General features: G+C 40.1%; 2 protein-coding genes across 2 annotated transcripts; both read right to left on the reverse strand.

The window, feature by feature from the left end:
- Positions 1–4,643: 4,643 nt before the first annotated feature.
- Positions 4,644–6,150, reverse strand: cdkn1cb (cyclin-dependent kinase inhibitor 1Cb). The gene is made up of 3 exons (XM_034175589.1): positions 5,491–6,150; positions 5,245–5,359; positions 4,644–4,825 (listed from the first exon to the last, which is right to left on the reverse strand). The coding sequence occupies exons 1-2, from the start codon at positions 6,011–6,013 to the stop codon at positions 5,247–5,249; spliced, it is 636 nt and encodes a 211-aa protein (XP_034031480.1). The 5' UTR covers positions 6,014–6,150; the 3' UTR covers positions 4,644–4,825; positions 5,245–5,246.
- A 22,270-nt stretch (positions 6,151–28,420) lies between these two features.
- LOC117515439 (tripartite motif-containing protein 16-like) lies at positions 28,421–30,543 on the reverse strand. The gene is given in 2 exon segments (XM_034176004.1): positions 28,421–30,518; positions 30,520–30,543. Coding segments are annotated over 2 exon segments (1,674 nt in total). The 3' UTR covers positions 28,421–28,868.
- Positions 30,544–72,089: the final 41,546 nt, after the last annotated feature.

Here is a 72,089-nt window from a genome sequence, read left to right on the forward strand (position 1 = left end):
AATGTTTGTTACAACAATATTTATTTCAACTTGAATCACAAACTCTTCATTAAGTGGCGTCGAAGACAAATACCACCACTACAGCATCCGGTGCTTTACACCTATAAACTAACTAAATTACAGCCACAAAAGGAAATCATTTTTAAAAAGATGACATTTTTTCCAAGCTTTTCCATCACAATTTATAGAATTTGTGAAGTGATTAACAAGAGTATATCTGAATAACAATAAAAATTTACATAAATAGGGTTTTAACTATTGATTGTTCTGTGAATAAATTATTACTACACAGTAAAATCACCAGTGTTAAATTAATACTGACAGTGAACATATGGTCCCACTCTGACCAGAGTAGGACCAATGGTACACTGGCAATGTCAATTTAACACTGTCAGTGTTAGTTTTACACTGGTGATTGATTATATATAATCAATATGTTATCATCAGATGTATAATTACATATGACGCTGTGGTTTATTTAAAAATACAATTATAATTTAATTTTATCTTCTTTTTTTTTAGCTCATTTTGTGTGAAAGAATAGTCAAGTCAGGTCAGATAAATACTTACTTTATTCCACTCTAGCAAATAAGCATAAAAACATACAAATTAGTTAATAAATTCTGGCAAATCTGCACCAAAGGTCCACATATGTTTTCTCTAAAAATCCATTATGTATCAAAAGCCAAATATGCTAAACAGGGTTAGATTCACCAAACACAAACAATTTATTATTCACTGTATATATATATATATATATATATATATATATATATATATATATATACACACACACACACACACTTTCATTTCTCTTATTTCTTTCTGTAATGAATAAAGCTCCTCTTACATACTGACATGAGTCAAATCAGGAAATTGTCGAGTGTTTAATTTGTGATCACATAATTCATAGTATCTCTGATGCTGTTCCTTCTTTCCACAACTGTCACTGTCTCCTGTGTCCAAAACTGTCAAGCTTTCAAATAAATTTGACTGCAATCTTTCTGACGTTTTCCTAATATATTTATGACGTTCATACCTGATGTCTAATATTTATTTTTGGGTGAATAATTCCATCTTGACATAATATTTAGTGAAGCAATTCAAATCAAATGGATTTTGTACTTGGTTCACATTTTTAGACTCCCAATAATGTTCATTAAAGACCGAGTCTATATAAAATAGTGCTGGAGTTTGGTCTCATGTGACTGAAGTTAAACTCCTGTCATAATCAAATGAAGATGATTGTGTGTTATTGTGTCACTCCTGCTTTTAGACACACATGTACATGTATTAACACCGCACTGATTTAGACAGATTCCATATCATCAGCCTTAAAAAAACAACCCAAACCACAAACATAGGAGAATGCAAACACTGTCCCGCGGGGAGGGATGCATTTATTTTTTTTAACTCTCCACAGACAAGGTGCGTCCTGACAAGTGACTGTGGGATCCCCTAACATACGTAATTACACGAACACACACCAAAAGAACCTCCTCCGGATACAATCGGCACTCTGCAAACACGTGGGAGTCTGTCTGCCCACTCAGCCGCTGAGTGCATGGGGTGGGGGCGCACAGGTGTCCAACAGTCCACCACCCATTACCATCAAAAATAAGGACATTGTTGTCTGTTAGATAAAGTTTACGCATTTATGCATTGAATTAAAACAGGCGTTTTGGAAAGTCTTGGTGCGTAAAGTTGCTCAGCAGGCCCGTGCGTCAGGATGCCAGTTTCAAGGTTACGCATAAACCTCGACCCAGACCTCCATTCGTCGAGCAGCAACATTTTTTTTTTTTTTTTTTTTTTTGTGCCAGGATGGGGTAAAAGGGGGTCAGGGAGCTTTAACTCGGTGACAAAGGCTCATTTGCAGGTCAATGCGATGGCACACTCGCCTCTCCTCTCCATCCAGCTCGCCTTTGTTCCCTGTCGCCTGCGCCGATGCCAGATGGTCATGGAAAATGCTAATTCCCCGCTGCTGATTTTCCTCTTTTCGATATTTAATTGCACTTTTTTCTGCATTTACATTTGCAGACTGCCCTGTTGTGTGCTTGGAGTACAAAATGTGATTAAACTTTGTTTCCCACCGTAGTTGTAGTTTTATTTGTCATATTTACACGGAGCCTCTAAATATAATCAAAATTATTTGTCACAAAAATAGATGAATGAAAAGAAAAGAAAGGAAATATTTGCTGTTCCATGATGCGCACCCAAAATACAGAGGGCCTCGTCTGCCGATGCTCCATTCGTGTCATGCATTTGGATCATATTTACGTTTATATTCATTTTACTTTTATTGCCAAAAAAAAAAAAAAAAAAATCAGCGCAGTGCGGATTCATTTATATTTAACAAATAGTTTAGTTAGTAACATCACATTTTATACACATTATAAAGGACGAATTAATTGTTATGCACTTAAATAAAATGTAGTGTTTTTCCACATAAAATGTAATGATTCCTTTTATGCACAATTTAATTGCGTCCCTGAGAGGGCCTAATGTTGAGGCCAAAAACGAACAAAAATAGTCTAAAGGTTTTGTTCAACTGCTGCTTGCGTAATTAAATTCTATTGTAGTGGCCTTGTTAATTGGAGCTGTATGTCCTCTGTCACTGTTCGCCTTCGTGCCCGTCCTAACACGCAACAGCGCGAATTAAGTCATCGCAGTTCATCCATAAATCCTTCAAATATTCCACTTTGGCACATATGCGCCACTCGACACAAACTGCCATAATTATACGAAAATAAATCGAATATATTATTAAACTTAAATGACTCCTTTTACACTTTAATCCGTGACCTTTTTCATGATGGGTTGGAGTGAGCACGTTTTAGACTCTCAATTCTATTTACTTGGAATATTTGTTTGGAGTTCCACAGCTGTGTGGAGGACAAATAATGGAAGATGACCCCTTTAACTCGAGCCCCCTGAATGTGTCCAGTCTCCGGGACTTCATTAAAGTAACACATGCACAGCTGTTGTCTTTAACATGTAAACTATTGAGAATTTAAAAGCGCATTGAATGGCCTCCCAGCTCCCCGCAGGCATATGGGCGTTAATTAGCTGGATATAGCCATAGATTAATTATAATATTTTTTTTCTCCCTTTCGTATCAATTGAGCAGCCGAACAAAGTGTCTTTTGTGCTGTGATACAGGACATTCTGTGGCTGATTGAATGGGTCTTGGCTATGTCTACATGGATTTGCCATATGGCAACAAAAAGGAAAGAATGGAGCCTGAGAGCACTTTGTGTTGGAAATCAGAACAAGCCTGAGCATATAGGCCAGTGTCTGCCTATGACAAAGTCACTGTGGCCATCAAAAGTCTTCTTTTACCCAAAGAATAACGTCAAATAGTCAGACACACTCAAACAAGCCGAGGAATATGAGAAAATATGAAATGCGGCCTTTTGTTTGGCTGTGCGCAAAGAGCGCAGGCCCAGAGCGCAGCGCGCCTGCCTTCTTTCAATTAAGGGTAAACTTACAAGTATGACCTCCTGAATGGTTTGTTTCAATGGAGGAGGACAATTACAAAGACTAGTAGGTTTTTATTCCAGCTTTGGCAGGTGGCCTCCACGCCCGGTGTATCCACGGCGGGGTAAACAGTGTGTGTGTGTGTGTGTGTGTGTGTTGGGGGGGGGGGGGGTCTTTAGAGGGCTTGTTGAGTGCGAGTGCATGTGGGGGTGTTTTCGTGCGGACAAAGCGGGTATCCAAAGGCAGATGCTGCTTCTTTAGAGGGGAAAGGCCCTTTAAATCCAAGCCTATAACACGCAGCTGCCACGCTGCCCACGAGAGTGCGCGTGTGAATGCGTTTGCAAAACCCTGCAAGGTAGAAGTGCGCATACAATAATGTACCTGCGCAACCGGAGGCTGGGCTTTTTCAGTAAATTTTGATCTTTAAAAAGATCAAAGATCATAGTTGCTGATTTAAAAAATTCTTTAAGGCAAAATTGTGTTGTGAGGAACAACAACAACAAAAATCTATTTACTAAACCTTTTACAGCACCAAAGGCAAAAAAGTTGCATGCGTAAAAGTGAAATAATAATAATAATGATGACGATGATGATAATAACAATAATACATGAAATCAATGCTGATTTTAATCAAAGTGAAACATTTTATTCTTATCCTTTGCAAGACACAATGAGGACACTTGAATAGAAAAACGGCTCAGAAACACAAAGACACCTATCGTCCATGTGGGCTACGAGAAGCTACTGCAAGGGGGGGGGGGGGGGAAATTACCAAACAAAAATAGCAAAAAATGTCAACAAAAAAGAAAAAAGTAAACAACATAAAATAAAAATATGCCTCTGTGATGAACCAACAAGGCATTTCAACAACGAAACATAAATAAATTATAAGTTAAAATAGCCTTAAAATATATACACATTTAAACAAACCAGGATTTAAAATTGAAATTTTATAATTTACACTTATGACTATATAAAGCTGTATGTACACTTTTGGCCAGTGTAGACAATATTAAAGTAATTTAGGATTGCACAGATGTTAAAACATTTAACACTGTCAAGTGGCTGCATGCAAAAGCAACAATGAATGCTACATTTGTACTGGATAGACGACCCCTCCACCCCCCTCCCGGCTCCAAAAAAGCACCCCCACCCTCCCCTTGATCCCTGACCGATCAGTCCTGAGAGTCTGGTCCGGTGTTCGGGCTGCGCTCCGCTGCGGCGCACCGAGCTGAAGCAGTAATGGGTTTCCGTCCGCAGTCCCCCTGCTTTCTCTCCTCCTCTCCGGGGTCAAGTGGCGGACGGAAAAAGACGCTCAAAAGGCGCAGTAACGTAGTGCAAAAATCACCTGAGGGAAGAAGAGAGAACGATCAGATGGTTTGCAGAAGAACAGCCACAGTCATTCCGGAGAAAAAGACGCCGCTCTCAACTCTCTGATGAAACAGGAGACCTCAGCAGCAGGCGGCACCCTTTACGCAAACCTTTTCCCGCCACATCGTGACGCACATTCCCCTCCCCCGCGAGTCATTGTATTACTACAACCACTACTCACTACTACTGCGATTTCTCCACCGTGCCGCGCCTCCCTACCCTCCTTGGTTCTGCTTTAAAGACGAAGCTAAAAGCGTGCGTAAAGACGCAGGAACCCAAACACTACAGGAAACAACCTAAAACTGCTTTCAATATTTTTACACCGGAATGACAACAAAGCGCCCTGGGTCTTTATGACGCATTCAGATAAGCGAAAAACACGATTACTTTTCATACCTTCAGCGGATCCTCCTTCGCTGAGTTTGCTCCGCCGATTTTGGAGATTTGGAGCGATGACAAGCGATCAAATCCTTGGATTTCTCAGCGACCCTCTTTCGTTTGACGAAAAAGTCTGCAGGAAAGAAGAAACGCGGTTAAGTCACATGAAATTACGCACGAAGATGAGAGAATGGCTGCGAAATCGTTCGGATAAAGTCAGCAGATGTGACTCACGTGTACTGTACATTAATTAAAGTGGCTTACCTGTGATCTGGGTGTTGTCAGCCGCGGTTGTCCTCTTCCGTCTGGCGCACGGTCGGCGATTTTGCTTCCCTGAGTTCAGCTTGTCCGTGCGGTTCTCTTGGTTGGTTTCTGCTGGGCAGGGCGCGCTGCTGCTCCCAGGCGCGGCCAAGCGCTCTACTACATCCAGACAAGGGGGCTCCAGGAGCGCAGAGTCCGTGGAGGGCGTCTGTCTGACGGGCGTAATCGTCACCCGTGTCCTGCCGACCTGCACAGAGTCCTGGTAGAACACCGGGGTTTTATCCGCGGGGACCTCTTCCCAATCGTAATTCCCATCCAGAGGCGTGTTGGCCTTGAAGTTAAAATTCCACCTCTGTTCATCCCGCTCGGAAATCTCCCACAGCTGGTCTTTCATGTCCTGATCCAGCTCGTCGTGATCCACCGGTCCGAAGAGGTTACGGCACACGCTGGTGCGCCGGTGGAGTGGAAAGGTTCTTCTGGCCACCAGTCTGTCCAGCGCGCTGCTCGATAACTGCACGTTAGACATTTCCAGATGTCTCCCAAAATAAACAAACAAATAAAAAACCCGCGCAGGACATAAAATGTGAGGCGTGTTCTGCGTCTCTCGCCGCGTCCGCACGCTCCGATTTAAATGTACCTCGGTCGCGCAGTACGCGCACGGTATATAAGGCGACACTCGGCTTGGTTCACTTTCTCATTGGTCCATTCTATCCAACTCCCCCAACCCCCACCTCATTCAAGCGCGCGTGCGTACACACACGCGCAACACCCACTCTGATTACCCATCGGCCTCCTGGGTTCAGTTGGCCGTGCGCCAGCAGAGTGCAGCGTTTTCTCTCTCTCCCTCTCCCTCCCCTCTCTACCTCCCCTCTCTCTCTCCCCCCCAGATAAGGCCAGACACATTTTGCCCATGTCAGCCTGAAACTGTTTTAATTTTCAATCAGTGCGCAACAGCTTTTAGTTGCTGTGCATCTATTTATGTCTGACAAGCGCCTTTTGTCCTCCCTTTGTATCTTAAAACAGAATATGGTCTGATTATTACAGTTTTTATCAATTGCTAAGACACACTCCTCAAAAGCTGCTCTCTAAGCTGCGAGCACAAAACCCAATTTTCAAGCTACATTCACAAAACCCCAGACTCTTCTTACAAAACCAAATTTTCAACTCAAAACAGTTCAGTCTGTGCTCAAAACATGTCAAATTGTGCTCAGAGTCAATCAAAATTAAAAGCACAACTGAGCAGTCGCAAAACACTATAGAAAATTAGAAAATACAGTGTTCAGGACATGAAGCTGGAGAAAGAAATGTTTACTGTTTGCTGTAGGCTAAATGCATGTTGCAAAACAAAAAAAACTGTGAATTTAGCACTTGTACATGTAAAAAAAGTACAAATAATAGAAATCCTGTGCATTTACACGTAGCACTTGTACAGTACAAAAACTAACAGAAATCATGATGTTTGGTTGGACACTTTGTCCGGCCTCCCTCATGCTCATACTGTGGACCAGAACATGGTCAACCACAGAAGCTCTGATTTCATCAGATATTACTGTTTTTTGTCTTCGTTGACCACCTCAACCACTTCTCAAACTCCTCCTCTCAGATTTCTATCCATTGTAGTGCCTCACAAACCAGTGCTCTCTGAACTGGCTTATACGAGGTCTGTCCGTAAAGTATAGGTCCTTTTTATTTTTTTCAAAAACTATATGGATTTCATTCATATGTTTTTACGTCAGACATGCTTGAACCCTCGTGCGCATGCATGAGTTTTTCCACGCCTGTCGGTGACGTCATTCGCCTGTGAGCACTCCTTGTGGGAGGAGTCGTCCAGCCCCTCGTTGGAATTCCTTTGTCTGAGAAGTTGCTGAGAGACTGGCGTTTTGTTTGATCAAAATTTTTTCTAAACCTGTGAGACACATCGAAGTGGACATGGTTCAAAAAATTAAGCTGGTTTTCAGTGAAAATTTTAACAGCTGATGAGAGATTTTGAGGTGATTCTGTCGCTTTAAGGACTTTTCACGGTGCAAGACGTTGTGCAGCGCTCTCAGGCACCATCATCAGCCTGTTTCAAGCTGAAAACCTCCACATTTCAGGCTCTATTGATCCAGGACGTCGTGAGAGAACAGAGACGTTTCAGAAGAAGTCGGTTTCAGCATTTTATCCGGATATTCCACTGTTAAAGGAGATTTTTTTAATGAAAGACGTGCAGACAGGACGCAGCCGATGCGGTGCGGCGGCACAGGAAAAACACCTCCGTGTTGATAACCATTTGTTAAAATCCAGTTGGCTTTTGATGGCTTTCAGTGGAGTGAGTATATGAGAAATTGTTTATCAGCTGGAGATGTTCCAACTTGTCCTCAAGGCTTCCAACAGAGGTGTTTTTCCTGTGACGGTGCGTTGCGGCGGCTGCGAGCCGACGCTGCAATCCGTCCGCACGTCTTTCATTAAAAAAATCTCCTTTAACAGTGGAATATCCGGATAAAATGCTGAAACCGACTTCTTCTGAAACTTCTCTGTTCTCTCACGACGTCCTGGATCAACAGAGCCTGAAATGTGGAGGTTTTAAGCTTGAAACAGGCTGACGACGCCGCCTGAGAGCGCTGCGCGACGTCTCGCACCGTGAAAAGTCCTTAAAGCGACAGAATCACCTCAAAATCTCTCATCAGCTGTTAAAATTTTCACTGAAAACCAGCTTAATTTTTCGAACCATGTCCACTTTGATGTGTCTCACAGGTTTAGAAAAAATTTTGATCAAACAAAGCGCCAGTCTCTCAGCAACTTCTCAGACAAAGGAATTCCGACGAGGGGCTGGACGACTCCTCCCACAAGGAGTGCTCACAGGCGAATGACGTCACCGACAGGCGTGGAAAAACTCACGCATGCGCACGAGGGTTCAAGCATGTCTGACGTAAAAACATATGAATGAAATCCATATAGTTTTTGAAAAAAATAAAAAGGACCTATACTTTACGGACAGACCTCGTATATGTTCCCTCACATCACTGGCCACAAGTGTGATCGATTTTGAGTTGTGTTCACCCGGTGACACCAGTGCTTTAACTGTGTTTGACTTTTGCCATCTGTGCTCATCATTATGCAACACAAGTGCATCACAATGAAAATGTGTTGGCAAGTTGTGTCTAAACAGGTGAAAAGTGCGTATGGTTTTGCCAAAAGAGTGACGGATTCAGTCAGTGGGTTCAGGTAACTGAGCATTTGGTTCAGACAATAAGGTGTTTTAGCAATTGAGAAAAACTGTAAAAAATTATACTATATTATATTCACTCACTCATCTTCAACAACGCCAATTGAGGGTTGGGGGGCTGGAGCCTATCCAAGCAGTCACAGGGCGTGAGGTGGGGGTACACCTTGGACAGGATGCCAGTCTGTGGCAGAGCCAAAAATAAAAAACAAACAGTCACATGCAAAATTTAAAGTTTCCAACCTGCATATCTTTGGATGTGGGAGGAAGCCGGAGCACCTGGAGAGAACCCACGGAAACTCCACACAGGAAGGGGTGGGAATCGATCCCTCAGCCTACTTACTGTGAGGCAACAGTGCTAACCACTAAACCACCTTTAAAATATATATATATATAGATATATATATAGATAGATAGATAGATAGAGAGAGATATCTGTCTATGTGTGTGTCCAGAAAACACTTTTTTTCCCCACTTACTGTTACCATGTTGATATAATCAAGCTAATCTCATCAGTAGTTGTGTGATAACTCGTGTCCCACTAAAGATCATCAGTGCATGTTATTATCATGATTGATTAAACATTATTTCCTTGTTTTAAGCTTTCTTTTCAGGCTTCTCTTTTAATTGACGTCACCAGTATTATTTAAAAACAAATGAAATAATTATTGCATTTATTGTGGAGGTGCAGGCTAAAGCAGCCATTGACATTATTAAGAGTAGACGCCACATTGACCGCTACTCTGCCTGTTGGCGCCGGCGTGCCGTATGGCCGCCATCTTAGACCAGTCATTCGACCTGCTCCACTCAGTGCTGTTTGACAGCACTATGAAGTCTTAGCACATTTAATCCATCATAACTCTGAATACTAAACTGATTTTCACACCTTTTTTTCTGCAAACGTCACACATGTAGCTATGATACAGGACAAATGGTTTGTCCCATTCTAATATTCATAGTGGGATTAACAGCAACAGAATATTTTGATATAGCCTAAACTGTAGACAGGTATTTTGCAAACACTGTAAACACGTTACACATATATACACACAATAATACTATATGATTGCGAAGCAGATAGTGGCAGTAAAGTCAACTATTTTACTAATGTGAAGAGACAATGCTCTCTCTCTATTATATATATACACATACACATATACGCACACACACACAGACACACACTACCCAAATGACCCTGATCCAAAGTTTACATAGCCCTGTTCTTAATACTCTGTATTGCCCCTTCAACATCACTGACAGCTTGGAGTCTTTTGTGGTAGTTGTGGACGAGGATCTCTGATGGTAAAGCTGCCATTGAATATGTTTCGGACTTTATTTACATTAATTACAAAGAAATACAAACAGTATGGCACTCTATGGTAATAGAATAGAATAGAATAATTCTTTATTGACCACCGATGTGGAAAATTGTCTTTGGCTCACCGGCACAAAAAAGACAAAAAAAAAAAAACAGTCATAAAACATTCATACAAACACACGAATAAAACAAAAATAAGATACATAAAATACATGGAAGTAAAAGAAGAAATAGAATAAGACCTAGTAAGATAAATAAAACGTACAGTAAGATCTAATAAAATCAAATAAAACAGAAGTAAAGCAGTTCAGGTTTAATTTGTGGAGTGGTCACTTTTTTGAGTTCATTATGGTGACGGCATTTGGTATAAAAGATTTTTTGAAAGAACCTTTGGCCAGAGGAGCTCTGTAGCGCCTCCCAGACTTCAAGAGCTCAAACTGACAGGACAGAGGATGAGAGCTGTCTGCCAGGACTCTCTCAGCTTTCCTCCTCATCCTGTCAGTGTAAATGTGGGCCAGAGTCTTCTGGGGTTTTCCCACAGTTTTCCCCACCATTTTTACAATTCTATTTAATTTGTCCTTACATTTACAACTCAAGTGACCAAACCAAACACAAAGATGAAATGTTAAAATACTCTCAATATGTGCAGAATACACAAGCTCTAAACTCTGCGGATTAACACCAAGACAACTCAATCTTCTGAGAAGACTGAGTCGCTGTGAACATTTCTTAAAGATAAAATCAGTGTTTTCAAAGAAGCTCAAGTGACTATCAAGAACTGTACCAAGATATTTAAAAGTTTCAACCGTTTCAAGAAGCTGGCCATCGAGTGAAACTGGCTGCACGGTCAGTTCTTGCTTTGTGTGAAAAACAAGCTCCTCTGTCTTAGACACATTGATTTCCAGCTGGCTGTCGAGACACCAAGCTTCAAGAGCCTTAATGTGAGCGAGATAGGAGGCTTCACCAGAGGACTCACACTTCTGTAGCAGGCCGACTAGGGCCATGTCATCTGCATATTTAATCAGTTTAAAGTTTGTGACATTAACTGCAAATTCGTTTGTAAAAAGAGAGAAGAGCAGAGGTGAAAGAACGCTACCCTGTGGGCAGCCAGTGCTTATGATGAGCTCTCCTGACAGAATGTTGTTAGCACAAACTCTTTGAGGGCGACAAGACAGAAAGTCTCTGATCCAGAGCATCAGGCCCTTTTCAACATTTAAATCAGCCAGCCTTTTCAGAAGAATATGTAATTTCATAGAATTAAAAGCTGCACTGAAGTCTACAAACAAAACTCGAGCGTATGCTTTAGCAAGTGAAAGCTGCTTTGAGATCATGTCCAGCAAGATCAATCCGGCATCATCGGTACCTCTGTTCCTCTTATAGGCAAAAATCTGCATGGAGTAGACAGTTCTCAAAAACTGAGTGACTGTGCAAGAAGTAGAAGAGTGAGGAAAGCCACCAAGACACCCAGACAACCCAGAAGAAGTTATAGGCTTACATGGCTGTGATTGGAGAAATTATGCACAGTGCAATTTTGTGTCACCAGTTATCCATCTTCATGATGAAGTGGTATAGAGGAGGATTTTCTTAAAAAGAAGACCTGAAAGTTTAGCTACAAATTGCCAGAAGGTACATCTGAGATGCAAGCCTGGATTTGATCTGTTTTGGTGAAAGAAAATCCTTCTCTGCTCTACTCCACTATGAAGCTAAGAGTTGTGATACAAAATGCAAAGCTTGCACTGTGCACAATTTCTCTAATCACAGCCACATAAGCCCATAACTTCTGGGTTGTCTGGGTGGCTTTCCTCACTCTTCTCCTTCTTGCACAGTCACTCAGTTTTTGAGAACTGTCTACTCCATGCAGATTTACCATAAAGTGCCATATTGTTTGTATTTCTTTGTAATTAATGTAATTCACTTTTTACCAAAATTGGAGCAACTTTAACTTTTGACCCCTGTACAAACTGAAACTGATCGTTGTCTCCATTTTTTCTGTTTTTACCCCATAACTCCAAAACATTCAGTCATAGATAGTCCAAAATATACATTTTTGGAATCATTATGATCAGACAAATAATGTGGTGTAGTTTTCAAAATGATTGGAGGGTTTTTAAATTTTGACCCCTGTGCAATTCTTGATTGACCCCTGTAGCTCATTAGAGGTCAGCTTCAGGATGGCTTCATATCTGAAAATAAACATTAGTGAATTTAGAAAATGTGTGCCAAATTCCATGCTTTTATCACAAAATGAAAATTGTTTTGCTATGTCACCTCACTAAATGTTTTTTGGCTTCTCCCTTTCACTTGTTGTCGCCACAACAAATCTGATATGGATCTGCATGTTAATTTTTCAAAAGTTTTACTCTGGATGCCCTTCCTGAAGCAACTCCACATTGCCTGAAGAATAGACACCTTCAGGGTCTCACAATCCTTTGTGCACACTAACATGGTGTTGCATGGAGATTTGTTGTTTCCTTGCAGTTATTGTGAAATTAAGGACCTTCTGGAATGTGAATATTCATCCTGGGATTTGAAAAAAAAATGAATACATAAATAAATACATTAAATTACCTTTTAATGCTTTTGGTGTCTACATGTCACGCTGGTTTGCATTTCTTTTCCTTATGCGTGATGAGCTGTGACACCATTTTTGTTATTTAGTGGCGAGTTGAACCAGAACCACTCCAAGCACTCAGGGGATGATGGGACCCTGAAAGACCCTATGCACAGGGGTGTTCTTGGACCAGGAACCTTCTGTTCTGGAAACAAGCAAACTGAGTTATCAGCCCAAAATCTTAACTAATTAAGAAAAAGTTGAGGAAGTCTAGTCCAGCGTGCGTGTTTCCCAACACAGGGGTTGGGCCCTTCAGGGGTGTCAATAAATCTCAGGGGTCATGAGTTTGAAATGCAAAAGAAAAAAAATGTTAGTTTGTTATTGTTACTTTAACATTTCTATAATGTTTATTATTATTATTCTTATTAATGACAACAACAATATTGATAATGTCTTCACCAGTGTGTGTTTCTTTGTTTGTTTGACTTTTAACAGGATAACTGGAAAAGATGAACATATTTCAATGAAATTTGGTAAGTAAATCGATAATGTCCTGAGAAGTATGTGTTTCAATTTTGGAGATGAACCAGACTACATTCTGGAACTGAGATTCAGAAGAATGTTTGGCACATAGCAACATTTAACTTAAAAAGTTGTTGATTAAATATGGTGAACAGATAATGTCCTAGAAAATGAATTTTATTTTTGAATTTGATCAAGAACATATTTTGGATCCAGGATCGAGAAGTTTTCTGCATTCAGAAATATGTGGCCTTGGCTGAGGTATGTACTTTCTGAGTATCTTCTAGTTTGTCTTGTTGTTGCAGCAGACTCACCTCATACAGTTCTAGAGGTTTAGAGAAGAAAATACATTAGATGGATATGCTCACACTGCACAGACATGCAACGCAACCTGTGATAAAGCTTTAAAGTACACATTTCTTTATTTTCATGCATCTTAAACTAAAAAGCTGCAACATAAACATACAACATGCAAACCCTCAAATTTTTAAGATATATGAAATAGTTATTTATTGAGATGCAAAGCACATATAACACTTTATAACTAGCAATGATCCTGAGCTGTAGTACATGTGTTTTGTGTCTGCCGCCTAATTTTTTTTTTTTTTTGGTCACATTTGGACATGGATTCCAGCTCATGGGTATTTCACTTTGTAACAAAATGGCATGAAGGTTTTATAAAAATTAGATCACAACTTTCTAACTAGTGTAATTCTGCTGCATACATTTCCAGTTTCAGTCAAAGCCAAATCCCACATGGTTTCTTTGGATCGCTCAGTCTTCTCTACAGGCTTTGGTTGGTAATCTGAACCCTGATAAAGCAGTGTAGACAGGCCAACAGCATAACCATGAATACATTCCCTTTTACTGTTAAAATACACATTTCTTCTGCATCCTGACACATTCTGGAGAAAGGTTGGTTTCTCAGAATGCAACACAAGGAGAACCACGCCCTACTTTTTGTGGGTCAGGCTCAAATCTTCCCTCGTAATAGAGAAATGCATGCAGTCACATTACTTGGCAAGAGGGAGCTAACACACTGGAGAGGCCAGAACTCTGTCACAGAGAAACAGTCAATTTCAGAGTTTCCAATTCACATAAGTTGCGTGTCTTTGGAAGTGGGAAGAGAACCTGGAAGAAATTCACTCCAACTCCAAACAGAAAAGAAAACTGGGTCAGAATTGAACATGGGGCCTTCTAAGTACAAAGCAACAGTAGCATTCCCTAATCCACCCAAAATGAATGCTATGAATACATTGTAAAAATGCCCTTGCTTTTATGGAAAAATTCTGGCAGCTGTGGTTACCAGGATAATTTTGTAAAAATTACAGAGAATATGTAAATGCTTTTACATAAAACATGTACATTTTATAGTGTGAAGCTGTTGTAATTTTATTGTCTATTTAGAACAGAAAATCTCTGCAAACCAGTCACCTTATGTTTAATTACCCTCAAAATGTAGTTTAAACAGACACATCACCTCTTTTATCAAACCTTTAATTATCAGTATTTTACTGTATTTCACCGTTAATTTAACAGATTTTTTTTTTTTTTTTTTTTTTTTTTTTACAGTGTAGACTTTAAAAACAAAGAAGTAAAATCACATCTTGACACATCTGTGTCACATTTTGTGCGTCTTGGGATATCTGGCATCACTTCAAGCTACAAACTGGATTTTTGCAGACAAAAGTGAGTGGAAGATGATTTGCAGGGCATGTTGACATGGTGACGTCACCGCTGGAAACAATGGGCTTCATTGTTTCCCTGATGATGTCATCATGCTCGTGCCTTTAAAACGATTATTTTTCTTGACAGTGTTAACCGACTGACAAGATTAGGTGATAACACTGATGAGCTTTGATTAGTGCCACACGCAAGTGATCAACACTTTCTTCAAACAGAATTTGATCGCATCCATTGACTGACAGTTGCAGCTTTCATGTTCAGTGATCAAGACAAGAACTTGAGTTGCCCGTTGCTGGCCTCTAGTGGTGGAAGATACGAAGTTAAACTGCTCTGCATGTTGGGAAAGTGGATGTTTATCTAATGTAAAAAACAAAAAAGAAGTGATTACATAACAAGATTGCTGAAAAGTGGCCAATTGTTCCGAACAAATCTCATCATCCAGCTTCTTGAACACCACGTACAAAATCAGTTTTTTAAAAAATCTTTTACACACCATAAGGCTGAAGATCCTCAAACTTTCATATTTCTTCATCTCAGCATCTAGAAACTGTTCTGTGGTGAGCAAAAATTTTGATCTCAAACACTTTGTTTTATTCTTCTGTGACTTACGGAAGAACCACAAGAAGATCTCTGTGGAGGGAGAGGCAGTGTGTTGCTTTCTATTTAAAGCAACAGGAACAAGAGCTGGGATTTTTTTTTTTTTTTTTAATACTGTAAACTTTAATATCTAGTGACTTACAGTGCATCTGAAAGTATTCACAGTGCTTCACTTTTTCCACATTTTGTTATGTTACAGCCTTATTCCTAAATTGAGTAAATTCATTTTCCCCCCTCAAACTTCTACTCACAACACCCCATAATGAGAACATGAAAAAAGGTTTTTGAAAATTTTGCAAATTTATTAAAAACTAGTGCACTGCCCATGGGGATCCATGGGCTCTAGATGGGGTAGTTTTTATAAAATAGGTAGGTGACATTTTTCAAGGGTGGCAATAAATTATGCAAGTTTCTATAATGATCTTGAAAGTGCAAGAATTTTTGAAGAATTTTATTTATCATTTGGCACATTTACATGTTTTACAACGGGCAAAGTTGAGATATTTCCTTTGTTCAGAGCTTGTCTGGTTACCAGGGACTGATTAATGGTGATATCAATGTCCACTGTTACCCAATATCCCTATTTTCTCCCAAAATATTTGTCCTATCAACTTTCAATTTTTCTCCGTGATCAAAGTTCCATTCATGCACGCAGGTACAGGTAATATATAGATGATGATGATTTCCTGCCCTGTGCTGGAATGGTGTGTGAGTCCAGAATTTAATTGTCAACATCTATTCACTGTTGTTACCTAATATTCCTGATTTCTCCAAAAATATTAGTCCTATCAACTTTCCATTTTTGCAGCATTCATCCTTGAGTCAAAATACATAAGCATACCAAAAGGAAACTGTTTTACCCTGAGCAAAGCCATAGACACACACACACACACGTACACAGAGGCCACTTGACTTGATATATAGATAAAAAAAAAAAACTAAGAAATCACATGTACATAAGTATTCACAAACTTTGCTCAATACTTTATTGATGCACCTTTGGCAGCAATTACAGCCTTAACCCCTTAACGCCTATTGTCGCATATATGCTACAATATTTGACTTAAATATGCAACATACCAAATTGACCAGTACGCCTGTTGTCGCAAATTTGCAACATACCATTATTATTATTATTATTATTATTATTATTATTATTATTATTATAACATAAATTATTATCAAAATACCAAAATTACTATTTATTTTTTGTGCAAAAGTGTAATTAATAATCTCAACATTATTTACCATCTACTTGAAGGCAAAAACACACACAAAATTTTTTTTATATAAAGCTATATAAATTCAGGCGTTAAGGGGTTAAGTCTTCTTGAATATGATGCCACAAGCGTGGCGCAACTAGTTGGGGGCAATTTTGCCCATTCCTCTTTGCAGCACCTCTCAAGCTCCATCAGCTTGGATGGGGGGCGTCGGTACACAGCCATTTTCAGATCTCTCCAGAGATGTTCAGTCAGATTCAGGTCTGGGCTCTGGTTGGCCACTCAAGGACATTCATAGAGTTGTCCTGAAGCCACTCCTTTGATATCTTGGCTGTGTGCTTAGGCTCATCGTCCTGCTGAAGGGTGAACTGTCCAATCTGAGGTCAAGAGCAGGTTTTCATCCAGGATGTCTTTGTACATTGCTGCATTCATCTTTCCCTAAATCCTCACTAGTCTCTCAGTTCCTACTGCTTTGGATGTTGCGTGGTTTCCTCCAAAACATGAGGCCTGGCATTCACGCCAAAGAGAACATACAGGCCTGAGTGGTGGATTGCTGCAGAGATGGTTGTCCTTCTGGAAGGTTCTGCTCTTTCCAAAGGAATGCTGGAGCTCTGACAGAGTGACCATCAGGTTCTTGGTCACCTCCCTGACAAAGGCCCTTCTCCCCCAAATTGTTCAGTTTAGACGGGCTGCCAGCTCTACGAATAGTCTTGGTGGATCCAAACCTCTTCCATTTTTGGATGATGAGTCCACTGTGCTCATTGGGACCTTCAAAGCAGCAGAAATGTTTCTGTATCCTTCCCCAGATTTGTGCCTTGAGACAATCCTGGTCAGAAGTCCACAGACAATTCCTTTGACTTCATGCTTGGTTTGTGCTCTGACATGCACTGTTATCTGTTGGACGTCATATGTAGACGTGTGTGTCTTTCCAAATGATCTCCAATCAACTGAATTTACCCCAGGTGGACTCCAAATAAGCTGTAGAAACATCAAGGATGACCAGTGGAAACAGGATGCACATGAGCTTAATTTTGAGCTTCATGGCAAAGGCTGTGAATATGTATGTACATGTGATTCCTTACTTTTTGTTTTTTAATAAAATGTGTAAAAATCTTTATAAAACCTTTTCACATTCTCATTATGGGGTATTGTGTGTAGAATTTCTACAACTTCTGGGGTCCTCAACACTTACACACCTGCACATTGGATCATGGACAGAGAAATGTGCCACATGGCCAAAATGTCAAAAGGTGATGCTCCTTCACAATGCAAGTGAGACTCTGCATCTTAGTCTCGCTGCATCTTAATCACAAAGTATTCCAGTGGTACCCAAGGATGCTCCGAAGAGACCCAGTACCAAAGATATTTAATATGATCCCTTCAAATATTGCTCAGTATATTTTATAATATATAACGGCTTAGTGGATCCTTGTCGTTTGATTGGTGCTTTGTATGTGTCACATGACATGGATTATTCCTCCCATTTATGTTGCATTGCATTTAGAGTGCAAATTTGGTTCCATACGTTTGGCACCATTGCACTCTGTACACACACACACACACACACACACACACACACACACACACACACACACACACACACACACACACACACACACACACAGCCGTGATTTTTTTCACTGCACTGAGGATGTACAGTCTTTTTTTTTGTAGTACACACGCGCATAAGCACTGACCCGGTTGTGTATGTGTGTGCGCGCGCACACGCACGGGACAACGATACACGAGACGATGACACACTGCGAGACAACGATTTGATTGAGCTAAATGATGGTGCTAATGGCCTCTTCACACATAGTGCGAAGTTTGGACAGCGTTTGGACGAAAACGGCGAAACAGTTCGAAATTATCACACCACGAAACATCGTGCCAATGGGCAGGTGTGCATGAACCTGGTGCGAGAGTTTGTGCATGCGCCCGTGTCTTTCGGGCAGGAGCACACAGTACCAGCTGCGGCACATCACACTGCTTATGTATTCGTACCATTGAACTCAAACATTCATTATTTGTATATCAGTTCACAGCAGTGTAGAATTAACTACATTCTGAGTGAAGCCAAGTACAGTGGGAAAACATGTCAGCTCTATCAGAATTCATTTGTTCATTCACAGTATTTTTTTAAGTGTGAAAATTAGTAAGTGGCGGTGGATTGTTGTTATTTTTCCTTTTCCGTTGAAATTGGCTTTTTGTTTTGATCAGTTTCCCCAAAACTAACACACTGATCATTCAGTCACATATCACGTGACACCGTCAACAGCACAAACTTCCCACACATTTCTGTTTTCATGAACTATATCAGACAGGCATGGTATAAATGAAGTTATATTACAGTGTCAAGGGCTGCAGATGGGTAATAATGTTGGTAATTTCAATTCAAAATTCCAGGATTGTTCAGTCTATACATTTGCTCTCTTGGCATGCATGTCCTTGTAAACATTTGTAAACAAAAATAAAAGACATGGTAATCAGATGACTCATTTAATCACAATGACATTATCAAATATGACCTTTGGATTTAAAATGTCACATTTTATGATTTCATTTGTGTTCTACGGGCTTCTGAATTCCACTGAGCTGTAACTGAATGATCGCTTTCAAAGACATTGTATCAGATGATGTTTTAAGTGCTGTAAAAATACAAAGACAATGTTTATGTTTGTTATTTTTCAAAGTGAGGATAATGTCACAGTTCTTCATCACTATAGGCACAGATGGTCAACATGTGATGTTTCCTCCGGCTTGTTTCTCTCACAGCTGAAGCTCTGTGATAGCCACAGTGTCATCACCGACTTAAGTCACTCTGTCAAAAGTGGAAACATCCTGGAAGCTAAATGGATACTTGTAAAAGGCAACACATGGTTTCTACAGTAGTGTCACTGAAATGTTGCTGTTGACCAACAGAGCAGACAAACAGGAAAACAGGACTGTACAGAGTGCATTAAAAGTAAAAGGCACCCCCCCCCCCCCCCACTACCACCAGATGGATTTTGACTTCTATTTTACTGTAGTCTGAACCCAAGCAATTTCATGTTTTTTGTAGGCAACGTTATTTGCAGTTCAAGCCTGCAACAGTAATGCATTCCAAAAATTTGGGATGGTGCAATTTTGGGTTTGTAATGAGGTGTCAAAGAAAAACAATTAAATAATGATGTTATTTCAAACGGATGATATCAGCAGAGGATTGTTATAATGATTTTGTACAAAAGCCGTAGCCACGAAAGGCTGAGACTTTGAGGAGCAAAGATGGCCAGAGGATCTCCATTTCATGAAAACAAATGTGTGAGAAAACTATTGAAATGTTTTAGAACAATGTTCCTCAAAGAAAGACTGGAAGGGATTTGCATGTTTCTCCCTCTACAGTGCATACTATTTTTAAATGATTCAAGGAATCTAAAGTAATTTCAGTGCATAAAGGGCAAGAGTGCAAGCCTAAGCTGAACAGCCATGATCTATGATTACTCAGACAGCACTGCATCAAGACCTGCCATTCATCAATAGCTGATATAAATGGTAAATGGACTGCATTTATATAGCGCTTTTCCATCTGCATCAGACGCTGAAAGCACAAATAATGCCTTACATTCACCCTGATGTGAAGGTGCTGCCATACAAGGTACTCACTACACACCGGGAGCAACTAGGGGATTAAGGACCTTGCCTAAGGGTCCTTAGTGATTTTCACCTGATATAACCACACAGGCAAGGGATTACTTTGGAAAACCTTTGTCTAGCACTACAATATGAAGTTACATTCATACATGCCACTTAAAACTTTACTGTGCAAAAAAGAAGTTGTACTTAACCTTGTCCAGAAGTGGCACTGACTTCTCTGTCCTCAGAGACAATCTGCCTTGGACCATCACACAGTGAAAACATGTATTGTGGTCAGAGGAATCATTATTCTATACCTTTTTTGGAAGAAATGGATGCTGTGTGCTCCAGACCAGGCTTCTCCAACCCCGCTCCTGGAAGGCGCCTGTCCTGCATATTTTCCATGTCTATCTGCACACCTGGTCAATTAACACTGGTGCTTCACAGCTCTTGATGGGTTCAGCACACCTGACTGAGTTAATTACCTGTGGATGGAGTAGAGAGAGTTGTAAAACATGCTGGGCAGTTGCTTTCCAGGAGCAGGGTTGGAGAGGCCTGAGCCAGAGTGTTATCAACAGCAAGTCCAAAATCTGGGGCGTGATGGTGTGGGATTGTGTCAGCACATGTGATAAAGGTAATTTATGCTTCTGTGATGGCAGTATTAATGCAGAATTAAGGCATTGAGACTTTAGAGCAACATATGCTGGCTTCAAGATGGCATCTTTTCCAAGAACAACAATGCATTTTTCATCAAATCAATGGAAAACCACATTCTGCATATATTACAAAGGCATGTCAGTGGAAGAAGAAGAAATTGGGTAATGGACTGGCCTACCTGAAGTCCTGACCTGTCCCCAATACAGATTGTGTGGAGAATTTTGAATTGAAAAATGTAACAATGACAACACCCATACTGTTACTTACTTTAAGATGTGTTTGCAGGAAGAATGGTACAAAATAACACCAGAAAATTTCTTTGCTTGGTATCCTCATGGCCAAAATGTCTTAAGTGTAACAAGGAATGTCAACATTACAAAGCGATAAATGCAAATATAAAGGGAGTTTTTAAATTTGCATTTTCTGTACCTTCCCAACTTTTTCTGGTTTGGGGTTGTATGTTTGAAACTGTCATGGGTCATGTTTTGGTGTATGGGTCTGATTTCCATGTTATTCTGTCTCTGGCATATTATTTTTTATTCCTGTGTTTTATTACTCTCTCTCTCTGGTCTCTGCCTCCCTACATGTCCTCAATCTGCACTATCCCATCACACGTGTGTTTCAATCATACGGAAGCTCTGAACTGCCACTGCTGATTCAATCATTTTGGCTGGGCTATGTCGTTTGAACGAGTTAAAGTTGTTTTAACATATAAAGTCATTCAAACGTATTGCCAAAGTCATTAAAACATATAGTCTAAGTGGTTAGAACGACTTGGCAACAGTCGGTTTTTTTCCCCATAATGCCATGTGGGGTGTCATGTGCATGAGTCACATTGACTACAGGCACGCTACAGGTGGATGAGCAGCAATCAGGAAGTAGACAGTACGAGAGTGAAATCAAAGTAAGGAGATGGTCTTTTTATTGCAAATGCAGCTACTGTCTTTTCTTTATTGTTTTCTGCCTCCTTAAATTGTAGTTCAGCGTCAACAATGTGTCCATTTTGCTAATAGAATAGGCACGCTAGCTAAAGGCGATCAACAGCATCCAGTAAATGGACATATAAGAGCAGAAATAAAGTAAAATAAACATTATGTTTATGATAAATGTTGCCACTATCTTTACTTAAAAAGCTTTCTCCATACTTTAATTAATTAGGGTTGAGCATTATCAATATATCCTTATTGCGAACAGGTTGACCAAAACAATCACGTTACAAATAATGGCAGCATTTAGAAATTAAAGTAATTTAAACATTATTTATTGCAAATGCTGCCATTTAATGCATATACTTTCTTACTTTAATGCATATACTTTCATGATCGTGTGTGGGGTGTGTGTGCATGTGTGTGTGTGTGTGTGTGTGGGCGGGGGGGGGGGGGGTGTGCATGCATTTTTTTAATCATTTGGTTATGGTTGAGTGTCATCATATAATTTGTCCGTTGTTCTTACAGATTGACCAATACAGGTAGTAAGAGGTAATCCCACATCATTCAGCAAATGAACGTCACGAAGGAGCTCTCAAACAGTGACATAAAAGTAAACCATGTTCTACTCTTAATACAGCTAATGACATTTACATATGTGATATTTGCTGCTCATAATTTCTCTCCCAGACAATAGAACCATCAAAATTTATAACATTCATTCTAAATCTCTATAATAACATGTAAAACATATTTTTATAATATTCATTTGCTGCAGAGCCACTCTACACTGTCTATCTTAAAAAATGCTTTGTGATGTTTGATAAATGTATCTAATTATTGTTTTTGCTATATTGTTGTAGACTGAAATCTCGTTTATTGAGTCTATGGAAGATAACACCTTGGCTGCTTATATTCCTATCTATGGAGATAGAATTGCCACTCAAAGTTTTGTTCTCAGCACAAAATAGGTGAGAAAGATGGACAGAAGCAATCTATTCTCCAAAAGCTCAGGAGAAAGATGGGCATTGCCTCAGCGGTGTCAGATGAGGAAGAACCTGGACCATCTTCAAGATAATCAAGACCACATATGAGAAATAATAAGATAGCTGTTAGCAATAATAACGCAAGAATCATGGAGGTGGGACAAGGAAACTTGATGTGTCCAATGACTCAAAAAAGGCAGACATTTTACAAATGGCACTGGATTTGTTCTTTCCAAATGGGAAATCAAAAAAAGGTAAACTGGAAGATTTCAGTGTTGATATTTTAGATTATCAAGAAGATGCGATATTGGATGAAGATGTTACTATTGGGGAACTTTACTCTTTGCTAACCACCTCTGTAACATTTGGATACATCAATGAGATAGGGGCAGATGCTACTGGTGTGTCTCGAGATGTTTATTCTGCGTTTTGGATGGAGTTTTATTATTATGCTATTGAAGGACAAGACATGAGGGTCCCAACACTCTCCCCAAAAAGGAAGGAAGAGGAATGGAAATCCATTGGTCGCATCCTGATAAAAGGGTTTCAGGACCATGGTTATGATTACACAAGCTTTCACAGTTGCCCTACTGTTTGGCAAAAAATCTGTCACACCAGACTTGCTCTGAGTCGTTTCTCTCATACATCAGAAAGGAAGAACAGGATCTTGTAAAAAAGGCTTTACAGGAGGATCTTGATGATGAAGAAAAGGAGGAAATGACAGATTTTTTTAGATCGCATGGGGGCCAGGTCAATTCCAACTAAAGACAATTTGAAAGCTACACTTTTAAGTATTGCTCACAAGCTCATAATGCAACAGCCAAATTATGCTTTAGATAAAATGTCAGAGGTTGTGGGCCCTAAGCTCAGTCAATCTTTTGATGGCGTGTGCAGCATTCTGCAAATTTATGAAAAAAGTAAAACCCACTGTAAAGAAAGTTCAAGTTGTTGGAAGCTTCCACCTCTACGCAAGCAGAGCATCAGAGTCTACGCTACTTACAGCAATATATCAGAGGGCTTGATCAGACTGGCCTTTGAAATTTTTTGAGGTTTACTACAGGCTCGGCTGCACTTTGCATTGAGAAAATAGAGCCATTGTTTGCCGCTCTGGATGGAGTTGCAGGAAGGCCAGTTGCTCACACATGTGGGCCTGTCATTGAACTGCCCTGGACATACACTACCTTCCCAGAGTTAAGAGTAGAATTTGGTCATATCCTCAGTAGTGATAGCTGCTATGTTATGGATATTGCATAAAAAAAAAAAAAAAAAAAATCAATTCTGATGCACTAAAAGTATTATGAGTTTTGAAGAGCATATTTTGTTCTGAAATAGTATTTGCTTATGGTTCCTCTTTAACATGCTACATTTTGCACAATGAAGTTCTCAGGTGTTTAGAAAAACAGTCTAGACAAAAAGAATACAATTTCCATTAATGTTCAGCTTTAATCCTGTTTAGCTCTCAAAAAGTGTATGTTAAATTCATCCAGAAATGTTATTCTGATTACATTCAAATGTTGACATTGATAAATACATTTGTTTTTATGAACATACACAAATGGCTGTGCTATATGCATTTTATTTGAAAACATTTTCTGAATTGTTGGGTTGAAGAGCCCACTGAATAGTGTTTGAGACAAATATTTTCATAAACTTTTTCAAGAACTTGACCATTGTGTTTTTTCATAAAATTTCACAAAAATGAAAAGGATGGCTCAACATAAACATTTGGATTTGTCAGTGGAAAGTTAAGAATGACAATGTAAAAGGTATACATTTTATACACATTTTATCATGAACACTTTTATTCCACCTCCAAGACTTTTCAAAGCAAGTATCTGTACTTTCTACATTTTTGAATGACTGTAGATTAAAAGTTAAAGTATTTTAAAGTTTGCTGCCATCTAGTGGATATGTCAGAGTCAAAGCTTTAATGAAGCAGCTTTTCCTTTTTTACATAGTCTAAATGTAAATAAATAGTCAAAATCAACATAGCAGGTTAGCGGAGGGTAGCATTAAAAAAAGTAGTTTCATCCCAATTTAACAATTAATCTAAAAAAAAAAAATTTTTAACTTCCAACTATCTGTTGGAACACATTTACTTCTTACTTAAAAAGTACACTTAAAAGATTTACCTACAATATTTCAACTGTTGGTTTTGTTCAAACTGATTCCCAGCAATCTTAATGCATTTCAATCATTACTATTGATCAGGGTTACATTTATAAGCACAACTAAACAGGGTCACTTTTCAGGGTCACTCTCACAGTAAATCTAAGAAAATCAGCTGGGGAATAAACCTTTATGATCACATACACATCTTACTCCACAAGGTATTGCATAATTAACCCTTTAGGCACCACCGGAGCAATTCTGCACCACAGTCACTTGCTGTGAGGTGTGTTTGGAGGTGCTGGGACAGGTGCATGTCAGGGACATGGTGTTTAGGCCTCGGGTACTATTGAACATTTAGCTTACTATTAGATATTTTTACTTAATTGTTTCCAAATGGACAATTAGAAAACTTAGCACCTAAAGGGTTCATTCATTCATTCATAATATACTTATCCCCCCCCCCCCCCCCAAAAAAAACAGGTATAGTACCGCTAACTTTTTTTTTTAAATAAGAAGGAAGATCAATGTTTAGTGGCAGTAAAGATGAAAAAGATGAGCAACGTGCTGAAGTTCGTTCTGAAAGACACAAACAAACATGTTACAAAAGTCACCTACAATATTTGAACATACCACATCTGAATTAATCAAATAATTAAGCAAATAAATAAGTCACAAATAAAGCATATACACCTCAATAATGTTTAGGCAGGTGAAAAGAATAAGCTGTCTGTCCAAAAAGTCCCCATTGTACTCATCAGAATCCTTCAGGTTCTGGAATGAATTAATCCAGAACTGGGCATGATGTCTTCTCAGACAAGCCCACCAACTCTCCATACATTGGTTGTGTGTGCTAGATCCATAAATAAAACAATTTCTTGCATAAGTGTCATTGTGGTCTAGATGCAAAATGCACTACATGTCTTCCACAATTCCATTTTCTGTTCCCATGTCTGCATGAATTCTGGCCGCTGTACCCCCTTTCTGTTCCACTTCTGAAATGAAATATCCTGCAATAACCCTGGGATTGCTGTTGGTTGAGTATGCATGAAGCCAAATTATCCTTCTAGAAAATCCATCCACTGCACCATTAATGCAGTGGATGTGTGTCTTTCCAAATCGTGTCCAATCAACTGAATTTACCTGAGGTTGACTCCAATAAAGCTGTAGAAACATCTCAAGGATGATCAGTAGAAACAGGATGCACCTGACCTCAATTTTGAACTTCATGGCAAAGGCTGTGAATGCTTACGTACGTATGATTTCTTAGTTTTTTGTTTTTTTAAATAAATTTACAAAAATCTTTTAAAAAATCATATCATCATTATGGCATATTGTGTGTAGAATTTTGAGGGAAAAAAATGAATTTCATCCATTTTGGAATAAGGCTGTAACATAAAATGAGGGAAAAAAGTGAAGCGCTGTGAATACTTTCTGGATGCACTCTTAATATAATCTTATTGTGTTTCTATTTCTCATATTTTCATTGTAAATGGTTGTAAGTGTCTGCTATTAATTTGAAGCTGCTTTCTGGATAAGTTAGTTTTAGTCTATTGTGCTGGCGCTAATGAAAACCCTTTGAGGTTCATCTCCATTTGATTAAATCTGTGACTAAATATTTTGCACACAGTGCTGCACTGCGCCTTCATCTCTTCAACCTTTTGATGCTTTACTTTTTATATCCTGTTTACAGCAACAACAAATGCACGTTGTACTGAATCAACATTTTGTTGTGACGTCACATTTTATTTATATCAGTGGTTTTCACACTGAGCCCCCCGGCGGGTGCCAGAGTTCTTCAAGGCGGGGAGCGAGGAATGGGTATCATGAACCAGTTCTTTTCAAGAATCATTAAGAAATGATTTGATCCACCAACATCAATTGCCTTTGAGGATGTTTATGAGGAAAATTGCAGACTCTGCAGCGGGTCTGTAATCAACCCCTTCTGTAACAGCTCAGAGGTATGGAGAGACATTCATGCCATTAATGTCTGAAAGGAAATGCTTTTGACAAAAACTACAGATTTTGCTTATTTTTATTTATGTCCAGAGATCAATCATCCAGTGAACAATTTCATATTTATTTATTTTAAGACTCAATAAAATGTTATTGACATAGAAAGCCTACTTTTAGTACACAGAAAATTCACAGGAGGTATTGATAAGGGAATCGATAAGGAATCAGATTGATAAGCGGAATCGATAGATAAAATCTTATCAATACCCATCCCTTATTATTTATGTTAAAATATGTTTGATATGCCAAAGATGTTTAAAAACAGAGATGTTTAAAAAAAAACCGATGTTTAAAATATGACATAAGATAAAAATTGAATAGAAAGTTCTTTAATAACATGTTTAAAATGTTTACAAAGGCTGTAAATGTGTAAATCCATAGATAGTTCCTTAAAAAAACACACAAATACTTTTAAAGTGTGTTTAAGATGTAAAATAATTAAAAAGAAATACAAAGATATTGAAACTGTGTGTATGTGTGTCCGGGGGTGCTCACTCTCCCACACTTTGAAAACCCCTGATTTATATCATTTTGTTTGTATATTCAGCTGTCCAGGAAAATTTCAATGTCAAATATTTTTTGTCCGTGTGGAAAGCTAAATGTTATCCCAGTTTGTTTCTCTGGTTTAAAGTCAATGGAAAAAAAAAGTCGAATGTCATCTCATTAACTCAACCAATTAACATAAAGTTTGGCTTTGACATCACTTCCTGTATGTTATTTCTTGTCTACATATAAAGTAATTATTCACAGTGAAACATTTTCATGCTGGCACCATTTTTCATGCTTCTGCTAGCAATACGTTTATAAAAACATTCTACACAGTAACATGGAGGAAACAAGAGCAATCAGAGATTTCTGACATCCGCCAACGGTTGACGAGGACTCAAAATAAAAGATATGCGATTCACATTGTGACTCGGATTTCACCTGGATCCAGATTCCACAACACAATGCAATAAATGCATACTGATCCAGAATGGTCCAACTGATGATGATTTTCCAGTCTGATATTTAATTCACAAGCGGAAACAAAATAGTGTCTTCCTGATCTTGGTTTTACATTGTGATGCCGTGTCCGTAAAGTAGTTTTGATGCAATCCTTAGGCTAAGTCTACAAAGTGAAATCCTGATCCAGAATCCAGATTACCTCTAAAATGTAATGGTGTCTTCCAAGGCCTAACACCAATTTGTGGTGAAAATTTGTTGAAAATCTGTTGAGTAGTTTTGACGTAAACCTTCAAAGCCTATATCAAGTGAAATCTTGATCCAGAATCCGGATCACCACTAAAATTCAGTGGAGTCTTTCATGCCCTAATATGTCTCTGTGGTGCAAATTTGGTGAGAATCCGTGAAGCAGTTTTTTTTTTTTTTGCGTAATCCTTCAAAGCCTATGTCAAGTGAAATCTTAAATCCCAGATCCAGATCACCTCCAAAATTGAATAGAGTCTTCCATGGCCTAATAGCTATCTGTGGTGAAAAGTTTGTAAAAATCAGTAGTTTTGACTTAATCCCGCTAACAGACAGACAGAGATAAACATTGGTCATTTTATTATGCCCTTGGCAGATGTAACAAAGTAATCAACAAGCCTGTGTACAATTCTCCAACAAATCAAGAAACATTTTTTTTCTCTGATGTAAAATAAATCAGATGATGTTGTTATAAAGATCCCGTTTACACTTTCTGGAGTTTCCGGGTTTAAATTTAACTTCCATTTACACTGAAACTGGGTTTGTCAAAAGAAACTGAAATCAGATGAGAGGACCTTGTCCGATGTGTTGAACCACCTCCAAAAACACAAAATAACTCACAACCAGAAAGTTCTGTGACAGAATCCTGAAAAGTAAACATTTGATTAGCCCCCCCTCCCCCCCCCCCAAAAAAAACCCTTTAAATATCTTATGAATAAACAGATGATCTGAGAAAATATTTAAATGTTAAAACTCAGAATCTATTCCATCGTCTGTGAAACGACTTCAGTCTATTTGAGCTCACAAATCTCAGCTGAGGATCTAGTAAAATGAATATAAAATCCAGCATGTAGGAGCTGAGTGAAGGTGGTCTGGACTCTGTGGAGGAGAGTCATGGTTTCAGAGACCCTGTAGAAGGACAGAATACCTGCACTGTGATCCAGATACACTCCGACTTTGTAGGACTGAGGACCTGAGAGTGGTGTTATAATGCCCTTATGACAGAAATAATAACTCTTTTTATAATAACATAAAGTCCAAGACCTGTCACTGCGTCCAAACACAGCTTCATCTCTGCTTCCTGTTCTCGGAATATTCTTGTATGCGACTGCTACACAAATATATTCTCCGCTCAGTTTGATCTCCCAGTAACAGTGTCCACTCAGACTCTCTGAACTCAGGACCTGAAAATGTTCAGTGAATCTGTCTGGATGATGAGAATAAAACAGTTTCTGACTCACTACTGTTGCTTTTCTGTTCCCTTCATATAACACCAGGTATCCATTTACTGTATTTGGATCCAGTGTGATATTACGTGAATATTTTAAGAATTCAGTTCTGGTCTTTGGTTCAGGTTTTGGCAGTAATACGTCCACGTCAGTCACCGTCTGTGATATTTTCATCCATTCATCACTCAGAATGCTGTGGAGTTTCTCGGTGACATTTGACACGACCACCTTCCCTTCACCAAAGTACTTGCGAGGACGGATTTCGATGCTGGGTGAGTGTGTGGATTCGCTGAGGCACGGCAGTGAGTTGTAATTTTGTAGAAACTGGATGCGATCCTTTGTGTGCGAGAGCTGCTCCAGATCACCATCTTTCCTCCTCAAATCAGTAAGCTCCTGCTCCAGCTTCTCCTGAAGCTCTTTGACTCTGTTCACTTCAGTTTCCTGCTGGGATCTGATCTGCTGCTTCACCTCAGAGATTCTTTCCTTCATCACACTGATCATATGAGTGAAGGTCTTCTGACTGGCCTCCACTGTTTTATCAGCAGACTGATTGATAGCCTCCACCTCCTGCTGAAGCACCTTCATTTCTTTGACTCTGATCTGGATCCCCTCCTGGATTTGTTGTCTGCTCCCCTTTAGCTCTGCTAACCTCTTAGTCCATTCTTCTGCAGCTGACACCATGTCATGGCCTATATGATGAACCAGAGGGCAGAGATAACACACACCCTGCTGATCAGTGCGGCAGAACGTCATCATCACCTCATCGTGAGCAGAGCAGATGCTGTCCTGAAGCTTCTTGGAGGACCTCACGAGCTTGTGTTTCTTTAAAGGAGCTGCATCATAGTGAGGCTGGAGGTGTTTCTCACAATAAGAGGCGGAACACACCAGACAGAACTTGAGGGCTTTCAGTTTCCTCCCAGTGCACAAATCGCAGGCCACATCTTCAGGTCTGGCATAGCAGGGATCGGCAGGAGTAGTTTGGAGTCCAATCTTCTTCAGCTCCTCTACTAAATCTGCCAACATGGTGTTTGTCACCAGGACAGGCCTTGGTATGAAGGTCTGTCTGCACTGAGGACAGCTGGGGATTATCTTCTGGCCCTCTTCATCCCAGAATCTTTGAATGCAGCTCCTACAGTAGCTGTGTCCACAGGGTATCGTCACCGGACCCTCCAGGAGAGCCAGACAGATCGAACAGCAGAACTTTGTTTTCTGCCAGCTGAGTTTGTTGCTGCGCCATTTCAGATCTCAGAGTGAGCGAATGTCAAACAATTTCCTTGAACAGGAACGTCAGTCTGAACGCTGACGTCAGTCAGCACTAATCTTTCCTGTTTGATCACTTGCTTATCTGCAGTCAGTGTGGCTTTTTTCTTTTCTTTTTTCGGATGGTTACGCTTTTCCTCAGAAACATAGATCTGTGACAGAACAAAGAAGGGGCCTATTTCAGAAAGCACATTTAGTGAAAACTCTGAATTTGTTAACCCTGAAATGAGGGATACTGAGTTTTCTGTTTCAAAAAGGGAGGTAAGATAAGATCAGAGTCTGTATGAACCCAAACAGGTTTTCTTCAATCAACCCTGAGATTCTGTCAGGTTCTCCATCTTACACAGCAGTTTCACTTCCGCATTCAGTCAGTCATTCATTCACTCACTCACTTTTTAGTAAAGTTGCAATGTCTATCAGCAAAAATTGGTCAATTAATCAGTCACACAAACAACAAAAAATATTTGTTTCTGAACATGGCATGTCCACTTGCTGAAGGATGTAAATCCCATTAAAATGAGTGATGATGCGACTGCATGATGAGACAGGCTTTACACTCTCACAAAACTAAGCACTAAATTTTAGGATTGTGTAGCCTGATTGTCATATAATAGGAGAATATTTTGCTCATAAAGTTATACTTTGAGTGCAGTTAACTGCCTAGTTTCACACATGGGCAAACGACTCATTATGACTGAACTGACCAAGCAGCTCAGTGACTCCAATGCAGGTATGATGACTGCCACTGAATGGAGGAATTAATGGCCAAATATTTTAGAGAGGCGGAGAAAAAAGCTGAGGTACTCACCCGGCTGGAAAAGCGGATCGATAGCTTATGGTTGTGGGGTCATCTATGATGGGGTTTTTGGTTTGTTGTTTAGATCTGTTCCCATGTTCCACCGTTGCTATCTTTCTGTTTCACCGTACACTCTCCATATGTGTGGGTGGGTGCATGTGTGAAGTGGTTTGCGGGTGCACCTGTTCTGTCTATGTGTGTGTGTTCCACCTCGTTGTCTGGATGTTTGGGGTATGTCTGCTGTTCATTAAACCTTACCTGTTTCTGTCTTATCTATCTCCTGCATCTCCTTTGTTATTCCTGTCTGGTCTTTTCCTCTGTCAAGTGTGATTTGGTTCTCCAGCTGGTGTTACATTCCTGGTTTAGTCATCTTCCCCCGTGGGCTGGTATGTTTGCTTATGTTGTATATTTTTACTGTCTTTTGGTCTGTGTTTATTTCTTATTAGTTGTCCATATTTATGATCAGTCCTTCAGTTATCTCTTAGTATTTGTTTTTCGACATGGCGATTATCACTTGTTCCAGTCACCTTTGTCTGCAGAAGTCTGCTCTCTGCCGCCCCCTTGTGTTTTGCTTATTATCACTTGTTCCAGTCACCTTTGTCTGCAGAAGTCTGCTAACTGCCGCCCCCTTGTGTTTTGCTTATTATCACTTGTTCCAGTCACCTTTGTCTGCAGAAGTCTGCTCTCTGCCGCCCCCTTGTGTTTTGCTTATTATCACTTGTTCCAGTCACCTTTGTCTGCAGAAGTCTGCTAACTGCCGCCCCCTTGTGTTTTATTATCACTTGTGTGTGTTACTTAAACCACACCCTTGTAAGCTTCTCTTTGCTGGTCCATTTTATACTGATGGTTACATGTCCTCTGTGTCTCCAGCAGTGGTGGGCACACTTCTGATAATCCGATAACAGATAATTATCGAAGATAACGTTTTCATTATCGGATTATCTTTTTAGATAAATTTGAAAACCATCAATCGGACTAATTATCTTCCGATGAAGTCCGATAACTTTTAGACTGATAACATACTAAACTAAGTTGAACAGTGAAAACCATTTCTAAAACTGTTGAGACCTACCTGTTAAAGTTTCCTAATAAGCAAACAGAAACCACTCTATCATCTGTAAGCAAAGGAGAACTGGTGAACAAAAAAAAAAAAAGTGACTTCCTTTAACACTATACTAATATAATTGCAATGTCACCAAGTCATCCAGAGGCATACATGTTTAACTTGTGGTTCAAATTTTAACCACTCATTTTAGACAAATTATTTAAAATTATTGTCATGTCTGAAGTTTACATGGCCTTATGTCTGTGAAAGGCACTATATAAATAAATTTACTTACTTACTTACTAATATTAAGTGCACGTTTTCATCATAAAAGTTTTAAAACATGCAATTGTGATGACACTTCCAGGGCTCCATAAAAATGCCTGTTTTTACAAATAAAAATGGAATATTTTACAAAAGCACATTTATCTTTAAACCAACACACACGACACACGTCACATTAACGTGTTGGTTTACATAATGGATTACTGAACCAATCACTGTTTAGCACCTTTACCCAGAATGCTTTGCGGTCTGTGTTTGTTACAAAACCTCAGAATTAGTGCCTTATTCAACATTAAAAGATATGTTATATTTTAACTTTGTATAAATGACAGAATTGACATTAATGGAGTTATTCTATCAGTATTTCCAAAAAAACCATAAGTTAGTATGACTTTATTTTTCAAGACCTCCGCCTGACCGGGGTGTTGAAGTTGATAGGGAGCTGGTTTTGTGGTTGCTCTCAGTGTGCTTTTGTGGTGAGAGTGCTGTTATAAACAAGAGCTTCTAGCAGGGGCAGAATTTTGAGAGAAAAATGATTATGATTAGTGAAGAGTTGACTTCGTGGGTGCTCTCAGGATTTGTCTGTGCTGCTTCCTGCAGGGGGCAGCATGGTCAAGCATTCTTGCTTATTCTTTAGGTCTTTTACTGCTGTTGATGCTTTCGAAAGCAATCGTGTTAAAAATCAATTTCAGCTCTTTAGTAGCTGCAAATGTCCCATAGACAACACTGGAATTTATCGATTATCTGTAACTTCCGATACATTTTTGGGTGGTTTATCTTTATCAAAGATAACTTTTAAGTTATCTTATTATCTGTTATCAAAGTTAATTTTTTGGTTATCTGTGCCCACCACTGGTCTCCAGTGATGTATACTTGTATTTTTGATGGAAAAAGTCACCGCTCTGGTTTTATGTTTTGCTCGTTGTTTGGAAGAAAATTAAATATTTTGGACTTCACCACTGTGTCAGGGTTGACCTGCTTAATGGAGTTCTCCTAGTTTTTGTAGCTGAAACCGTAACAAGTTATATTTAACATTATCGAAACACTTGGAGGAAATAAAAACAATACGAGGTCTATTAGAAAAGTATCCGACCTTATTATTTTTTTCAAAAACCATATGGATTTGAATCACGTGTGATTACATCAGACATGCTTGAACCCTCGTGGGCATGTGAGAGTTTTTTCACACCTGTCGGTTACGTCATTCGCCTGTGGGCAGTCTTTGAGTGAGGAGTCGCCCACCCTCTCGTCGATTTTTTTCATTGTTTAGGAATGGCTCAGAGACTGCTGCTTTGTTTGATAAAAATTTTTTCAAAAACTGTAAGGCACAACTGAGTGGACACCATTCGATAAATTCAGCTGGTTTTCGGTAAAAATTTTAACGGCTGATGAGATTTTGGTCTGGTAGTGTCGCCGTAAGGACGGCCCACGGCGCCTGACGACGATCTGCGCCTCGAGGCGGCAGCGTCTCGCCGTTTCAAGTTGAAAACTTCCACATTTCAGGCTCTGTTGACCCAGGAAGTTGTCAGAGAACAGAGAACTTTCAGAAGAAGTCGGCATGAGAAGTTTATTCGGACATTCCATTGTTAACGGACATTTTGTAATGAAAGAACGTGCGGGCAGAGTCGCATGTCGGGCCGGACCCCTGACCGCGGGGGTCGCGACAGGAAAAACACCTCCGTTGGAAACCTTAACAGGCAAGTTGGAACATGCCCAAGCTGTTAAACAATTTCTCAGTTACTCACTTGTTGAAAGCCATCAAAAGCCGCCTGAATTTTACAAATGGTTTTCAACACGGAGGTGTTTTTCCTGTTGTGGCACACAGATTCGCCGAGTCGTCACGGAAAGGACTAGGCGAATTTGCGCGCACGTCTTTCATTAAAAAATGTCCTTAAACAGTGGAATGTCTGCATAAAGTCCTCATGCCGGCCTCTTCTGAATCTTCTCTGTTCTCTCACGACGTCCTGGGTGAATTAAGCCTTAAATTAGGATGTTTTCAGGTCGAAACAGGCCGACGACGGCGCCTGGAAGCGCTGCAGGACGTCCTGCTCTGTGGGAAGTCCTTACACCGACAAACACCCCATAATCTCTCATCAGCCGTTAAACTTTTCACCGAAAACCAGCTTAATTTCTCGAATAGTATCCACTCGGATATTCCTCACAGGTCCAGAAAAAATTTTGATAAAGCAACGCGCGCCGTCTCGAGCAGCGTGTGAAACAAAGGAATTCAGCCGAGAGGGCGGGACCACATCTCACTCAAGGCCTGCCCACAGGGAAATGACGTCACCGACACGCGTGAAAAGTCACGCATGCGCACGAGGGTTCAAGCATGATTGGTGGAATCGCACGTCATTCAAATCCATATAGTTAAAAAAATAAATAAAAGGGTCGGTTTATTGTCTAATAGACCTCGTATATGCCAGGGGTGGCCAAGTTCGGTCCTCGAGAGCCACATTCCTGACACTCTTAGTTGTCTCCCTGCTCCAACACACCTGAATCCAATGAAAGACTCGTTAGTCTTTTAATGAGCCTTTCATTGGATTCAGGTGTGTTAGAGCAGGGAGACAATTAAGAGTGTCAGGAATGTGGCTGTGGAGGACCGAACTTGGCCACCCCTGATATATGCAGACATGGCAAACATAAAGGAAGGCATGGCGAACACGGCGGAGTCTATATCCATGTGTGTGGAAACAATGTGCAAACAGCAAGTAAGACTTACTGAAATCAAAGATCGAGCGTGCAGAGATTTGCTCTTATTCAACCTAAAACAGGAAGTCGAGGGACCAAATGCATTGAGGTACCTGACAGAGAATCTTCCAAAATGGTTCCCAGCCTATGCTGATGGCTGCCCGGAGATGAGGAGGAGTCACTAGCTGCGGTTACATGGACCAAAAGTAACCTGATTGAACAATCAGATCACAATCACCCCATGTAAACAGCTCCATCTGATTAGATTCACCCAATCTGATCGAAATTACGATTGGGTTAGAAGAGGTGGTGTAACCCTGTTTTTAACCCGATCTCTTTCCATGTAAACGACACGTCGGATTGCCAGCCTGTATGGAGCTTTGTTGCGCATGTCTGTTACGTCACATCACCACGTGACACTTCCTGCTCCTCATTCGGAAAAATGGCGGCAGCAAAGCAGAACTAGAGTTTTCAGGAGACGACGCTCCTCAACATTTTAAAAGAATTTATAATAGTGGAAAGATTGGATGGACGCAAGGTTCGAAATGCAGACTTGTTTAATCAAGTCTGTGAGAAGCTTTCTGAATCTGGAGTAACGAGGTCAGTCGACCAAATAAAAAAACGCTGGAAAGCTATGAAGAGTGCTTTCTATAAAGAGAGGCTCCAAAATAGCAAAAGCGGCACTGCTCCAACCTCCTTCCCCATTTATGATTTAATGGAAGAAATAATACACTCAACAAAAATATAAACGCAACACTTTTGGTTTTGCTCCCATTTTTGTATGAGATGAACTCAAAGATCTAAAACTTTTTCCACATACACAATATCACCATTTCCCTCAAATAATGTTCACAAACCAGTCTAAATCTGTGATAGTGAGCACTTCTCCTTTGCTGAGATAATCCATCCCACCTCACAGGTCTGCCATATCAAGATGCTGATTAGACATCATGATTAGTGCACAGGTGTGCCTTAGACTGCCCACAATAAAAGGCCACTCTGAAAGGTGAAGTTTTAACACACAGCACAATGCCACAGAAGTCGCAAGATTTGAGGGAGCGTGCAGTTGGCATGCTGACAGCAGGAATGTCAACCAGAGCTGTTGCTCGTGTATTGAATGTTCATTTCTCTACCATAAGCCATCTCCAAAGGTGTTTCAGAGAATTTGGCAGTACATCCAACCAGCCTCACAACCGCAGACCACGTGTAACCACACCAGCCCAGGACCTCCACATCCAGCATGTTCACCTCCAAGATCGTCTGAGACCAGCCACTCGGACAGCTGCTGAAACAATCAGTTTGCATAACCAAAGAATTTCTGCACAAACTGTCAGAAACCGTCTCAGGGAAGCTCATCTGCATGCTCGTCGTCCTCATCTGGGTCTCGACCTGACTCCAGTTCAACTCAACTCAACTTTTTTTCTTATATAGCGCCAAATCACAACAAACAGTTGCCCCAAGGCGCTCCATATTGTAAGGCAAGGCCATACAATAATTATGAAAAACCCCAACGGTCAAAACGACCCCCTATGAGCAAGCACTTGGCCACAGTGGGAAGGAAAAACTCCCTTTTAACAGGAAGAAACCTCCAGCAGAACCAGGCTCAGGGAGGGGCAGTCTTCTGCTGAGACTGGTTGGGGCTGAGGGAAAAAACCAGGAAAAAGACATGCCGTGAAGGGGGGCAGAGATCGATCACTAATGATTAAATGCAGAGTGATGCATACGGAGCAAAAAGAGAAAGAAACAGTGCATCATGGGAACCCCCCCACAATCTACGTCTAAAGCAGCATAACCAAGGGATGGTCCAGGGTCACCCGATCCAGCCCTAACTATAAGCCTTAGCGAAAAGGAACGTTTTAAGCCTAATCTTAAAAGTAGAGAGGGTATCTGTCTCCCTGATCTGAATTGGGAGCTGGTTCCACAGGAGAGGAGCCTGAAAGCTGAAGGCTCTGCCTCCCATTCTACTCTTACAAACCCTAGGAACTACAAGTAAGCCCGCAGTCTGAGAGCGAAGCGCTCTAATGGGGTAATATGGTACTACGAGGCCCCTAAGATAAGATGGGACCTGATTATTCAAAACCTTATAAGTAAGAAGAAGAATTTTAAATTCTATTCTAGAATTAACAGGAAGCCAATGAAGAGAGGCCAACACGGGTGAGATATGCTCTCTCCTGCTAGTCCCCGTCAGTACTCTAGCTGCAGCATTCTGAACCAACTGAAGGCTTTTTAGGGAACTTTTAGGACAACCTGATAATAATGAATTACAATAGTCCAGCCTAGAGGAAATAAATGCATGAATTAGTTTTTCAGCATCACTCTGAGACAAGACCTTTCTGATTTTAGAGATATTGCGTAAATGCAAAAAGGCAGTCCTACATATTTGTTTAATATGCGCTTTGAATGACATATCCTGATCAAAAATGACTCCAAGATTTCTCACAGTATTACTAGAGATCAGGGAAATGCCATCCAGAGTAACGATCTGGTTAGACACCATGCTTCTAAGATTTGTGGGGCCAAGTACAATAACTTCAGTTTTATCTGAGTTTAAAAGCAGGAAATTAGAGGTCATCCATGTCTTTATGTCTGTAAGACAATCCTGCAGTTTAGCTAATTGGTGTGTATCCTCTGGCTTCATGGATAGATAAAGCTGGGTATCATCTGCGTAACAATGAAAATTTAAGCAATACCGTCTAATAATACTGCCTAAGGGAAGCATGTATAAAGTGAATAAAATTGGTCCTAGCACAGAACCTTGTGGAACTCCATAATTAACTTTAGTCTGTGAAGAAGATTCCCCATTTACATGAACAAACTGTAATCTATTAGACAAATATGATTCAAACCAGTGCAGCGCAGTGCCTTTAATACCTATGACATGCTCTAATCTCTGTAATAAAATTTTATGGTCAACAGTATCAAAAGCAGCACTGAGGTCCAACAGAACAAGCACAGAGATAAGTCCACTGTCCGAAGCCATAAGAAGATCATTTGTAACCTTCACTAATGCTGTTTCTGTACTATGATGAATTCTAAAACCTGACTGAAACTCTTCAAATAGACCATTCCTCTGCAGGTGATCAGTTAGCTGTTTTACAACTACCCTCTCAAGAATCTTTGAGAGAAAAGGAAGGTTGGAGATTGGCCTATAATTAGCTAAGATAGTTGGGTCAAGTGATGGCTTTTTAAGTAATGGTTTAATTACTGCCACCTTACTGCCAACAAACTCTTTTTCCAGGCTAAGTGAAGATCTTCTAAATTAGTGAGACGCCATTTCCTCTCCAACTTACGGGTTATCTGCTTTAAGCTACGAGTTTGTGAGTTATACCACGGAGTCAGACACTTCTGATTTAAAGCTCTCTTTTTCAGAGGAGCTACAGCATCCAAAGTTGTCTTCAAAGAGGATGTAAAACTATTGACGAGATACTCTAACTCCCTTACAGAGTTTAGGTAGCTACTCTGCTCTGTGTTGGTATATGACATTAGAGAACATAAAGAAGGAATCATATCCTTAAACCTAGTTACAGCGCTTTCTGAAAGACTTCTAGTGTAATGAAACTTATTCCCCACTGCAGGGTAGTCCATCAGGGTAAATGTAAATGTTATTAAGAAATGATCAGACAGAAGGGAGTTTTCAGGGAATACTGTTAAGTCTTCTATTTCCATACCATAAGTCAGAACAAGATCTAAGATATGATTAAAGTGGTGGGTGGACTCATTTACTTTTTGAGCAAAGCCGATAGAGTCTAATAATAGATTAAATGCAGTGTTGAGGCTGTCATTCTCAGCATCTGTGTGGATGTTAAAATCGCCCACTATAATTATCTTATCTGAGCTAAGCACTAAGTCAGACAAAAGGTCTGAAAATTCACAGAGAAACTCACAGTAACGACCAGGTGGACGATAGATAATAACAAATAAAACTGGTTTTTGGGACTTCCAATTTGGATGGACAAGACTAAGAGACAAGCTTTCAAATGAATTAAAGCTCTGTCTAGGTTTTTGATTAATTAATAAGCTGGAATGGAAGATTGCTGCTAATCCTCCGCCACGGCCCGTGCTACGAGCATTCTGACAGTTAGTGTGACTCGGGGGTGTTGACTCATTTAAACTAACATATTCATCCTGCTGTAACCAGGTTTCTGTTAGGCAGAATAAATCAATACGTTGATCAATTATTACATCATTTACCAACAGGGACTTAGAAGAGAGAGACCTAATGTTTAATAGACCACATTTAACTGTTTTAGTCTGTGGTGCAATTGAAGGTGCTATATTATTTTTTCTTTTTGAATTTTTATGCTTAAATAGATTTTTGCTGGTTATTGGTGGTCTGGGAGCAGGCACCGTCTCTACGGGGATGGGGTAATGAGGGGATGGCAGGGGGAGAGAAGCTGCAGAGAGGTGTATAAGACCACAGCTCTGCCTCCTGGTCCCAACGCTGGACAGTCACAGTTTGGAGGATCCAAGAAAATTGGCCAGATTTCTAGAAATGAGAGCTGCTCCATCTAAAGTGGGATGGATGCCGTCTCTCCTAACAAGACCAGGTTTTCCCCAGAAGCTTTGCCAATTATCAATGAAGCCCACCTCATTTTTTGGACACCACTCAGACAGCCAGCAATTCAAGGAGAACATGCGGCTAAACATGTCACTCCCGGTCTGATTGGGGAGGGGCCCAGAGAAAACTATAGAGTCCGACATTGTTTTTGCAAAGTTACACACCGATTTAATGTTAATTTTAGTGACCTCCGATTGGCGTAACCGAGTGTCATTACTGCCGACGTGAATTACAATCTTACCAAATTTACGCTTAGCCTTAGCCAGCAATTTCAAATGTCCTTCGATGTCGCCTGCTCTGGCCCCCGGAAGACAATTGACAATGGTTGCTGGTGTCGCTAACTTCACATTTCTCAAAACAGAGTCGCCAATAACCAGAGTTTGATCCTCGGCGAGTGTATCGTCGAGTGGGGAAAAACGGTTAGAGATGTGAACGGGTTGACGGTGTACACGGGGCTTCTTAACCGTAATCGTAACCGACTTGAGTGGGCAAATGCTCACATTCGCTGGCGTTTGGCACGTTGGAGAGGTGTTCTCTTCATGGATGAATCCCGGTTCACACTGTTCAGGGCAGATGGCAGACAGCGTGTGTGGTGTTGTGTGGGTGAGCGGTTTTCTGATGTCAATGTTGTGGATCGAGTGGCCCATGGTGGCGGTTCGGTTATGGTATGGGCAGGCGTCTGTTATGGACGAAGAACACAGGTGCATTTTATTGATGGCATTTTGAATGCACAGAGATACCGTGACGAGATTTATAAAATCAAAAAGCAAAGTGGAAGGTGACAACATATTTGAATAAAGAAGTATGATGTTTCTTCGGTATCATACATGACTGTGATCGATCCACAAACAGAAAAACATTAACCTTGTATTCTTTGCTAACTGAAATTATTCATTCTTTCCAGAACGAAAGCAATTGTCTGGCTATGGGAAGCTCCTAAATGACTGGCCGGCACAGCAGAGGGCATTACTGGAAAACCTGCAACAGCAGCACGAGAGAGAGAAGAGCGGCTTCTTTCCAAATTCATGAAGAAAGTACCCGCTCGACAGAACAGGTAATGGGGCAACTGTTCGATGGGCTTCGGGCTCTGCTCCCTCAAGCCACCACACCACCACACGCACACGAGCAAAGTCCACTATGTCATTACCAGACACAGCGAGCCACCCAAGCTACCACATGCCAAATGTCCAAATGTAGAGTGGCCATAATAGCACTGGAAACTGATTTCATCTTACACAATCTATAGAACTGAAGTATGGCTTGCTCTGATGATTCATGTCTTACATTTTTTTTTTTCTTCAAAAGCATTTTCTCATACAGACAAAAAACAGCCACTGTTTTTATTTATGTATGTTGTGATATCACAGTAATGACAGTTATAGTTATACCAAGCTGTGATGAAAATGAAAAAAACATTTTTTTAAACTATTTTTGTTACTGATTCTGATTGCTGTGTTCCTGGTACTTTTCTTGGAAAAAGTTGTATTTGCTTACAATAAAAAACAAAAAGGAGAAAATGTGTTTGTCAGATTTTTTTTGTTGTTAACGGAGATGACCATTTCGTAGAGGATAGTTATTTTCCATGTATATCTTCAATACCACCCTTGTTCTGCTACCACCGGAACTGCTCTGCACCGAGGCTTGTGGTCTGGGCTGCGGAAAGACACCATCGAAGAGATCGGCGTTCTCCAGCCAGCTGTTTGGATTGTCCTCCTCATTTTGACAGAAATTGTGAAGAGCACAGAAAGTTGCTATCACAACTGGTGTAAATGTGAAGTGAAAATCACTTCTCTTAAGTAGCACTCTCCACCTAGATTTCAGAATCCCAAAAGTGTTTTCAACAGTTACACGGAGTGAGCTGAGGTACACATTAAAATATTGCTCCTCTGGGGTTAGATTAGGAGTGGATACAAATTACTTGGAGTCGCACATCTTCTCCCTCAATGTTCCTCATTCCCTGAAACATAAAAATTTTGTCACTTAAAATCATGATGTAAAGTAGGTCATTACATCTATAAGAAAAATTTGGTGAGGAAAAAAAAACAAACAAACAGCGTAGTGGTATGACTTTTTTTTTTTCTCCTAGGAAAAGTTTGAAAGGTACCTTTGGCAGGAGATGAGCTCTCTCAAACAGGTCTGAGTGGCGCAAGACATTGGCATCGTGGGCACTTCCAGGCATTTTGCAGCTGATGTTCCAAAATCTGGAAATAATCAGAACTTGTATTAGGTGGGCAAACTGAGTAGGTAATGTGAAAAGTCCTCACACACAAGGTTTGTTTCATATATTCATAAGTCTGAATTGTTGTCATGTTTTGAAAGAGTTCATTGTGTGAAATAGATTGTGTGAAATTTCATTTTGAGCTCTACCTAACAGCCACAGAAAAGAACTTGTAGGAATCATTATAGATGTAATAATTTTGAGTATGAAAATAATGGACGTTCAGACATACGAGGTGCCTTCAATAAGTTTTGAGACTTTTTTCGTAGGGACACTTTTTTCCCCTCGGACAAGCACGAAACTCTAGTCCCCTTCAAAGTACTCCCCTCCAGATGCAATGCACTTGTATCGTTCCAACAACTTCTGGAAGGCCCCCTGGAAGTCCTCTGGTGTGAACGTGTCCACCACCCTTGTCACAGCCTCTTTCATCTCCTCAATGGTTTCAAAACGACTGCTTCTAAGGTTTTCCTTGAGATTGGGGAACAACCAAAAGTCACAGGGAGCAAGGTCTGGACTGTAGGGAGGGTGAGGAACTGTCTTGATGCCAATCTCGGTTAAATAGTTGGAAACACGGATGGAGTTGTGCACTGGTGCATTGTCCTGAACTTCGCACAAATCTTCCGCATATTCAGTTCATCATGAATAATTGTGTGCAAGGTTCCCACACTGACTTCAAACTCTACACTTATTGTCTCTATTGACACTCTGTCCTCATCCATAAAAGTGCAAATTTTCCCCACCAGCTCCAGTGTTCTGACTTCCCTTCCCCTCCCACACCTCTCATTGTCTCTCACAGACTCTCTGCCACCCTTAAACTTTTTGTGCCAACGAAACATCAATGCTCTGCCCATGTAATTTAATCCATAAGCAGTCTGAAGCAGTTCATAAGGGCGTAGCGTTCTTTCTGAGCTTAACAAAATTTTATAGCACATCGTTCTTCCAAAGTGTCCTTCCGTCCTGACTGCATTATTCAAAAAAGTCAGCTGTGATGAACGTGATTTAGTAGGGTCCGCTTAACGTCCACATACAGCTGTCTCTTTCAACCTGGAATAACAAAAATTGGTAGATTATCTCCTTAGACATATGGTAATGACATATCAAAATTACAAGAGTGTGGGATGATTATAACTGCCCTTTCGAAAAAAGTCTCAAAACTTATTGAAGGCACCTCGTAACTTACCTGCATTTGTGGTGGACCACGTACTGTAGGAAGGCCAGCCCTTTCTGTTCACAAAGTCCTTGTAGCCATCTGAAGGAGGAAGGATTGGGATGTGTGTCCCGTCAATCAATCCCATTATTTGAGGGATATGATGTGTTTCCTCAAAGCTCCGGGCGTTCTCCAAGGCTTCAGTTTCAGTTGGCACACAAATCAGTTGTTTAAATGGTCCTTTCATAATGGCTTTACAAAACATGCAAACAAACTTCTTAACCGTGCTCTTGTGGACACCAAATTGATTGGCAATAACACAGTACTCTGCACAGCTGCCGAGTTTCTATAGTGCTATTGCGACTCGCATTGGCAGCGGGACAGGAACCCTCACGGTAACGTCATCAGGTGCCATGTACCATACCATTAGTGCGCACAGTTTCATAAACGACAGCCGCCTCATTCAAAAGTTTTCTTCCCATTCAAGATCCGTGTATTCGAGTAAGACAACTTTATCCCACCATTCCTTGCTTTGGATTTTCATCCATAGATTTCTTGACCTGGGAGGCGGAAAAGGTAACGTGGACATCTGTGCCATATCACGTAAAAACACATTCTGCGCTCGTCTCCTTCTGAAGAACTCCTGAATCATAAGCACGTTCCTCTCATGCTGCAGTTTCAAAAGAAACACGCAAAGAAAAACTGCAATCTCGATCACTCCGACAGACAACTCCATTGTTAAAAAGGCGGGCTTCTGGGTAGAATGTGAAATGGCATCATTTGCACGTCGCTGATGGGTGTCGTCACAGCGCAAAGCATTATGGGATTTCTCTGTTGACTGAATCGGATGGTAATCACCGTGCATGTAAACACACGTCGCAAACGGATCACTTTATGGCGCGTTCATGTAAACAGGACAATGCGATAGAATTCAATCAGATTAGAAATAAAGTGTCCATATAAACGTAGCTACTGGCTTGGAGAGACAGCAGGTGGATTTTGTAGCAGCAGCATCTTGTCTCAGCATTTCCTGTAGCATCTGTATGTGCCGCAGCAGATGTTGGTGTTTTTAGTATTTCTCGTAGCATCTTTATGTGCTGTAGCAGATGCTAGTCTTTTATTTACCTGCTGAGGCAGATGCCAGTGTTTTCAGTTGATTTATTTATTTCAGACATGCACATGCAAAAGCATAAGCAGACCAGAGATGAAAAAAATATAAAAATATAAGTATTAAAAAATGCAGCAGCTGCCGCAGCAGATGCTGGTGTTTGCTTTCACTAAATCCCATTGTTCTATCTGTAATTATAAATGTGTCTTTAAAGCATTGAATAGCACGTATGATAAAGATCCTCTGCGTTATGTCATCAGTTAGTTAATGATTTACTATTAACTATTCAAGTTTTCAATCACTTCAGTTTCCCTGAGGGAGTCTTCCCAAGTGATTATTAATGTTCTATCTAATCAGTTGGATCAATCACCAATGTACAACACAACACTTGATCCTTGTTGTCTTGTTTACTGCAGGACAACATTATTTTGAGAGACAGCATGGCTCCTGCTGACTGGTGTGGCGAGACAAAGTTTGAAGGTGAAGTGAAAATGCCTGATGTCCTTACCATGGCCAAAGAGGACCAAGCAAATATGCTGAAGGACCTTCACAACTGGGAAAGTAATTTTGAAGATGGTTCTCCAGTTGACATGTTCACCTTTACAAATAGACAGGACTATGAATACTTCTCACACAAATTGTAGACAACAGGAACTATAAAGTTTACACCAGATTTGAAGGTTGACTTTTACCCTGTTAAATGTTGTTTTGTATTTTATTTACATATTTATTTTTTCCTATATGTGAATCAGACCGTCACACACACACACACACACACACACACACACACACACACACACACACACACACACACACACACACACACACACACACACACACACACACACACACACACACACACACACACACACTCCAAGTAGGGGGATTTAATACCATTAACCACAGTGGCTTGTTTTCTATTTGATAAATAAGATGCCATCCATTTTATGGCAAGCTCAGAAAAATTAAAAGATTGCAACTTTAATAATAAAATATTATGATTCACTAGATCAAACGCGTTACGTAAATATAAGAAAACTGCTCCTACACAATTGTTTTTGTCCAAATGACTTCACTTTTTCCATGAACATGGCAGTCTCAGTTGAATGATAAGTATGAAAACAAAATTGCATGGAATGCATAGTAGTTTGGCCACTTTGTAGATGTTGAATCAATTGCGTGGCGACCCACTTTTCAAGGACTTAAAGATCACGGTAAATGTGGCCATCTTCCATGTCTGTGGTACAATTGAATGCTCAACTGACAAATTTATTAGATGTGTAATTGGATGTGTTAGAGCCATTTTATGTGTTTTTAGCACACACCACCTCACAGGACGGCTTTCAGGTGGATTCCGGTTGCTTTCCAGTCGTGTGAATATCTGATTGTGATTGTGCATGAGCTGGACCTGCCCCAACATGTCCTGTAAGCTTCATCACGGCGTTTATTTGCGCCATGCAGCTCCGCCGCAACGCGGAGCCGCTTCTCTTTCCATGACAAAAACTCCTGTAACAGTGAAATGTGCCATTCATTTTTAAATTGGACACTGTCTTGATCCGGTATGTCATCTGACTAGCACAGGAATTGTGAAAAGACGTGGACATCAGCACTTTATCGGCACATTAAGACAGACGTGCGGAGGAATTCTGCGTGTCGCGGTGCAGCTGCTCGGCGCAAAGAAACGCCGTGATGAAGCCTCACAGGACATGTTCTGGCATGTCCAGCTCATGCACAATCACAATCGGATATTCACATGACTGGAAAGCAACCGGAATCCATCTGAAATCCACCTGAAAGCCGTCCTGTGAGACCAACACCGAGGTGGTTTTGTCCCGCGTAATGAACGGCTCTATGGCGAGTCCCTCCGCTTTTCTTTCCATGAAAAAAACTCCTGTAACGGTGGAATGTGCCGAAAAAGTGCTGATGTCCACATCTTCTGCCTTTTTGTGAAAGTCAGACGAGGTCCCGGATCAACAAAGCCTTCACATTGGAAATGATCTGGTTGTTTCAGCGGGGTGTCAGCCTGTCGATGGGGGCTGGGAGCGCACCGCGCTCTCAGGAGTTGTGGGCCGTCCTTAAAGCGGCAGTAACACTCCTTAATCTGTATAATCCCCATAAAATCATCCCTGAAAGTCATATTAATTTTTCGAACGGTGTCCACTTGGAGGTCTCTCACAGTTTCTGGAAAAAAATTGATGCAGCAAAGCTCCAAATTGTTCAGGCATTTATTCGCAATAAAAATCTGCAGAGAGGGTGGACCACACCTTACTCAAAGCCTGCTCACAGGTGAATGACGCAACCGACAGGCATGAAAAAACTCATGCATGCGCACGAGGGTTCAAGCTTGTCTGACGCAATCACACGTGATTCAAATCCATATGGTTTTTTAAAAAAATAATAATGTTGGATACTTTTCTAATAGACCTCGTATACGGATTTTTCTGAGTTTCAGAGTCATACGGACGTACAATTAAAGTCGGATATTCAGGGTTTGGTCTGCAGCGGCTCTGTAATCAACCATTTTTGCAGCGCGACTCCACTTTGAAGCCGTGAACCACTGAAGCAATGCTTTGAACCACTAGCTCGTTGGTTCTTTGATTTGCTGCTCTTCAGAAACGGCAAGCCCGCTTCTTAACCCCTCTCAAAGCCATCAAAATACCGTGAGTCACTCGTGTGGAATAAAGTCGCTAACTGGGACTCTTGTCTTGTTGTAGTCAAGAAACGAGAATCGTCCTCTGTTCCGTTGGCACATCTCCAAACTGCGCGGCTCTCTGCTGAAACAGAGAGCAGTTGGAAATAACTTCAAAACGAATTGCTGCTTTAAATAAAATTACACCTCTTTCCAAACGTTGTAATACAGACAAGAAACTACAATCAACTAAAATGTTTTTTCCTCCCGAAATGAGACTTGCTGTATTTCTTTACAAATTACATCCTGACGTGCAGCACAGCAGCTGTAAGAGCTCAGCTCAGATATATGGAAAGACATTCATGCCAATAATGTCTGAAAGGAAATGCTTTTGACAAAAACTACAGATTTTGTTTATTCCTATTTATGTCCAGAGAGCAAGGATCCACCATGTAGAGTTTATTATGTCCAAAGTTTTTATTTACTTTAAGACTCAATAAAATGTTCAATTTCAATTTAATCAGCTTATAAATTGCCAAATCACAACAAAATCTAAATATACTAAAACAAATACATCACAATTGTACACATATGTGTACAATTGTGATGTATTTGTTTTAGTATATTTAGTCATGGGCATGATGAATATTGTTACCTGCTGGACTGTTTCTAATTTTGATTGGTATCAGTGGAAAATGTCTTCTGTGAACTGTCTGTATCTCAATATATTAAGAATATATGCAGTCATATTTTTATTGATTTTATCAATTGAAAAAAATCATATAGATTCAGGTATAATTGAAAGATTTTGGCAATAAATTTGATCCTGTTTACAGTCAAGTGTTGACTGTGGCAAAGTGTTTTTTTAGGACATCATATTTATACAAATAAGTGTTCACTATGGTCCATGAAGTATAATAAATATATTAAAAGAAGTGTGACAGTGTATGTTACACACGAATAAAAGAATGAAGATTATTTTATAACAAGACACGTACGATTTTTATTTTATCATTGGGCAAAAATGCATCTCAGATTTTCACTCTGGATCCAGCCCTGTTCCACACATGTATTTTGAGTTCAAGCTGCACTAGACATTTTTCTTCATAATCAGAGAAAGTGTAATATGCTTAAGGTTAATCTCCCGAAGGGTAAATATGAGAGGAATACAGTAAAATGCATTGGTTTAAAATAAATAGTTTAATAAATACAGTTTATAAGAGTAATGGATAAGAGAATAGAGTAGTGAGAAACAGAATGGGTAAAAGCACTCTAAAACTTCATTTTGAGTTCATTATTAAGATATGTGTTCATAGATAGTGATTTCTGTCAGTTCATCAGGACGATGTATGTGGATAAACCTGTATAATTATTGAGACAGTACAGTCAGTTATATTCTAGCCATCCTGTGGTATCGTGTGCAGAAGAAGTCCAGTCAGTACGTGATGAAGCAAAGTACAGATCACACACCGAGTGCTCCTGTTAACCTGACGATTTTCTGTTTTGCAGTTCCTGCAAAAATAAATGTTGCATGGGAGATGAGTGGCCCATTATTCTCTGAAGTGTAACAATCACATGTTTTAAGGAGATCCCGCAATTGATCATGAAACTCATTTGTGGAAGACGGTTTATGGTAGAGACAGATTACAGTCAATGATATTTCCACAGAAAGAAATATTTACTCCAATGCATTCTAGTGTGATCTTATTAGGCCATACCCATGCACACCCCATGTGGCTGAGTTAGTAAGCCATGTTTCTGATTTAAAAAAAAAAAAAAAAATCAAGATTTGAATCACACATTAAATATTCTAATTGTTCACGTTTTGACACCATACTGCACACATTTACATGACCTCCGAGCATGCTGGTTTTCTTAGAACTTGGATCCATCATAATTGTTTACTACTCTGAACCACGCCCGCATGGTTCAGAGTAGTAAACAATTATGAACGCCTATGCTTCTTGAACACTGGATTTCTGCACTTACAACCCCCGGGAAAAATTATGGAATCACCGGCCTCGGAGGATGTTCATTCAGTTGTTTAATTTTGTAGAAAAAAAGCAGATCACAGACATGACACAAAACTAAAGTCATTTCAAATGGCAACTTTCTGGCTTTAAGAAACACTATAAGAAATCAGGAAAAAAATTGTGGCAGTCAGTAACGGTTACTTTTTTAGACCAAGCAGAGGGAAAAAAATATGGAATCACTCAATTCTGAGGAAAAAAATTATGGAATCATGAAAAACAAAAGAATACTCCAACACATCACTAGTATTTTGTTGCACCACCTCTGGCTTTTATAACAGCTTGCAGTCTCTGAGGCACGGACTTAATGAGTGACAAACAGTACTCTTCATCAATCTGGCTCCAACTTTCTCTGATTGCTGTTGCCAGATCAGCTTTGCAGGTTGGAGCCTTCTCATGGACCATTTTCTTCAACTTCCAAAGATTTTCAATTAGATTAAGATCCAGACTTTTTGCAGGCTATGACATTGACCCTATGTGTCTTTTTGCAAGAAATGTTTTCACAGTTTTTGCTCTATGGCAAGATGCATTATCATCTTGAAAAATGATTTCATCATCCCCAAACATCCTTTCAATTGATGGGATAAGAAAAGTGTCCAAAATATCTACGTAAACGTGTGCATTTATTGATGATGTAATGACAGCCATCTCCCCAGTGCCTTTACTTGACATGCTGCCCCATGTCATCAATGACTGTGGAAATTTACATGTTCTCTTTAGGCAGTCATCTTTATAAATCTCACTGGAACGGCACCAAACAAAAGTTCCAGCATCATCACCTTGCCCAATGCAGATTCGAGATTCATCACTGAATATGACTTTCATCCAGTCATCCACAGTCCACGATTGCTTTTCCTTAGCCCATTGTAACCTTGTTTTTTTTCTGTTTAGGTGTTAATGATGGCTTTCGTTTAGCTTTTCTGTATGTAAATCCCATTTCCTTTAGGCGGTTTCTTAAAGTTCGGTCACAGACATTGACTCCTCATTTGTTTTCCTCATTCCTCATTTGTTTTGTTGTGCATTTTCGATTTTTGAGACATATTGCTTTAAGTTTTCTGTCTTGACGCTTTGATGTCTTCCTTGGTCTACCAGTATGTTTGCCTTTAACAACATTCCCATGTTGTTTGTATTTGGTCCAGAGTTTAGACACAGCTGACTGTGAACAACCAACATCTTTTGCAACATTGCGTGATGATTTACTCTGTTTTAAGAGTTTGATAATCCTCTCCTTTGTTTCAATTGACATCTCTTGTGTTGGAGCCATGATTCATGTCAGTCCACTTGGTGCAACAGCTCTCCAAGGTGTGATCACTCCTTTTTAAATGCAGACTAACGAGCAGATCTGATTTGATGCAGGTGTTAGTTTTGGGGATGAAAATTTACAGGGTGATTCCATAATTTTTTCCTCAGAATTGAGTGATTCCATATTTTTTTCCCTCTGCTTGGTCTAAAAAAGTAACCGTTACTGACTGAAATTTTTTTTTTCCTGATTTCTTACAGTGTTTCTTAAAGCCAGAAAGGTGCCATTTGAAATTACTTTAGTTTTGTGTCATGTCTGTGATCTGCTTTTTTTCTACAAAATTAAACAACTGAATGAACATCCTCGAGGCCGGTGATTCCATAATTTTTGCCAGGGGTTGTAGATGTTTTGGGGTCTGGTTGAGGTCCAGCAATTGTTATATTAGTGCAGTTCAAAAGGCTACGCACTTGTCTGAGGTCTATCTTCATTGAGAGCACTGTTACTGCTTGTGTGCTGCTCTCTGGAGCAGACTCCACAAGGCTCACGTCCACTGTACTGCCATTCCAAGTGACAAGTGGGACCCGTCCCACTGGCGAAGGTTCCTGCATAGGCAGTCCTGCACATGTTGCACACAAAGGAGCAACACCACTCCTTCGTAAAGCAGAGGGGTGGACTCCCAGCACAGACCCTTCGGGACGCACCGTCCCGCTGACACAGGGAGAACCAGGGCATAGATGATCTCCCCCTGACCCAGCAAGGCTCCCAACACTAGGTCCTGGTAACAACACATGCTGTAAAACTGGTGCACAGCCAATCTGTGCCATCAAAGCAAATTGTAACAGGCCCGGCAGCAGTCTCGTTGCCCACAGAGCAGCCAGTGGGAACTGCACTGCTTGAAATGGCTGTGAATTTCTGGCTAACTGCACACCGAGTTCAAGCCTAGACAGTTGTGACTCCGGTCCAGGGTTGATCTCAACATCCTCCACCAGCAGTACTATAACAGCCAAGTATAGCAAGTTCATAGAAACACTTACAGGTTTTGACTTGGCTGGCTTTGACGGAATCTTTTCAGGTTCATAGTCAAGCAAAGCTGAATGCAGGAGATAATGACTTCTTGTACACAAAGAAGGCCTGTATGAGTTTATGGCCATAAACCGACCCTGCATTGATAAGAAAAACAGAAAAATTGCTAAGATGACCCCCAAAATCCACATTCTATTAGAGAATGTTGGATTTTTGATATATTTCAACAGTTTGTGAGATGATGCACAGTATCTGTTAAACTGTATGGTTCCTTGGTAGCCATCTTGCTACTCCCTCCTCTGGCTTAAGCTGAAGGGCTGCTACTGTGGGCTAGGCTAATGGCAACCTCCCTCAATTCCGGTCCTGGCAGAGGCCTTCAACGAGCTGTGGGCCGTTGGCATCCACCGACAATGGCCCACAAACTGCGGGCTGATGTCGAGCTCTGGCCCTGGGTGGAGGCCTCCAACGAGCCGTGGGCTAATGGTGACCTCTGCTGACTCGCTGCCAAATGTGCCCATTTCCTCTGGTCTCCGTCTGCTGGCGTTCTAGGGAGAGGGGGTTCATATCCTCAGAAATGTTGTAAGTCATTTGTTCTTATGCCACTGAAAACAATAGTCTTGGAATTTCTATGTGACATGCAATGTTCTTGGGGCTTTATCCAAAAATATCATTTCTAGACTTCCTTGTCATTCCCGTCGTGATCTTGACCCACAGCCACAGTGTTTGGATAGTTACTGGAGCTGCATGTCTATGCGTTTCAGGCCAGCAAGTACACATGGACATTTTCTACCATCAACACTGTTTGCATCCTCACAGTTACAGTACAAGCTGGTCAAATCCCATATTTCCTTGGGTGCTGATTCCTTCTGATTTGTCTCTCTCTCTCTCACACACACACACACACACACACACACACACACACACACACACACACACACACACACACACACACACTGCAGGTTTTCACCTGAATTAACCCAACAGTACTCTGTGGGATCTCTCATTCTTGGCTTTGCAATGTGGCTATGACACCAGATCATCATCTGGAACTTTGCTTTAAGAGCATGCTGCCTAGTTTCTTTCACCTCAGTGGTGTACAGAGTACATTGATGAAATCAAAGCTCAGAGACATTTATTAAGTTATACAAACACATGACTTACATACCATGCACTAACATGAAGGCCAAGCTGCTTCCACCTCTCCACTTTATCTGCCATGTACCTTCAGAGCTGCACCTCATCTGCATACTTTCTTTAGTGTCTCGAGCTCAGCCCGTGTGGAATCTTGCTCTCTGGTCCTTTCACCCAGACCAGATTCAAAAGGTGTCTATTTCTTTTCTGAGGTGCTGCCTTGAACTGGGAGAAAAACAGACCTATTAATATTATACTTTAAAACAAGGACATTTTTCTGATTTTACTGACATTCATTTTTTTCTGATACTTTGTAATGGTTATGTGCACTAAAGGATGATTAACAAAATATCTAAATGGTGCTGAGACCCTTTGGATTCATAAAAATAACCAAAGTTTTTACTTGTAGGGAGGCAGATCTGGTCCAGTTTCTGCTGGAATTCTGAGAAATTAGGGAAGTTCACCAGCACTCCAAACTTTGCAAGAACAATTCAAAACCTTCAGTGATGCTGAGGAAGTGATGAAACAGCCACATCATCAGCCACCACACTGATAAGGAAATTTCTAAATTTTAAAATGCATCTTCTTCTGGGATACACAGTAGGTGTTTTTTTTTTTTGATTTACAGAAAGCGTTTGACACAATTAACCATGGAATACTATTAATTAAACTGCAGAAATATGGAATCAGAGGTCTGGCATATGAATGGATAGCTAGTTATTTACAAGGCAGATTTCAGTATGTTCAATTCAATAATACAAATTCTGAACTCAGGGATGTCACATGTGGGGTGCCGCAGGGCTCAGTGCTGGGTCCTTTGTTGTTTATAATCTATATAAATGATATAAGTTGGGTGTCGAGTTCACTGAGATGTGTCCTTTTTGCGGATGATACAACTGTGTTCTGTAGTGGTGAAAATCTTGAACAGCTTCTGGACATAGTGGAGAAAGAACTGGAAAAATTTAAGGTTTGGTTTAATGCTAATAAGTTGTCACTCAACCTTGGGAAAACTAAATGTATTATATTTGGAAATAAACAGGCACCAAAATGTAAAAATTTAACTATAAACAATAAGGAAATTGAGTTAGTAACAGAGAATAAATTTTTAGGTGTTATAATTGATAATAAACTTAGCTGGAAACCACATATAAATTATGTGAAATCAAAATTGTCAAAAACTATAGCCATTTTGTATAAAGCCAAAGACATACTGCCGCAAGAAGGGTTACTTACTTTATATCATTCTCTGATGGTACCACTGCAGCAGAAGCTGATTAGACAATTAGCATAACGTGACAGCTCACTAACACAAGGTGTGAGGGACACCAAATCCACTGTCATTACTTCATAAAAGTCACCAAAACCAAAACAGACCTATTAATATTATACTTTAAAACAAGGAAGTTTTTCTGATTTTACTGACATTCATTTTTTTCTGATACTTTGTAATGGTTATGTGCACTAAAGGATGATTAACAAAATATCTAAATGGTGCTGAGACCCTTTGGATTCATAAAAATAACCAAAGTTTTTACTTGTAGGGAGGCGGATCTGGTCCCGTTTCTGCTGGAATTCTGAGAAATTAGGGAAGTTCACCAGCACTCCAAACTTTGCAAGAACAATTCAAAACCTTCAGTGATGCTGAGGAAGTGATGAAACAGCCACATCATCAGCCACCACACTGATAAGGAAATTTCTAAATTTTAAAATGCATCTTCTTCTGGGTTATCAGGAGATTCATTGGAGAACTGTTTTTTCATCTTTCACAGCCTCTTCTGCTTCAGGGCTCTCTGGGCTATACCTGGGTTGAAGTAAATCCACTGCCTCTGTAGGTGGTGAGAAGCTTCTGCAATCCTAAGAACAGCGGTTAACCTTTAAAAATTGATGTCTTTATTTGCTAGACTGATAAATAAATAGTCTACATTTGAAACTCACCTCCTGTAAAGACTTCCTCCTTTCTCACTTCTCTCTGCACTCACGACGGCAGCTGGCTCTGTTCTTCTTGGCCCGGAGCCTGTGTCCGGGGTGCGCATTGACTGTGGCATGCCCCACATTTACACACTTACTGAAGTCGAATATCATTGGGATTACATTGTCCTTCAAAAAGCTTTTTAGTTTAGAACCCATGAGCTCTGCTGGAAAATCTCTTTCATAGCAGTCCCGCTCAAAATGGTCGCTACACACTTTGGAGAACCTGGTAACCGGTGGGTTCTTCAATTTCATTGCGCTTACCCACAGCCTGAGCCTTTCCTTATTTTTCAGCGGTAGCGCATGATAGCTAACTTTCTTTCTTCTGCATCCGTCCTTACTACAGCCGGGAGCCATGCAAAAAACACCCATTTTCAGTAAAACGCTCTCCTACTATTCCTCGTCCGCACGTAAAACCCCAGCGCGGAAGCTCAGGGGCACATATAGTGATGTCACAAAATTTCTGACCAATCAGATGCATTCTTTATGTTTTTATTTTAGCGATTTATTAATGATCAAAAACAAGGTGGGAATGGCATGTTTTAGTATGTTTTTAGCATGTAAAATAATTATATTTATGCTAGTCCTGTTATGTTTCGGACGGGGTTGGAGCACCGACCCAGCGTTTGAAAGGACCCAGCATAAAATAAGCAGAGCACGGTTCAAAAGATAACAGAATTTAATAATCATAACAGTGAGTGACGTGCTAAACAACTAAAAAGTCCGCGGTCTGGTGAGGTGAAAACACGGCGCGCTCTCAACAGCGCAAATGGTCCGGAGCCACAGCAGTTCGGACCCAGGGACCCCGCCGACACCCCCCAGGTGGCCGCGACAAACCGAGTCTGTGAAGAAAGAAAACATGGAGGTGAGACCAACTCCATGTTTTGAGAGACACAACTTAAAGGTGCACGCAATCAGCAAACACTTCCTGGCTTAAATCTATACATAGAGACATAATGACTAAGGATAATGATCCGTTTATTTCTGCCCAGGAGCTCTGTCTAGATACATTTAATTATAATAACTCTGCTAACCACCCCTTCGAATCTGAAAATGATCCTGATACCTTTTTCAGTGAGAATATTGTGAGACAGTGCAAATATTTTTCAGAAGAACAATTCAAAAATTATAAAATCAATGAAGATTTTTCAATTATACATTTCAACAGCAGAAGTCTTTCTCGTAATCTGTCCACTATTAATGATTGTTTGAAAACATCCAAAAAACGTTTTTCAGTTATTGCAATTTCAGAAACATGGTTAAATGAGGATAATAAAGATCTGGTATATCTTGATGGTTATGAATTGTTCCTGGTTAATAGGCAGACGAGAAGGGGCAGAGGCGTTGCATTGTTTGTAAGGTCAGATTATAACTGTAAACTCATTAACAACATGTAATTTACAGTGGACAACATCATGGAATGTGTTACCATAGAAATTACATCTATAAACTCCAAAAACATAGTTGTTAGTTGCATTTACAGAGCTCCTGGGACAAACATTGACACCTTTGAAGACATCATCTTAGGAATGTACAACAAAATCAACAGAAATAAGCATTTATTTGTCTGTGGAGATTTCAATATAGATTTTTTAAACCCTCACAATCATCCACAAATTACCTCATTTATAAACACCTTGTACTGTTTAGGACTGTTTCCAACCATCATTCATCCTAGCAGAATAACTATGGACTCAACAACTCTCATTGACAATATTTTAACTAACGTTATATCCGGTAATCTTAGTGGGGGACTACTGGTCAGTGATATCAGTGATCACTTGCCAGTTTTCTCAGTCTTTGCATTGGAGGGTTGTTGTATGTATCGAAGCAATATCAAATTCATGAGTAGAAAAGTAACACCTGAAACAATTGATAATTTAAGGGAGGATTTATCAAGTCAGAATTGGTCAGATGTTTTTGTTGATGATGTTGACAGGTCATATGCTTTCATTTCCATTTTTTCCAGTTTGTATAATAAACACTGTCCATTTGTTGACAAAATATATAGAAATCAATATAGCAACAAACCATGGATAACTAAGGGACTTCAGAGGGCATGTAAAAAGAAAAACTTACTGTATAAACAATTCATAAAACTACGAACTAAGGAAGCTGAAAGTAAGTATAAAACATATAAGAATAAGTTAATCAATATCATGAGACTCAGTAAAAAAATATATTATAATGAGTTACTTGTCAAAAATAGAAATAATATCAAAAACACATGGAACATATTAAATGAAATAGTAAAAAAGAATAGAGTAACTAGAGATTATCCTTCATTTTTTGAGAGTAACAACTACATCACGATTGATAACGACGAGTCTGTTGCTGAACACTTTAATGAATACTTCGTTAATGTGGGTAAAAATCTTGCCAGTAAAATTGACTCATCAACTAATAACTTCTGGGTAAATAATTCAACGTTTAACAAATCTGTTTCAATATTCATTGGTGGTACTCATGAAAGGGAAATACTTGATCTGGTTCATGGTTCAAAAAGTAAGAAATTGACTGATTTTAATAATTTGGATATGGCTTTATTAAAAAAAGTTATTGATTGTATAGTAAAACCGTTCAATTATATTTGTAATATGTCACTAAGTACTGGTAAAATTCCTTCTCAAATGAAAATAGCCAAAGTAATTCCTCTATTTAAAACTGGTGACAAACATACATTTTCTAATTATAGACCTATATCACTCCTGCCACAATTTTCCAAAATTTTGGAAAAAATATTTGCTAAAAGATTAAATTATTATTTACTGAAGCATAACATCATTTGTGAAAAACAATATGGATTCAGAAGGTCTCGAACTACATCACATGCTTTGATGGACTTTGTGGAAAGTATAGCAACTGCAATTGACAATAAACAATACACAGTAGGTGTTTTTTTTTTTTATTTACAGAAAGCGTTTGACACAATTAACCATGGAATACTATTAATTAAACTGCAAAAATATGGAATCAGAGGTCTGGCATATGAATGGATAGCTAGTTATTTACAAGGCAGATTTCAGTATGTTCAATTCAATAATACAAATTCTGAACTCAGGGATGTCACATGTGGGGTGCCGCAGGGCTCAGTGCTGGGTCCTTTGTTGTTTATAATCTATATAAAAGATATAAGTTGGGTGTCGAGTTCACTGAGATGTGTCCTTTTTGCGGATGATACAACTGTGTTCTGTAGCGGTGAAAATCTTGAACAGCTTCTGGACATAGTGGAGAAAGAACTGGAAAAATTTAAGGTTTGGTTTAATGCTAATAAGTTGTCACTCAACCTTGGGAAAACTAAATGTATTATATTTGGAAATAAACAGGCACCAAAATTTAAAAATTTAACTATAAACAATAAGGAAATTGAGTTAGTAACAGAGAATAAATTTTTAGGTGTTATAATTGATAATAAACTTAGCTGGAAACCACATATAAATTATGTGAAATCAAAATTGTCAAAAACTATAGCCATTTTGTATAAAGCCAAAGACCTACTGCCGCAAGAAGGGTTACTTACTTTATATCATTCTCTGATGGTACCATATATGACATATTGTGTTGAGTCATGGGGAAACACTTACAAATCAAATACCAATCCAATATTCCTTTTGCAAAAACGCAGCCATACGAATCATCTGCAATAAACAATATCGTGAACCAACTCATTCTCTATTTGTGTCTTTAAATTTATTAAAATTCATAGATTTGGTCAATTACATTACAGTTCAAACTTTATTTCGAGCGAAAAACCAAGCCTTACCGAGACATGTCCAGAGTCTGTTCCGATTAGTTTAAGAGGTTGTGCAGTTTTTATGAAACCACCAGTAAGAACAAATGTAAAGGGTTTTTGTGTGTCTGTGGTTGGGGTGAGGAAATGGAACAAATGTTTAACAGAGGTTAGAATGAGTAGTACCTTAGTAAGATTTAAGAAACTACTCAAAAAGAACATTATGTCTAAGTATCATAAAGAAGCAAATATAATTTGATTTATATGGAATGTTCAATTTATAAGTGGGACTTATTGTATATTTGAATGTGTGGGTATGTATATGCGTATGTAGATATATAGATATGGGTAGGTGTATATGTATATAAGTGACTGTGTATATATTTATGTTTGTAAAGTATATACATATGTATATAGGTATATATGGCATAGCCCAAGCAGAGGGTCACCCCCAAGAGCCTGGTCTGCTTGAGGTTTCTTCCTTATAGGGAGTTTTTCCTCACCACAGTTGCCTAGTGCTTGCTCTGGTGGTTGGTAAGGTTAGTCCTTACTGGCGTAAAGTGCCTTGATTCGATTTTCTTGTGATCTGGTACTATATAAATATAATTATAAGTGAATAGTATATTGATGTGTATGTCTGTGTGTCGACATGTAGTAGTGAATTTGTATTTATGTAAATATGACTGATTAGAATTGTTGGACTTGTACTAGCAGGGGTGGGCGCTAATAAGCTTTGCTTCAGCCCACACCCTTTCGGACTCACTAGTTTTGTCTGTGTTTGTTTGTGGAATTGTTCATTTTTTTTCTATTTGAATATTTTGTGTGCCGAATAAAAAAACTTTGTCACTTTGTCAAACTTTGTCACTGTCACATCAGCTTCTCACCCTGCAGGCACGGAACAACTCAGTTCAAATCTCCACTGCAGCAGAAGCTGATTAGACAATTAGCATAACGTGACAGCTCACTAACACAAGGTGTGAGGGACACCAAATCCACTGTCATTACTTCATAAAAGTCACCAAAACCAAATTACCTCAGGAAGTGTGCTGAAGAGCGTGAGACCTCACCCAATCCTCCTTCACAGACTGTGGCGTCAAACCTGGAGCGGTCTCTGCGTCCGTGATGGTGAGATTGTTCTCCTGACGTCGACCTCACACGTCTGCTCACAAGGTCGAGTCTCTGGCAATCATACACTGTGCATTCAAGGTTTAAATGCAGCAATCTCTGATCAAGACAGAATACACCACAGCTGTGAGTCCTGATGACCTGCACGTGAAAACAAGCCTCAGGTGTTCAGGGTGAGGTCCTAATGCTCAGCCACTCAGTCCTGAATGCATACCACCTGGTGGGAGAAACAGAAAAAAACCAAGCCAGCCAAACACCCCAGCCCACAACAAGTCCTCCTGTAAGAGTCACATCCAGCACCATATTCTGACCATGTTAATTTTTTCATGTGTTTCATTCTGTTCACTGATGTTGTCTTTAGTGGAAGATGTATAACGAACGGCAATTTGGTGCTCAAAGTGGGCGCCTTGGTCACTTAAGGATATCGCTGGCTTTGCTTTTGTCACCTGTTGTGTGAAGTTGGTTTATGTCATAGACTGTACACACTGTGTATATATATATATACATACACACACACACACACTGTACAAACCCTCAGTGACATCACACATCAGTTTCCAGAAGAGACCCAGAAAAGCCACTTTGAAGCTTAAAAGTGCTGGTCTGGGTTTCACCACTTCGGAAGTGCTTACTCCACCTGAAGAGTTATTAAAGCACTCTGCCTTGGTCGTGTTTACACAATCTCACCAAACCAAGCAAAATGCTATTTTCTCAGACTCTTACTCCATATGCAAAAGGGACCATAAAGTTTCCAGCATCTGAAACAGGTAGTTGAAGTTGCCTGTTCAACATTCCGTCAAGCATGCCTTTTGCATGGCTTGGTTGCAGATGCTAACCACCTTGACGTGGCTATGTCTGAAGCCAATGAATATAGCAGCCTAGTCCAACTCAGGAAGCTCTTTGCCATCATCCTCACCTCCTGTGAACCAGCAGTCCCCTCCACCATGTGGAAAAAGCACAAAGACAATCTCAGGGATGACCAACTTGCCCATGTCTACAACTCTTGCCTGCTCCAGATACAACACCAAGTCCTGCAACAACTATGGACTCGACGTGCATGAAAACAATGCTGATTACAGCACTATTGAGTACAACCACTACACCCAGTACTCCACATTGGAAAACCAACAGAAACTCACGACAGAACAGAAACAGATCTTTGACCTCTTCTGCACCAATGTTGACAGCTCTGAACCAGGCATTATCTTCCTTAATGCTCCCAGGGGGAACAGGCAAAAGCTTTTTGATTCATTTAATCCTTGCAATCATCTGCTCAACAAATAAAATTGCCATTGCATCAAGCGAAATCACAGCTACAATTCTCGAAGGAGGAGGGACTTTACATTCCACTTTCAAAGTTCCCATAGATGTGCACATGCAAGACATGCCATCATGTGCAATCAAGAAAGGCACAACTCTTGCCAAGGTCATGATTTACTCTTCTGCTCTTATCGTTGATGAAGCACCAGTGACTCATAAGGAGGCTTATGAGGCAAGACAGTTGAGGAAATACCCAGCCCTGAATGTGTGGTGATTTCCATCAAATATGACCAGTAATCAAGAATGGTACACAAGCCAACATCACTGATGCATCAGTCAAGACATCCCACCTCTGGGAGCATGTCAATGTGGTGAACCTACACAAAAACGTGCATGCACACCTCACAGGTTACTCAGGTGCAACAGCATATTCAAATGTACTGATGTCCATAGGCAGTGGAACTTATCCAGTGGCTTAACCGCCGTCCACGATATCTCACCCACCGTTTCTGTTGCTGTGTGTTTTGTTATTGCGTGGTGGTTTTGTTAAAATGTCCACAGCAGATGGCCTCCCCACTGCATTTGGTCTTCTTGAGATTTCTGTTCTGTCAAACATGATGATGATGATGAAAACTGTTTATTTCGAACATTTGATACAACAACAATTACAAGATAGATCAGTAAAGACAACAACAAAAAAGTTCCTACTGTGTACCCAACATGTCCGAAAAGGGGTAGGGTGAAGCATCAGCTTGTTTATCTCTACCCCTTCTTCCCCACAACCAGTAATACCCTTTGCCACATATACACATAGATTCCTACACACCTAAACCGATATATATATATATATATATATATATATATATATATATATATATATATATATATATATATATATACACACACATATATACACATACACACACATATATACACAAACATAAATATACACCTACACATACCTACTTACATACAAAATACTATATATTTACAAGCTGAAGCAAAAAACAAAAACACCCTAACCCTCATTACACCTAGAAAAAAACCATATTTTTGTACCGCTGTTTGAACTGGTTCATGCTTGGACATTGCTTGAGCCCCACTCCCAATCTGTTCCACATCCTCACCCCACAGACAGAAATACAGAAACCTTTTAATGTTGTTCGTGCCCACTGATGCTTTAAATTAAATTTCCCCCTCAGACTGCAATCCCCTGATCTGTTAAAAAACATATTTTTAATATTTGCTGGAAGTAAATTGTTTATTGCTTTATACACGATTTGTACTGTTTGAAAATGAACCAAGTCTGTGAATTTTAAGAATTTGGATTGTAAAAATAGTGGATTTGTATGATCTCTAGAGCCAGTATTATGAATAATTCTTTTAGCTCTTTTCTGCATTACTGATAGTGATTGTGTTGTACCTTTATAAGTATTACCCCATACCTCTGCACAGTACTGTAAATATGGTAACACCAGTGAGCAGTAAAGAATGCGGAGTGAGTTGTGGTCCAGAATATGTTTCGCTTTGTTTAGAACTGAAATGCTTCTTGACAGTTTACTTTGTATATGTTTTATATGAGTCTTCCAGTTTATCTTATCATCTATTATCACCCCCAGAAACTTATTTTCATGTACCCTTTCAATATCTACCCCCTCGACTTGTAACTGAACCTGTATGTCTGTATTACAATAGCCAAATAACATGTATTTTGTTTACTTAAGTTTAATGATAATTTGTTTCTGTCAAACCATATTTTAATTTTCCCATTTCTATACTGATCCTCCTCAGTAACTCCTGCAAATCCCCCCCTGAACAAAAAATGCTTGTGTCATCTGCAAATAATACTAATTTTAATATTTTGGAAACATTGACAATATCATTTATATAAATTAGAAACAGTTTTGGACCCAATACTGACCCCTGTGGGACGCCACAAGCATTGTCCAAGCATGATGATGTATATTCCCCCAACTTCACAAACTGTTTTCTGTTACTTAAGTAGCTTCTCACCCAGTGCAACACCAACCCCCTAATCCCATACTGTTCAGGTTTACTGATTAATATGTCATGATTGATTGTATCAAAAGCCTTTTTAAGGTCTATAAATATTCCAACTGAATGTAATTGTGGTCTATGGCGTTTGTAATCTCCTCAACTGATTCTATTAATGCAAGTGATGTTGAACTATGTGCTCTGAATCTATATTGACTATCAGTAAGTAATTTATGTTTATTTATGAATTTGTCTAATCTATTATTGAATAACTTTTCTAATAATTTGGAAAATTGTGGAAGCAAAGAAACAGGTCTATAATTTGTGAAGTGGTGTCTATCCCCAGTCTTATACAGCGGCACAACCTTAGCTATTTTCATTTTTTTGGGAAATTTACCGGTTTGAAATGATAAGTTACAGATGTATGTTAATGGTTCTACAATCCATTCAATGACCTGTTTTACCACCACCATATCAATTTCATTTAAATCGGTAGATGTTTTATATTTACAATTATTCACAATATCTATAATTTCTTTTCCATCCACTGCTGTGAGGAACATTGAACAGGGATTTCTTTCTATGAGATTATTATCCCAATCCTCAGGTTGGGAATTGGGAATTTTTTCTGCCAAGCTTGGTCCAATATTTACAAAAAAAATTATTAAAACCTTTGACTACCTCATCCTTATTTTCCTTCTTGATATTATTATCAATGAAATACTGAGGGTAACTCTGTTTTTTATTACCATTTTTGATAATGCTATTTAATATATCCCATATTCCTTTAATATTGTTTTTGTTATTATATAATATGTTACTATAATATTCCTTCCTACATACCCGTATAATATTAGTTAATCTATTTTTGTATTTCTTACATCTATTTTCTGCCTCTTTAGTCTTTAGTTTTATGAATTCTCTATACAGTGTATTTTTCTTATTACATGCATTTCGTAACCCTTTCGTCATCCATGGTCGAGCTTGGATTTTTTGTTTTCTGTAGTCTTGTTTAATTGGACAATTTTTATCATATAATGATGTAAATATTTGTAAAAAAAGTTTCATATGCACTATCAACATCACTTTCACTGTATACCTTTTCCCAGTTTTGCTCCTGTAAATCCTTCTTTAGTGTGTTCATGTTTTCCTCTGTCCGCACTCGCCTGTATTTTATTTTCTCCTCTGGCTGATTCTGCTGATGGTTTCTATTATAAACGATGAAAACTGGTAGATGATCACTAATGTCACTGATTAATAATCCACTCACAGTGTTATTCTCAATATCATTGCTGAATATATTATCAATTAAGGTGGCACTATGGGATGTAATTCTGCTTGGCCTGGTGATTTTTGGATATAAACTCATACTGTACATTATATTGATAAATTCATCTGTTATTTTATGCTTATTTGGATTGAGCAGATCAATATTTAAGTCACCACAAATGAACACAGTTTTTTTATTAGTTTTTGAGAACATTTTTCCCATACAGTCAGTGAATGTTTCAATACTAGATCCTGGTGCTCTATATATACAGCTGACTAATACATTTTTGCTTTTTTCCTTCACATATTTCAATAGTTATACATTTTAATAAGTTATCAATCACAGTTGTCATATTGTCTACTATTTTATAATCCATGTTCTTATCCACATACACAGCCACTCCTCCTCCACTCTTATTCTTTCTGTTTACACAATTAAATTCATATCCATCCAGTTCAAAATCCATTCCTTTATATTCATTGATCCATGTTTCTGATATAGCAATTATGTTAAATATTTTTTTAAATTGACTTAAATATTCTTTAATGTTGTTAAAGTTTGCATATAGACTTCTGCTGTTGAAATGGATTATTGATAATTTGTTATCCGTTTTAATGATCTGATTAAACTGTTCATCTGTATAATAGCAACAACTGTCATTGATATTTGAGAAGAAATTATTGTCCGGGTCTATATCGTGCTCCAAGTCCAGTACATTGTGGTCTGTGTATTTAAATGTTCTCAGTTCTACTTTTCCATGATCAGCAATCCTTTGAGTTATATCCTTCTTGTCTCCAGATGTAGATGATGTAGTAGATGAATAGGTTCCTCTGGTCTGTGTCATGGTGTTGTGATGTGTTTGTGTCCTCATACCTTATTGGTCGTATTTGTCCAGATCCTCGATGTTCCTGATTACCATAACCTTCGCTTGTTCTGGTGTTCCGTTCAATTTGATAAATGTTTTGCAGTTGGATGTCCATGTCTGTTGAATTTTTCCCTGCTTTTTTAAGAAACGAGCTTTCCTGGCGATGTCTGCATTTCTTATGGTCAGATGTTCATTGATGAATACGTTTGTTCCTTTAAGTTTCCGTCCCTGTTTTAACAATGCCATTTTATGTTTTCTGTTGACAAACCTCATTATAACTGCTCACTTGTCTCCATCCTCTCTCCTGGGCAGGGGGTGGCACGCTTCAATGTTATTACAGTCCATTTGAATACCTTTAGATTGCAGGAAGTCAGCCACCTGTTGTTTCACTGAGCTGGCCTCCTGCTCACTGGCCTCCCCTCCGCTGTCTTCTGACACCGCCCGTGCGTAGGATCGAGGTTTAATATGAATTCCTGTAATAATAACGTCGTTCATCCTTGTGTACTGTTCCAACTCCGCAACACGGTTCTCCAGGTACACCAGACGCCGGTCTTTTTCGGCATTCTGGATCCGGAGAGCCTTCACTTCTTCCACCAGCTCCATAATGGATTTCTGCTGCATTTTAACAACAGAGATTTCCTCAGACAAAAAGTCCAGGGACTTTTTGATATCGTCTCCCTCCTCCGCCGTCAGTGCCTTCTTCGGACCCATGGTCAGATAACTCCACGCTGGCGCCTCGAGCCTCGGTAAAGCTGCGCTGGTGGAACTGCGCTGACGCCTCGGGCTTCAGGTGGAGCCGCGCCGGTGGAAAACAATCCTGATAATTTGAGGGAAATCCATAGCCCCAAGATAAACAAAGCAGTGATCTACTCCATAGATCACTATGGAGTACAACACTCCAACATATTGCAGTCCCCCCCCCCCCCCCCCCCCCCCAATGTATGTCTCTTTGAGACTGGTAGGACAATACAAGTTGTGTGAAAAGACGGGTGAAAAGAAATTGACCTGACCCAACAAAAAAAAAAATTGTTTTGGGGGTGGGGGGTAAATAAACCTGAAAATGCATCTGAGATTTAACATTTTTCTGGACAAGAACCTCCAGATCCCCCGCCAGGGGCTTTTCATATTTTCAGTCCCCCCCATGGCCCATTTTCATCATCACTGTAAGACAGTGTTTTATTCTGATAGTAACAGCAAAATATTCCTGGTGACATATTTAACCATTATGCTTTGTTCCAGGGGAAGTATGGAGGTGAAAAACAAAGTGAGAGAAGAAGACATTTGAACCTGGGATTTCAGACTCGACCACTTCCCAAAATGGCAGAGAAGATCACTGGGTGCCCGCTAACCACACTGGGGGACCTTCATGGCTCTAATGTCTCAGGAGAGCCAACACCATCCTAAAAGGACTTATCCCACCCTGGACACTCTGAGCTGCTGCCATCAGACAGACGGTACAGGGCCAGTAAAGGAAGAACAAATAGATTGAAAAACAGTTTCTACCCAACTGCTGTCAGAGCTATGAACACCACTGGAACCAAATCGCCACATCACATGCCACACACAAGTGTAATACAGTATTTGTTTATGTGCAATATCCACTGTCACTGAAATATCAATAGTTTTGTATGTTTTCCTTTTTTGTATGCAATCTCTTTTTGCTATGACATGCTTATATATTTTCTTTTATTTGCGCTCTGTTTATTGTTAAATTTGGTTTATTTTTCTTTTCTCCTCCAGACCTTACAAGTCTGCACACAGTTTAATCAGGTTTTTACAGTTGTGCTCATATGTTTACATTTGCCGGCATTATTATTATTTTTTTTTAAGCATATCACAGAAAGAATCATACTCAACATCTAGGTCCTGGCTGGGAGGTAGACCAACCCGGTCTGCACTGTCCTCTGCTGAATACAGACCACTCAGTCTCCCACATACCCTGAGGGGGAGGGTTTCTTGCCTTGAGGGCAGGTACAGCTAAATTGACCAGGTAAATGGCACAGAAAACAATTTATTCTCATGGCAATGGGTGAATGCATCATGAAATCCACCATTGCAAACTGAACATGGGGAACCACTTTTGGGTATTTCAATTTCAATTTTCAAATTATTTTCCTTTATATAGCGCCAAATCACAACAGAGTTGCCTCAAGGCGCTTCACACAGGTAAGGTCTAACCTTACCAACCCCCAGAGCAACAGTGGTAAGGAAAAACTCCCTCTGAGGAAGAAACCTCAAGCAGACCAGACTCAAAGTGGTGACCCTCTGCTTGGGCCATGCTACAAACATAAATTACAGAAATAATTCACAGAACAATTCACAGATGAATATACAAGAATTGCTGTTGGTGCACAGGACAGGAGGGTCGCCAACACAAATACAACTCCCATCTCTGGATGGAGCTGCACATTAGAGAAAAAACAGAATCAGGCATCAGAAATACAAAAAAAAAAAAAAACTATAATTTGCCAGCATTAATCAACAAGAACAACAGAAGAAATACGAAGGTGAGCGCCGGCTGCTAGCCCTAAGCTTCACTAAAAGACCCAGAATTTAAATAAAGTTGAGGTCGCAGCCCGCTCCAATTACTAATAAATGAATTAAAAGAGTAAAAAGTGTAAAGCAAAACTGTACCAGTATGCTAGCCATATGAAAGGGAAAATAAGTGCGTCTTAAGTCTGGACTTGAAAGTCTCCACAGAATCTGATTGTTTTATTGACGCAGGGAGATTATTCCACAGAACAGGGGCACGATAAGAGAAAGCTCTGTGACCCGCAGACTTCTTATTCATCTTTGGGACACAAAGTAGTCCTGCACCCTGAGAACGTAAAGCCCGGGCCGGTACGTAAGGTTTAATTAGGTCAGCTAGGTAGGGAGGTACCAGTCCATTAATAATTTTATAGGTTAGTAGCAGAACCTTAAAATCTGATCTCACTGGGACAGGAAGCCAGTGAAGAGATGCCAAAATGGGTGTAATGTGGTTGAACTTTCTGCTTCGTGTCAAAAGTCTGGCTGCAGCATTTTGAACCGAACCAACTGGAGAGCCCTAATGCTAGACTGCAGTAAACCAGAAAATAGAACATTGCAGTAGTCCAATCTAGAAGCGATGAACGCATGGATCAGGGTCTCAACATCAGCGATAGACAGGATGGGATGAATCTTCGCTATATTTCGCAGGTGGAAGAAAGCAGTCCTAGTAATATTTCTAATGTGGAGGTCAAAGGACAACGAAGGATCAAAAATTACCCCAAGGTTCCTCACTTTGTCAATGTGATGTATGACACACGAGCCGAGGCTGAGTGTTAACTGGTCAAATTGATGCCGATGTCTCACTGGACCAAGAACCATCATTTCAGTCTTTTCAGAGTTTAAAAGTAGGAAGTTTCTAGACATCCAACTTCTCACTGCTGCAAGGCAGTCTTCTAAGGATTTTATGTGAACGAGATTACCAGCAGTTATCGGCATTTCAGATCTCAGGTATTTCAGATCACAACGCAGCCTCCAACCAGTCTGGACATTACACTGGTTGTGCAACAGGAGTTTTTCAAACATGGTAATCAATCTTTCCATAGAGTTATCAGAAGCATTCAAGGCCCGAGAAATATTTGCACCCAGTTCAGTTTTGTAGCTTTGTTCACCCCAACTCTTATCCACCTTATCTTATCTTAACTTATCCACCCCCCACCATACTCATCCAGTACTTCATGGATTTCCTGGGCTGACCATTTATCAATAGTCTTGGGCCTACAGGTGAGTGACAGAAGAAAGAGACACCACCAATGAAGAAGAGCCCGGAGGACCAACTAAAATACAATGCACAAGCATTGGGGAGGTGAAGGTCTAGTGGTTAAGCGTTGGGCTTGAGACCGGGAAAAAAAAAAAATCAGATTTTTTGGGGGCGGGGTGTCTGATTATTACAAGATATATTAATTCAAAACTCTGGTAAATGTGTGCAGATGTTGAAAACTGGATCTTGCCCTTGGGCAAGATCCAGTTGCTTCCAGTGTGTAGTGAGCACCTTGCATGGCAGCACCCTGACATTGGTGTGCAAGTGTGTTTGTGTGAATGGGTGAATGTGAGGCATCATTGTAAAGCGCTTTGAGCTTCTGATGCAGGTGGAAAAGCACCAGGTAATGATGGGGGGAAAACAAAACAAAACCACACACACACACACACACACACACACACACACACACACACACACACACACACACACACACACACACACACACACACACACACACACACACACACACACACACAATTGGGACAACCAAAAACCAGTTTAGAGATTTTACATGTGTTACATTTGGGTAAATGAGAATTAGTCTTTGTTAACAGTACATTTAGCAGGTGAGCCTGTGCTCAGTATACTAGAACAACCTGTATCATATGTAATGTGTTCTGGGAAAAACAAACAACAACAACAAAAAAAAACAACATGTTTGACATGTCAACTTGCAATCTTGGCCGCTTGTACTCGCGATCTCGTTCTTTCGGTCATGAGCCAAATCTCATGACAATAGGTGAGGATCGGAACGTAGATCGATCGGTAAATCGAGAGCTTTGCCCCCCTACTCAGCTCTCTCTTCACCACGACGGTCCGATACAGCGACCGCATCACTGCAGATGCTGCACCGATCCGTCTATCAATCTCACGCTCCATCCGTCCCTCACTCGTGAACAAGACCCCGAGATACTTAAATTCCTCCACTTGAGGCAAGGACACTCCACCGACCTGAAGAGGGCAAAGCACCTTTTTCCGGTCGAGAACCATGGCCTCGGATTTGGAGGTGCTGATTCTCATCCCGGACGCTTCATACTCTGCTGCAAACCGCCCCAGTGCACTCTGAAGGTCCTGATTTGACGAAGCCAACAGAACCACATCATCCGCAAACAGCAGAGATGAGATTCTGTGGTTCCCAAACCAGACCCCCTCTACACCCTGGCAGTGCCTAGAAATTCTGTCCATAAAAATAATGAACAGAACCGGTGACAAAGTGCACTGGAAACAGGTTTGACTTACTACCGGCAATGCGAACCAAGCTCCTGCTGCGGTCGTACAGGGACCGGATAGCCCTTAGCAAAGGACCCCGGACCCCGGAAAAAGTGAAGCGCTGTGAATACTTTCCAGATGCACTGTATATTAGCCACTGAACATGTGATGTATGTCTAGTCAAGTGTGGGAGCATGGCCTGGTGCTGTACTTCACCTTATCCATGAACCACAGAACCTCCTTGGGTCCTGGATGGAAACCAGTATTCAAAGGCTGTGAATACTTTATATGCATGTGATTCCTTAGTTTTTAAATTTTTAATAAATTTGCAAAAACCTAACAAAAAACTTTTTCACATTGTCATTATGGGGCATTGTGTGTAGAATTGTGAGGGAAAAAATGAATGTCATCCATTTTGGATAAGGCTGTAACATAACAAAATGTGGAAACAGTGAAGCGCTGTGAATACTTTCTGGATTGAACATCCTCCTGACACCTCTGGCTTCCTCTCATGGTCTGAGCATTTTTGGAGCTTTTCCTCACATCCCAAATTGATGGAACACAGTCACTTTAGATGTTCAGTATTTCCTTGATTAACTGCCTGGCCTTGAATAGGAGCTGCCTAATTTAATGGCCAGGTCAAAGGTTTGTCTGAAAAAAATAAGCGCTGAGCCTGATTTCTGCTTCTACAACTCCGTAACTTCAAGGCCATGCAATGACATCAACGTGGGCATCACCTTTTCTGAAGTTCTCCATCGCGTTGGTGGGTGTCACAATGCAATTTACCACCAGATAGCAGGGGGTGCGATGTGGAGAACAAGGAAGGACTTTCTTTTCATCTGCACCACCACTGTTTCTGGTATATCAATCAATCAATCAACTTTTTTCTTATATAGCGCCAAATCACAACAAACAGTTGCCCCAAGGCGCTCCACATTGCAAGGCAAGGCCATACAATAATTATGAAAAACCCCAACGGTCAAAACGACCCCCCATGAGCAAGCACTTGGCCACAGCGGGAAGGAAAAACCCCCTTTTAACAGGAAGAAACCTCCAGCAGAACCAGGCCCAGGGAGGGGCAGTCTTCTGCTGAGACTGGTTGGGGCTGAGGGAAAGAACCAGGAAAAAGAGATCGATCACTAATGATTAAATGCAGAGTGATGCATACGGAGCAAAAAGAGAAAGAAACAGTGCATCATGGGAACCCCCCCCACAGTCTACGTCTAAAGCAACATAACCAAGGGATGGTCCAGGGTCACCCGATCCAGCCCTAACTATAAGCCTTAGCGAAAAGGAAAGTTTTAAGCCTAATCTTAAAAGTAGAGAGGGTGTCTGTCTCCCTGATCTGAATTGGGAGCTGGTTCCACAGGAGAGGAGCCTGAAAGCTGAAGGCTCTGCCTCCCATTCTACTCTTACAAACCCTAGGAACTACAAGTAAGCCCGCAGTCTGAGAGCGAAGCGCTCTAGTGGGGTAATATGGTACTACGAGGTCCCTAAGATAAGATGGGACCTGATTATTCAAAACCTTATAAGTAAGAAGAAGAATTTTAAATTCTATTCTAGAATTAACAGGAAGCCAATGAAGGGAGGCCAACACGGGTGAGATATGCTCTCTCCTGCTAGTCCCCGTCAGTACTCTAGCTGCAGCATTCTGAACCAACTGAAGGCTTTTTAGGGAACTTTTAGGACAACCTGATAATAATGAATTACAATAGTCCAGCCTAGAGGAAATAAATGCATGAATTAGTTTTTCAGCATCACTCTGAGACAAGACCTTTCTGATTTTAGAGATATTGCGTAAATGCAAAAAGGCAGTCCTACATATTTGTTTAATATGCGCTTTGAATGACATATCCTGATCAAAAATAACTCCAAGATTTCTCACAGTATTACTAGAGATCAGGGAAATGCCATCCAGAGTAACGATCTGGTTAGACACCATGCTTCTAAGATTTGTGGGGCCAAGTACAATAACTTCAGTTTTATCTGAGTTTAAAAGCAGGAACAGTCTATGGTTCATGGTCATTTTTCCCCTTTTCTGTGCTGTGAAAGTGTAGGGACACGGACCCACAACAGGGGGCGTAAATGAACGGACAATGGAGGAAGTCAAATATCAACACTTTACTGTTGTGAAACAAGCACAACAATCACAACCAATAATAATAATTGTAGCGATAAGTCAATCACAACGGTGTCGTGTGGGCAGGCTCGAAGGTAGGAGACGTCCGTCCAAGCCGAACCGGAACCACACGATTTCCTCCGCCACCGAACCCCGGGAATACTGGAGCCGCCAAGTCCCGAACTCCAGGTGGCCACTGCCTCCGCTTGTCGGATCCGGTACTGCTGGCGAGGAACAGAAACAGTCAGATGTGGGTGCGTCTGCACCCAGCAACACGTGGGGTGAAACACCACCTCC

Source organism: Thalassophryne amazonica, chromosome 8 (assembly GCF_902500255.1).
Source record: "Thalassophryne amazonica chromosome 8, fThaAma1.1, whole genome shotgun sequence".
Taxonomy (NCBI): domain Eukaryota; kingdom Metazoa; phylum Chordata; class Actinopteri; order Batrachoidiformes; family Batrachoididae; genus Thalassophryne; species Thalassophryne amazonica.

Excerpts from the sequence above, each read along its gene's own strand:
- cdkn1cb (XM_034175589.1), bottom strand. The coding sequence starts at position 6,013 with ATGTCTAACGTGCAGTTATCGAGCAGCGCGCTGGACAGACTGGTGGCC. Across the intron at positions 5,360-5,490 it reads TGACAACACCCAGATCACAG|ACTTTTTCGTCAAACGAAAG; the intron begins GTAAGCCACTTT and ends TCTTTCCTGCAG.